This window comes from Triticum aestivum, chromosome 4D (assembly GCF_018294505.1).
Source record: "Triticum aestivum cultivar Chinese Spring chromosome 4D, IWGSC CS RefSeq v2.1, whole genome shotgun sequence".
Lineage (NCBI taxonomy): Eukaryota > Viridiplantae > Streptophyta > Magnoliopsida > Poales > Poaceae > Triticum > Triticum aestivum.
The window spans coordinates 170,942,654-171,014,742 of record NC_057805.1 but is presented as its reverse complement, the minus strand read 5'-3'; the positions used below and the strand labels follow the sequence as shown (position 1 = coordinate 171,014,742).

The window sequence follows — 72,089 nt, the reverse complement described above, 5'->3', positions numbered from 1 at the left end:
TATTAACCCCTGATATGTCTCCAACGTATCTATAATTTTTTATTGTTCCATGCTATTATATTATCTTTTTTGAATGTTTTATATGCATTAATATGCTATTTTATATTATTTTTGGGACAAGCCTATTAACCTAGAGCCCAGTGCCAGTTTCTGTTTTTTCCTTGTTTATGAGTTTACAGAAAAGGAATATCAAACGGAGTCCAAACGAGCTGAAAATTTACGGTGATTTTTACGGACCAGAAGAAGCCCATGGAGCATCGAAGATGGAAAAGAGGGGTCCCGAGGCAACCACAAGGGTGGAGGGCCCCCCCTAGGGCGTGCCCCCTGGCTTGTGGGTCCCTCGGGAACCCCCCTGATGTGAGACCTACGCCAAAAATTCCTATAAATCATGAAACCCCCAGAAAGAAACCTAGAGCGGGATTTCCGCCGCCGCAAACCTCTGTAGCCACGAAAAACCAATCGGGAGCCCTTTCTGGCACCCTGCCGGAGGGCGAAACCATCACCGGTGGGCATCTTCATCATCCTGGCGGTCTCCATAACGAGGAGGGAGTAGTTCACCCTCGGGGCTGAGGGTATGTACCAGTAGCTATGTGTTTGATCTCCCTCTCTCTCTCGTGTTCTTGATTTGGCACGATCTTGATGTACCACAAGCTTTGTTACTATAGTTGAATCATATGGTGTTTCTCCCCCTCTATCTTCTTGTGATGAATTGAGTTTTACCTTTGAGGTTTCACTATTATCGGACTGAATACTATTATGGATTTGAGAACACTTGATGTATTTCTTGCGTGGGATACCCATGGTGACAATGGGGTGTTCTATTGATTCACTTGATGTATGTTTTGGCACTCAACTCACGGATTCTCGGGGTGACATTGGGGTAATCTATGCATAGGGTTTGATGCACGTTTTCGTCCTTGTTTCTCCTGTAGGAATCTTGGGGCACTCTTTGTGGTTCTTTATGTTGGATTGAATATTGTGAATCAAAAGTTGTTTGATGCATATCGTATAATTGACCCACGGATACTTGTGGTGACATTGGAGTATCTAGGTGATATTAGGGTTGATTGATGTGTGTCATATGGTGTTATTTTACTGCAAACTCTAGGGCTGTTTGTGACACTTATAGGAATAGCTCAACTGATTGATCGAAAAGAATAACTTTGAGGTGGTTTCGTACCGTACAAGCAATTTCATCTTATGTTCTCCGCGATAGGAACTTTGGGACTCTTTGTTGCACGTTGAGGGATTTCCATATGATTTAATTATGTTATCATTGCTGAGAGAACTTGCACTAGTGAAAGTATGAACCCTAGGCCTTGTTTTCAAGCATTGCAATACCGTTTTTGCTCACTTTTACTACTTGCTACCTTGCTGTTTTAATTTATTCAGATTATAAAAATATATTTCTACCATCCATATTACACTTTTATCACCATCTCTTCGCCGAACTAGTTCACCTATACAATTTACCATTGTATTGGGTGTGTTGGGGACACAAGAGACTCTTTGTTATTTGGTTGCGGAGGCCATCTTCATCCCATGCCTCCCACAGATTGATAAACCTTAGGTCATCCACTTGAGGGAAATTTGCTAGTGTCCTACAAAACTCTGCGCTTGGGGGCCCAACATGAGTCTACAAGAAGAAGGTTGCGTAGTAGACATCAAGCTCTTTTCTAGCGCCGTTGCCGGGGAGGCTAGTGCTTGAAGGTATATCTTTAGATTTTGCAATCGAATCTTTTAGTTTCTTGTTTTATCACTAGTCTAGTCTTTCAAAGAAAACTACAGAAAAATGGAATTGAGGTTGCCTCATATGCTTCATCTTTTTATTGCCTTTCATGAAAATGATGGAAAGGAAAATTGTGCTCAAGTGTTAGAAGAAGAAGTTAGTAAAATGTTTGGCATGAAATCTTTGAATGATAAACATGATTGCAATGTTGTTAGTGTGCTTGCTATGAATATTCATAATACTAATGATGATTGCACTAGTCATGATAAAGAAGTTTCTTATAAGCATGTCAATTTTTGTGGAGTGAATAAAGTTTGTGAAGACATGCCTTATAGGGATGATAGATATTGTAAGAAGCATAAACATGATGAAACCAATTGGTGGCTTAAGGTGATAGATAAATTTGCTACAAAATTATGCTTTCTTCATCCCATTACTTGTGAACTTTGCAATAGAGTTTGTCATCTTAATTTTCAATGCATACTTTTTCATGATCGAATTGTGACCAAATATTGCAATAACTTGATCACCATTGAACTTTATAATGAACTCTGTTTATTTTTGGGGTGTGAAGAATTGGCACATAAAAATAGTTGGTTTGAAGCGTTCATATTCACCGACCATGCTGAAACTACTCTTAAAGAAATCTATATGTTTTGCGTGGTAAATTGCAATGAGAATGCTTATATTGCCATCTATAGAAAGATGGGAAAATCATTAGAATATAAAAGAAATACTAATGAAAGGGTAAAGCTCTCCACTTTCGCTCCTATTGTCTCTCGTGAAACAGGTTACGAGAATGAACTTCCTATGCAACCAATATCATCAATAAGGAGCTCCAAATAGTTGATTAAACCCACACATGATGTGGAGAAGAAAAAGAAAATACAGAGAAGCAAAGGTAAAAAGGTATCCCTCCCAAATGATGTTGCTCCTATTATTGATATGCCTCATGAGAGTGAATCAAAAATAAATGTGGAAGATGATATCTTGATGATGATATTGATTCTTTGCCTTATGGTACAAAGTCTGAAGAAACTATTGAGGATGATTTTGTTATGCCTATTACTCATTGTGATGATTATGATTGGGAAAGTAATGATACTTGTTATAATCTTGAGAATCTTTTTGGCACCAACTTAGAAAATTGTGACAATAATAATTGCTATACTATTGGTGTCATTCATACTATTAATGATGAGAGTGATTATGCATATGATATGCAAAGCCACAAGCTTGGGGATGCTATGTTGGATGAGAATGGCATGTTTGAGAATTTATTTGCTGCAATTAATGTTTGTCCCAAGCTTGGGGATGCTATGCTTAATGAAGATGATATTTTTAGTCTCCCAAGCTTTGATGTGCAAATTTATTATGATGATAGCATGCCTCTGACTTATGATGATTGCAATATTTATGAAAGTGGGCTTAGACGAGTGTCAACTTTAGATAATAATTATCCCACTATTTTGGAGGGTGTTGAATTTTATTATAATGATAAAACTGGATTTGGAGAGGTCATGACTTTATTTAGTAATGATTCCACTATCTTGGAAGAGGTTTTGATTGATTATGATGAGAACGAAGTTGCTACTTATGATGATTATTGTGATTACACTTATGTTATAAAAACTAGTGATGGTTATATTTATAAAACTTGTCATGATTATGATTACCCTTTTTCTGAACATTACTCTTTTAATGTGGAAATAATTTATAGTATTCGAGTTTCTTATGCTACTCCCGCTATTCCGAATGAGAAGAATTTTGCTTATGTGGAGAGTAGTAAAATTTCTATGCTTGTGCATCATGAAAATAATGCTTATGTGATGGTTATATTGTTGAATTCATTCATGATGCTACTTAAAATTATTATAAGAGAGGAACATATGCTTTTACATATTGCAATAATATCAAGTTTCCTCTCTATGTGTTGAAAGTTTTGAAGTCTTGCTTGTTTTACCTTCCTATGCTAGTTGGTTCTTGTTCCCATAAGTTGTTTGCTCAAAAAATCCCTATGCATAGGAAGTGGGTTAGACTTAAATGTGCTAGTCATATTCTTCTTGATGCTCCCATTATGTTTCAATTCTTATCTTCTATGTGAGCATCATTGACATCATCATGCCTAGCTCGAAAGGCATTAAAGAAAAGCACCTGTTGGGAGACAATCCAAAATTTACCCCTGTTGTTTCTATGTGTTCACGTGATTATACTACTGTAGTAATCATGTTTTATAGTTTTTGTTTCAATAAAGTGCCAAGTAAGACCTTTGGGATGGTCTATGGTGATAGTTGATTTGATCTTGTTGAAAAACAGAAAATTTTGCGCTCATTGCCAGAATTTTAGAAATTCACAGAAGCATGATTTTGATCTGAAATTTTTATAAAATATTGATATAAAATTGCCTAGATTGTCCTAATTTTTCAGAATTTTTGGAGTTACAGAAGTATAGGAAGTTTCCAGATTACTAAAGATTGTTCTGTTATTGACAGATTTTGTTTTCATTGTGTTGTTTGCTTATTTTGATGGATCTATGGGTAGTATCAGAGGGTATGAACCATGGAGAAGTCTGAATATAGTAGATATAACACCAATATAAATTTAGAATGAGTTCACAACTGTACCTAAGTGGTGATTTGCTTTATTATACTAACGGAGCTTACAAGTTTTCTCTTGAGTTTTGTGTTGTGAAGTTTTCAAGTTTTGGGTAAAGATTTGATGGACTATGGAATAAGGTGAAGGAAATATGCCCTAGAGGCAATAATAAAGTTGTTATTTTATATTTCCTTGTATCATGATAAATGTTTATTATTCATGCTAGAATTGTATTAACCGGAAACTTGATACATGTGTGAATACATAGACAAAACACTGTGTCCCTAGTAAGCCGCTACTAGACTAGCTCGTTAATCAAAGATGGTTAAGTTTCCTAACCATAGAGATGTGTTGTCATTTGATGAACGGGATCACATCATTAGGAGAATGATGTGATGGACATGACCCATCCGTTAGCTTTGCTTATTGATCGTTCAGTTTTATTGCTATAGCTTTCTTCATGTCATATACATATTCCTTTGACTATGAAATTAATCAACTCCCGGATACCGAAGGAATGCCTTGTGTGCTATCAAACGTCACAACGTAACTGGGTGATTACAAAGATGCTCTACATGTATCTCCGAAGGTGTTTGTTGGGTTGGCATAGATCGAGATTAGGATTTGTCACTCCAAGTATCGGAGAGGTATCTCTGGGCCCTCTCGGTAATACACATCATAAGAAGCCTTGCAAGCAATGTGACTAATGATTTAGTTGCGGGATGATGTATTAAGGAACGAGTAAAGAGACTTTCCGGTAACGAGATTGAACTAGGTATGAAGATACCGACGATTGAATCTCGGGCAAGTAACATAACAATGACAAAGGGAATAAGTATGTTGTCATTGCGGTACGACCGACAAAGATCTCCATAGAATATGTAGGAACCAATATGAGCATGCAGGTTCCATTGTTGGTTATTGACCGGAGAGGTGCCTCGGTCATGTCTACATAGTTCTCGAACCCGTATGGTCCGCACGCTTAATGTTCGATGACGATTTTGTATTATATGAGTTATGTGATTTGGTGACCGAATGTTGTTCGGAGTCCCGGATGAGATCACGGATATGAAGAGGAGTCTCGAAATGGTCGAGAGGTAAAGATTCATATATAGGACGATGGTATTCGAACACCAGAACTGTTCCGGAGGTACCGGGTACATATCGGGTCACCAGAAGGGGTTCCGTGCATCCCCTGGCAACTACATGGGCCTAATGGGCCAAGAGTGGGATAGACCAGCCCCTAAGGGGCTGGTGCGCCCCATGTAGGCCGAAATTGGGGGGAAGGAAAGAGGAGAAGAGAGAAAGGAAGTGGAGGGATTCGGCCTCCCCCTTCCTTCTCTCCCCCCTCCTCCTTCCTTCCTCCTCCGGGAATTATGGTAAGGGGGCGAATAGGATTAGGGCCCCAAGTAGGATTCCTCCTACTTGGGCGCCCCCTTGGCTGCCCCCTCTCCCTCCCACCTATATATATGAGGGGGAGGCTCCTAGAACAGACAACAACATCTGTTAGCCGTGTGCGAAGCCTCCCTCCACGGTTTACGCCTCCAGTCATATTCACGTAGTGCTTAGGCGAAGCCCTGCGCGGATCACTTCATCATCACCGTCACCACGCCGTCGTGCTGACGAAACTCTCCCTTGACACTTTGCTGGATCAAGAGTTCGAGGGATGTCATCAAGTTGAACGTGTGCAGAACTCGGAGGTGCCGTACGTTCGGTGCTTGATCGGTTGGAACGAGAAGAAGTTCGACTACATCAACCGCGTTGTCAAACGCTTCCGATTTCGGTCTACGAGGGTACGTGGACACGCTCTTCCCCTCTCGTTGCTATGCATCTCCTAGATATATCTTGCGTGAGCGTAGGAATTTTTTTGAAATTGCATGCTACGTTTCCCAGCAGTGGAGTTCGAGCCAGGTCTATGCGCAGATGATATGCATGAGTAGAACACAAAGAGTTGTGGGCGGTGATCGTCATACTGCTTACCACCAATGCCTTATTTTGATTTGGAGGTATTGTTGGATGAAGCGGCCTGGACCAACCTTACATGACCACGTTCATGAGACCGGTTCCACCGACAGACATGCAACTAGTTTTGCATAAAGGTGGCTGGCGGGTGTCTGTTTCTCCAACTTTAGTTGAATCAAATTTGACTGCGGCCGGTCCTTGTTGAAGGTTAAAACAGCAAACTTGATAAATCACCATTGTGGTTTTGATGCGTAGGTAAGAACGGTTCTTGCTAGAAGCCCATAGCAGCCACGCAAAACTTGCAACAACAAAGTAGAGGACGTCTAACTTGTTTTTGCAGGCATGTTGTGATGTGATATGGTCAAGACATGATGTGATATAAGTTGTTGTATGAGATGATCATGTTTTGTAAAAGTTATCGGCAACTGGCAGGAGCCTTATGGTTGTCACTTTATTCTATGAAATGCAAACGCCATGTAATTGCTTTACTTTATCACTATACGTTAGCGATAGTTGTAGAAGCAATAGTTGTCAAGACGACCTCAACGCTACGATGGAGATCAAGGTGTCAAGCCGGTGGCGATGGAGATCATGACGGTGCTTTGGAGATGGAGATCAAAGGCACAAGATGATGATGGCCATATCATGTCACATATTTTTGATTGCATGTGATGTTTATCTTTTATGCATCTTATTTTTCTTAGTACGGCGGTAGTATTATAAGATGATCCCTTACTTAAATTTCAAGGTATAGGTGTTCTCCCTGAGTATGCACCATTGCGACAGTTCTTCGTGCTGAGACACCACGTGATGATCGGGTGTGATAGGCTCTACGTTCACATACAACGGGTGCAAGACAGTTTTGCACATGCGGAATACTCGGGTTAAACTTGACAAGCCTGGCATGTACAGACATGGCCACGGAACACTGGAGACCGAAAGGTCGAATGTGAATCATATAGTAGATATGATCAACATAGAGATGTTCACCATTGATGACTACTCAATCTCACGTGATGATCGGACATGGTTTAGTTGATTTGGATCACGTTTCACTTAGATGACTTGAGAGATGTCTATCTAAGTGGGAGTTCTTAAGTAATTTGATTGATTGAACTTAATTTATCATGAAATTAGTCCTGATAGTATTTGCATATCTATGTTGTAGATCAATAGCTCACGATGTAGTTCCCTGTTTATTTTACGATATGTTCCTAGAGAAAAATAAGTTGAAAGATGATAGTAGCAATGATGCGGACTGGGTCCGTGATCTAAGGATTACCCTCATTGCTGCACAGAAGAATTATGTCCTTGATGCACTGCTAGGTGACAGACCTATTGCAGGAGCTGATGCAGACGTTATGAACGTTTGACTACCTCGATATGATGACTACTTCATAGTTTAGTGCGCCATGCTTTACGGCATAGAATCGGGACTTCAAAGACATTTTGAACGTCATGGAGCATATGACATGTTCCAAGAGTTGAAGTTAATATTTCTAGCAAATTCCCGAGTTGAGAGATATGAACTCTCCATCAAGTTCTATAGCTACAAGATGGAGGAGAATAGCTCAGCTAGTGAGCATGTGCTCGGAATGTCAAGGCACTACAATCACTTGAATCAAGTGGGAGTTAATCTTCCAGATAAGATAGTGATTGACAGAGTTCTCTAGTCACTATCACCAAGCTACTAGAACTTCGTGATAAACTATAATGTGCAAGGGATAACGGAAAAGATTCTCGATCTCTTCGTGATGCTGAAACCGGCGAAGGTAGAAATCAAGAAAGAGCATCAAGTGTTGAAGGTTAACAAGAACTCTAGTTTCAAGAGAAAGGGCAAAGGAAAAGAAAGGTAACTTCAAGAAGAATGACAGCAAGTTGCCACTCCCGTGAAGAAGCCCAAAGCTAGACCTAAGCCTGAAACTGAGTGTTTCTACTGCAAAGGGAATGGTCACTCGAAGCGGAACTACCCCAAATATTTGGCGGATAAGAAGGATGGCAAAGTGAACAAAGGTATATTTGATATGCATATTATTGATGTGTAAATTTACTAGTGTTCATAGCAACCCCTGGGTATTTGATACCGGTTTAGTTGCTGAGATTAGTAACTCGAAACAGGAGTTGCAGAATGAACATAGACTAGTTAAGAGCAAAGTGACGATGTGTGTTGGAAGTGATTCCAAGGTTGATACGATCACCATCGCACACTCCCTCTACCTTCGGGATTAGTGTTGAACCTAAAATAAATGTTATTTGGTGTTTGCGTTAAACATGAATATGATTAGATCATGTTTATTGCAATACGGTTATTCATTTAAAGTCAGCGAATAATTGTTGTTATGTTTACGTGAATAAAATCTTCTGTGGTCATACAACCAAGGTGAATGGTTTGTTCAATATCGATCGTAGTGATACACATATTCATAATATTGATGCCAAAAGATGCAAAGTTGATAATGATATTGCAACATACTTGTGGCACTGCCTTCTAGGTCATATTGGTATAAAGCGCACGAAGAAACTCCATACAGATGGACTTTTGGAATCACTTGATTATGAATCATTTGATACATGCAAACCATGCCTCATGGGCAAGATGACTAAAACTCCGTTTCCTGGAACGGTGGAGCGAGCTAATGACTTATTGGAAATAATACATACTGATGTATGCAGTCTGATGAGTGTTGAGGCTCGCTGCGGGTATTGTTATTTTCTGACCTTCACAGATGATTTGAGCAAATATGGGTATATCTACTTAATGAAACACCAGTCTGAAACATTTGAAAAGTTCAAAGAATTTTAGAGTGAAGTGGAGAATCATCGTAACAAGAAAATAAAGTTTCTACGATCTGATCGTGGAGGCGAATATTTGAGTTACGAGATTGGCCTTCATTTAAAACATTGTGGAATAGTTTCACAACTCAGGCCACCTGGAACACCACAGCATAATGGTGTGTCCAAATGTCGTAACCGTACTTTATTAGATATGGTGTGATCTATGATGTCTCTTACCGATTTACCACTATCGTTTTGGGGTTATGCATTAGAGACAGTTGCATTCACATTAAATAGGACACCGTCTAAATCCGTTGAGATGACACCGAATGAACTATGGTTTGGCAAGAAACCTAAGCTATCATTTCTTAAAGTTTGGGGTTGCGAAACTTATGTCAAAAGGCTTCAGCCTGATAAGCTCGAACCCAAATCGGAGAAGTGCATCTTCATAGGATACCCTAAGGTAACAATTGGGTACACCTTGTACCATAGATCCGAAGGAAAGATCTTTGTTGCCGAGAATGGAACCTTTCTAGAGAAGGAGTTTCTCTCGAAAGAAGTGACTGGGAGGAAAGTAGAACTTCATGAGGTAATTGTACCTTCTCTTGGATTGGAAAGTAGCACATCAGTGAAATCCGTTCCTGTGATGCCTACACCAACTAGAGAGGAAGCTAATGATGATGATCATGAAACTTCGGATCAAGTTACTACTGGACCTCGTAGGTCGAACAGAGCACGTTCCGCACCAGAGTGGTACAGTAATCATGTCCTGGAAGTCATGTTATTAGACCATGGCGAACCTACGAACTATGAAGAAGCTATGATGCACCCACATTCCAACAGATGGCTTGAGGCCATGAAATCTGAGATACGATCCATGTATGAGAACAAAGTGTGGACTTTGGTGGACTTGCCCGATGATCGGCAAGGCATTCAGAATAAATGGATCTTCAAGAGGAAGAAGAACACTAATGGTAGTGTTACTATCCACAAAGCTCAAATTGTCGCAAAAAGGTTTTCGACAAGTTTAAGGTGTTGACTACAATGAGATTTTGTCACTCGTATCAATGCTTAAGTCTGTCCGAATCATGTTAGCAATTGCCGCATTTTATGAAATTTGGCAAATGGATGTCAAAACTACATTCCTTAAATGGATTTATTAAAGAAGAGTTGTATATGATGCAACCAAAAGGTTTTGTCAATCCTAAAGGTGTTGACAAAGTGTGCAAGCTCCAGCGATCCATCTATGGACTGGTGCAAGCATCTCGGAGTTGGGATATACGCTTTGATGAGTTGATCAAAGCATGTAGTTTTATACAGACTTGCGGTGAAGCCTGTATTTACAAGAAAGTGAGTGGGAGCACTACAACCTTTCTAATAAGTATATGTGAATGACATATTGTTGATCGGAAATGATGTAGAATTTTCTAGAAAGCATAAAGGAGTGTTTGAAAGGAGTTTTTCAAAGAAAGACCTCGGTGAAGCTGCTTACATATTGGGCATCAAGATCCATAGAGATAGATCAAGACGCTTGATAAAGACTTTCGATGAGTACATACCTTGATAAGATTTTGAAGGACTTCGGAATGGATTAGTCAAAGAAGGAGTTCTTGCCTGAGTTGTACAGGTATGAAGTTGTGTAAGACTCAAAACCCGACCAGGACAGAAGATAGAGAGAGAATGAAAGGCATTCCCTATTCCTCAGCCATAGGTTCTATAAAATATGCCATGATGTATACCAGACCTATTGTGTACCTTGCCATGAGTTTGGCAAAAGGGTACAATAGTGATCCAGGATTAGATCACAGGACAACAGTCAAAATTATCATTAGTTAACTAAGAAAACTAAGGAAATGTTTCTCGATTATGGAGGTGATAAAGAGTTCATCATAAAGAGTTATATCGATGCAAGCTTTGACACTGATCTAGATGACTCTAAGTCTGAATCTAGATACGTATTGAACGTGGGAGCAATTAGCTAGAGTATCTCCATGTAGAGCATTGTAGACATAGAAATTTGCAAAATACATACGGATCTGAATGTGGCAGTCCCGTTGACTAAACTTCTCTCACAAGCAAAACATGATCACACCTTAGTACTCTTGGGGTGTTAATCATATAGCGATGTGAACTAGATTATTGACTCTAGTAAACCCTTTGGGTGTTGGTCACATGGCGATGTGAACTATGGGTGTTAATCACATAAAGATGTGAATTATTGGTGTTAAATCACATGGCGATGTGAACTAGATTATTGACTCTAGTGCAAGTAGGAGACTAAAGGAAATATGCCCTAGAGGCAATAATAAAGTTGTTATTTTATATTTCCTTATATCATGATAAATGTTTATTATTCATGCTAGAAATGTATTAACTGGAAACTTGATACATGTGCGAATACATAGACAAAACACTGTGTCCCTAGGAAGGCTCTACTAGACTAGCTCGTTAATCAAAGATGGTTAAGTTTCCTAACCATAGACATGTCTTGTCATTTGATGAAAGGGATCACATCATTAGGAGAATGATGTGATAGACATGACCCATACGTTAGCTTAGCATATTGATCGTTCAGTTTTATTTCCATAGCTTTCTTCATGTCATATACATATTCCTTTGACTATGAGACTATGCAACTCCCGGATACCGGAGGAATGCCTTGTGTGCTATCAAACGTCACAACGTAACTGGGTGATTATAAAGGTGCTCTACAGGTATCTCCAAAGGTGTTTGTTGGGTTGGCATAGATCGAGATTAGGATTTGACACTCCGAGTATCGGAGAGGTATCTCTGGGCCCTCTTGATAATACACATCATAAGAAGCCTTGCAAGAAATGTGACTAATGAGTTAGTTGCGGGATGATGTATTACGGAACGAGTAAAGAGACTTGCCGGTAATGAGATTGAACTAGGTATGAAGATACCGACGATCGAATCTCGGGCAAGTAACATACCGATGACAAAGGGAATAACGTATGTTGTCATTGCGGTACGACCGACAAAGATCTTCGTAGAATATGTAGGAACCAATACGAGCATCCAGGTTCCGTTGTTGGTTATTGACTGGAGAGGTGCCTCAGTCATGTCTACATAGTTCTCGAACCCGTACGGTCCGTACGCTTAACGTTCGATGACGATTTTGTATTATATGAGTTATGTGATTTGGTGACCGAATGTTGTTTGGAGTCCCGGATGAGATCACGGATATGGCGAGGAGTCTCAAAATGGTCAAGAGGTAAAGATTCATATATAGGACGATGGTATTCGAACACCGGAAGTGTTCCGGGGGTACCGGGTACATATCGGGTCACCAGAAGGGGTTCCGAGCATCCCCCCGGCAACTACATGGGACTAATGGGCCAAGAGTGGGATAGACCAGCCCTTAGGGGCTAGTGCGCCCCATGTAGGCCGAAATAGGGGGAAGGAAAGAGGAGAAAAGAGAGAAAGGAAGCGGAGGGATTCGGCCTCCCCCTTCCTTCTCTCCCCCTCCTCCTTCCTTCCTCCTCCGGGAATTATGGTAAGGGGGGCGAATAGGATTAGGGCCCCAAGTAGGATTCCTCCTACTTGGGCGCCCCCTTGGCTGCCCCCTCTCCCTCCCAGCTATATATATGAGGGGGGAGGCTCCTAGAACAGACAACAACATCAATTAGCCGTGTGCGAAGCCTCCCTCCACGGTTTACGCCTCCGGTCTTATTCACGTAATGCTTAGGCAAAGCCCTGCGCGGATCACTTCACGATCACCTTCACCACGCTGTCGTGTTGACGGAACTCTCCCTCGACACTTTGCTGGATCAAGAGTTCGAGGGACGTCATCGAGCTGAACGTGTGCAAAACTCAGAGGTGTCGTATGTTCGGTGCTTGATCGGTGTGAACGACAAGAAGTTCGACTACATCAACCGTGTTGTCAAACGCTTCCTCTTTCGGTCTACGAGGGTACATGGACACACTCTTCCCCTCTCGTTGCTATGCATCTCCTAGATAGATCTTGCATGAGTGTAGGAAATTTTTTGAAATTGCATACTATGTTTCCCAACATAAGGAGTGGAAAGAGCCTAAGCTTGAGGATGCCCAAGGCACCCCAAGGTAATATTCAAGGACAACCAAGAATCTAAGCTTGGGGATTCCCCGGATGGCATCCCCTCTTTCGTCTTCATTCATCGGTAAATTTACTTGAGGCTATATTTTTATTCACCACATGATATATGTTTTGCTTGGAGCGTCTTATATGATATGAGTATTTGTTTTTTAGTTTGCCACAATCTTCCTTGATGTACACACCTTTTGAGAGGGACACACATTAATCGTTAATTTATTAGAATACCCATTGTGCTTCACTTATATCTTTTGAGCTGGGTAGTGCTCTAGTGCTTCACTTATATCTTTTTAGAGCACGGCGGTGGTTTTATTTTGAAGAAATTGATGAACTCTCATGCTTCACTTATATTATTTTCAGAGTCTTGAAACAGCATGGTAATTTTCTTAGGTTATGAATTTAGTACTAATATGATAGGCATCCAAGAGGGATTTAATAAAAACTTTCATATAAGAGCATTGAATAATATGAGAAGTTTGATTCCTTGCATTTGTTTTGAGATATAAAGATGGTGATATTAGAGTCATGCTAGTGAGTAATTGTGGATTGGTAGAAATACTTGTGTTAAAGTTTGTGATTCCCGGAGCATACATGTATGATGAACCGTTATGTGATGAAGTCGGAGCATGATTTATTTATTTATTGTCTTCCTTATGAGTGGCGGTCGGGGGACGAGCAATGGTCTTTTCCTACCAATCTATCCCCCTAGGAACATGCATGTAGTACTTTGTTTCGATAGCTAATAAACTTTTGCAATAAGTATGTGAGTTCTTTATGACTAATGTTGAGTCCATGGATTATACACACTCTCACCCTTCCACCATTGCTAGCCTCTCTAGTAGCGCGCAACTTCCGCCGGTGCATTACACCCACCATATATGTTCCTCAAAATAGCCACCCTACCTACCTATTATGGCATTTCCATAGCCATTCTGAGATATATTGCCATGCAACTTCCACCGTTCTGTTTATTATGACACACTTCATCATTGTCATATTGCTTTGCATGTTGATATAGTTGACATCGTATTTGTGGCAAAGCCACCATTCATATTTTTTATACATGTCACTCTTGAGTCATTGCACATCCGGTACACCGCTGGAGGCATTCATATAGAGTCATATATTTGTTCTAAGTATCGAGTTGTAATTCTTGAGTTGTAAAGTAAATAAAAGTGTGATGATCATCATTATTAGAGCATTGTCCCATGTGAGGAAAAGGATGATGGAGACTACGATTCCCTCACAATTTGGGATGAGGATCCGGACGAAAAATTAAAATAAAAAGAGGCCAAAGAGCCCAAACAAAAAAAGAGGCCAAAGAAACTAAAAAATGAGAGAAAAAGAGAGACGGGACAATGTTACTATCCTTTTTCCACACTTGTGCTTCAAAGTAGCACCATGATCTTCATGATAGAAAGTCTCCTATGTTGTCACTTACATATACTAGTTGGAATTTTTCATTATAAGAACTTGTCTTGTATATTCCAATGATGGGCTTCCTCAAATTGCCCTAGGTCTTTGTGAGCAAGCGAGTTGGATGCACACCCACTTAGTTTCTTTTTGAGTTTTCATACACTTATAGCTCAAGTGCATCCATTGCATGGCAATCCCTACTCACTCACATTGATATCTATTGATGGGCATCCCCATTACCCGTTAATACGCCTAGTTGGTGCGAGACTATCTCCTTCTTTTTGTCTTCTCCACAACCACCATATTCTATTCCACCTATAGTGCTATATCCATGGTTCGCGCTCATGTATTGCGTGAAAGTTGAAAAAGTTTGAGAACACTAAAAGTATGAAACAATTGCTTGGCTTGTCATCAGGGTTGTGCATGATTTAATACTTTGAGTGATGAAGATGGAGAATAGCCAGACTCTATGATTTTGTAGGGATAACTTTCTTTGGCCATGATATTTTGAGAAGACATGATTGCTTCATTAGTATGCTTGAAGTATTATTGTTTTTATGTCAATATTAAACTTTTATTTTGAATCCTATGGATCTGAATATTCTTGCCACAATAAAGAGGATTACATGGATAAATATGTTAGGTGGCATTCCACATCAAAAATTCTGTTTTTATCATTAACCTACTCGAGGGCGAGCAGGAATTAAGCATGGGGATGCTTGATACGTCTCCAACGTATCTATAATTTTTTTATTGTTCCATGCTATTATATTATCTATTTTTGATGTTTTATACGCATTAATATGCTATTTTGTATTATTTTTTGGACTAACCTATTAACCTAGAGCCCAGTGCCACTTTCTGTTTTTTCCTTGTTTTTGAGTTTTACAGAAAAGGAATATCAAACGGAGTCCAAACGAGCTGAAAATTTACGGTGATTTTTTATGGACCAGAAGAAGCCCACGGAGCATCGGACATGGACCAGAGGAGTCCCAAGGCAACCACAAGGGTGGAGGGCGCCCCCCCCCCCCTAGGGAGCGCCCCCTGGCTTGTGGGTCCCTCGGGAACCCCCTGACATGAGACCGACCCCAAAAATTCCTATAAATTGTGAAACCCCCAGAACGAAACCTAGATCAGGAGTTCCACCGCCGCAAGCCTCTGTAGCCATGAAAAACCAATTGGAAGCCCGTTCTGGCACCCTACCGGAGGGCAAAACCATCACCGGTGGGCATCTTCATCATCCCGGCGGTCTCCATGACGAGGAGGGAGTAGTTCACCCTCGGGGCTGAGGGTATGTACCAGTAGCTATGTGTTTGATCTCTCTCTCTCTCTCTCATGTTCTTGATTTGGCACGATCTTGATGTACCACGAGCTTTGTTATTATAGTTGAATTATATGGTGTTTCTTCCCCTCTATCTTCTTGTGATGAATTGAGTTTTAACTTTGAGGTTTCACTATTATCGGATTGAATACTATTGTGGATTTGAGAAAACTTGATGTATGTCTTGCGTAGGATACCCGTGGTGACAATGGGGTGTTCTATTGATTCACTTGATGTATGTTTTGGCACTCAACTCGCGGATTCCCGAGGTGACATAGGGGTAATCTATGCATAGGGGTTGGTGCACGTTTTCGTCCTTATTTCTCCGGTAGGAACCTTGGGGCACTCTTTGAGGTTCTTTATGTTGGATTGAATATTATGAATCTGAAGTTGTTTGATGCATATCGTATAATTGACCCATGGATACTTGTCGTGACATTGGAGTATCTAGGTGACATTAGGGTTGATTGATGTGTGTCATATGGTGTTATTTTACTACGGACTCTAGGTATGTTTGTGACACTTGTAGGAATAGCTCAATGTATTGACCGGAAAGAATAACTTTGAGGTGGTTTCGTACCCTACAAGCAATTTCATCTTATGTTCTCCGCAATAGGAACCTTGGAGTGACACTTTGTTGCACGTTGAGGGATTGCCATATGATTTAATTATGTTATCATTGTTGAGAGAACTTGCACTAGTGAAAGTGTGAACCCTAGGCCTTGTTTTCAAGCATTGCAATACCGTTTTTGCTCACTTTTACTACTTGCTACCTTGCTGTTTTTATTTATTCAGATTATAAAAATATATTTCTACCATCCATATTACACTTTTGTCACCATCTCTTCGCCAAACTAGTGCACCTATATAAATTTATCATTGTATTGGGCGTGTTGGAGACACAAGAGACTCTTTGTTATTTGGTTGCAGGGTTGTTTGAGACCATCTTCATCCTACGCCTCCCACGAATTGATAAACCTTAGGTCATCCACTTCAGGGAATTTGCTACTGTCCTACAAAACTCTGCGCTTGGAGGCCCAACACAAGTCTACAAGAAGAAGGTTGCGTAGTAGACATCAACCCCTGAAGCACATATGCGTGCAAGCAAACAGCCGGCCCTATAATGGCCACAGATGCAATACAGGCGACCAAACAACATGCAGATGTTGGTTTTTGGCATGTTTTGGCTCAGGAGGCTGAACTGAGACAAGTATGCAATGGAGGCAAATATGGAGATAACAACCAAACACGCTCGGAGAGATATCAATCGGGAGCAAGGAACGCGACCAGGCTAATACCATGTTTGAGTCATGTCTGATTCGCGTGGGAAGCAGGTCGCGACTCGTGAGGCAGCAAGGTGGTGGATCATCGTGCGGACCCTGAGATCCAGTGGTGGGTGCCAATGCAGCCGTTTCTCTCACAATGGCTGATTTGGTTGAGATTATTTCATTTGGTTGTTTAGGAAAGTATTGATTCAGATGAGATATGTTGGTTGCGTCTACGATAAAGTTGGCAACTTTGGGATGGTAAGAAAAACCGAAAGGGAGCGGGCGAGGTGTAGAGATCCTTTTGTTTGATGGGAACTAAGAAACGAACGACAGCGTACCGACGTACCATCACCAACCACCGACTCCCAAAGTAGAGATTCAGAAAATGATAGCTTTATCGAAGACAATGTTGACATATCGGAATGTGAACGAAAAAACTTTAAGGTAATATGTATACATTATTCAATATATTGTCGCCTTTTGATTGAAAGTGATTTTCTGAGCTCGAGCTCATGTGAGCTCGAATGAACAATAAAATCAAAAAAAATAAACAAATTAAAAAAACAAAAAAAAACGGAATTACATATTTTAAAGCATTGATTTTGTTTTTCATGCCTTCCACAAATGAATGTCATTTCATGACAAAACTTTGCAAACAGTAAAAACATTTGTCAATGTTTAGAAGAAAAAAACGAATTTGCTGATTTTTTTCCATTTTGTAATTTTATTGTTCACACGAGCTCACATGAGCTCGAGCTGAATTTAAGCGTGTCCCTTTTGGATGCACTTGTAATGCTTTCGGTAATATTTAAACAAATGAATGTCATTTCATGACAAAACTTTGCAACCAGTAAAAACATTTGTCAATGTTTAGAAAAAACGAATTTGCTGATTTTTTTCCATTTTGTAAGTTTATTGTTCACGCGAGCTCACATGAGCTCGAGCTGAATTTAAGCGTGTCCCTTTTGGATGCACTTGTAATGCTTTCGCTAAAATTTAATATACATAAAAATAGACATATTTATTCTTTCGACATTTATAATAGGCCCCCGGGTTCTAGGTTCGCCTCGGGCCCCTAAATCCGAGGACCAGCCTAGATGGTCACATCCCTGCGGGATAAATTGTATATGAAGATTATAGTTAACTCGGACTGCATGGAAGAAGTTCAGACTATGCATGATGGTGGCTTTTCAATGACAGAAGCTTCGGCAATCTACAAAAAGTGTGGGTTCTTAGTAAGGATTTTTTCTTCTCATGTGATAACGTTCCCTTAGGCGAAGGATTAGTGTAGCTCGTATATTAGTTCTCACATCGAAGGGTAAGGAAAGGAATAGTGTAGCCCGTCTATAAGCCGCCCACGCGGCAGGGTCCCAGATATGTATCTAGACGAGAGATCCTCTAACTTTTAAGGATCTCCGACTTTCACTATATCTAGCTTGATGGACGACGCAATCATGTCCAAAAATTAATAAAGTCATCACGATGGCTTTTCGTGCTCAAGTCCGCTGGAGATAACCCATCACCCGCTGAGTCAAACGCTCCTGGGCGATAACGTACTGGGCAAGGTTGGCCAGTACTGGATCTCTCTCAATTCGCCCACCGGGAAAAGATGCAACTTCTCCGGGTGCTGCACGACTCGGAAAATCATAGTATCCTCGCTCGCTGGCATAGGGTACCGCGAATCGAAGACGAGCGAGCGCCTCGTATGCAGCAGCTTCTATGGCCATATGCGGAGTCGGCATGGATTTCCCCACGAAGGAGACTTCCGTTGGGTCTTGGTTTGGGTATGCGGGAAGGATGTGCACCACTGCCCAATATTTCGAGGTGGATGGGGTGATCCTCGATTTGAGAAACTCGTACTGGGGTGGACGGGTGGCACTCATAGTACTGCAGGTAAAGTCCCACAATAATTTAACAAAACTACCCGGGGTTGCGTCTGGGGTCCTCAGATAAATACTGGGGGTCGGCATGGCAAAGGAATGGCTGTGAGAGTAGTGTACAAGGTGAGAAGTACTAGGCAAGGTCACGAAGTGGCCTTTATATAGCATCGGGGCTGGGTTATCCACCGGGGTGAAGGGTAACTGGTTGTCGATCCTGTTCTCGGGTCAAAGCCACAGATATACATATCACATAAATGTGACGCATTACTGTGGGTGCCGTCGGGGTTGTTCTTGGTAGCTGCGCCCGAAATTTAAAGAAAATGCAACTGTACGTTAACGTACACATGCATAGCTACTACTCCAAAAATAGGAGCGCTCAAGCAGACAGCATTAAATAAAAGCGATACCAGGCCACACCGTTACAAAGCGTAGGAAAACTAAGGCTCGATACAACTCGAGCAACTTAGTCTACTTCGTTAATGTCTAGGTGGGCTGGCCTGGCGGATGCCGAGGTTTCTCCACGGGTTTCGCCGTCGGGATTTGCTGGTTGAGGTTGAGGGGCTGCAGAGTCGGGGTAGTGGTGATGACCATCGCGGGGGTTGTTGGCCACAATCCCGTTGGAATGGGTTCCCAAAAGGCGACGAAGCGCTTCTGGCGACACCAAAGTACTCTGGTTGATGGCTGGGGCGGACCTCAAGGGATCGATCGGGTGTCCGAACAGCACGACTGGGTTGTCGGTGTCGGGCTCCGCGTCTCTTCTCGCCGGGGCTCGGCGAACCAGTTCTCCACGAGCTGCGATCAGATCAAGGGTGACCTGATCGAACAGTTGCTCTAGTGCGCTTACATAGCGCACCAGATGCAAGAGTGCAGGATCTGTCTCGTGATCTCCGTTGGCAACCTGGGGCGGCCTACCATACCCGTCACGGCTGGGGTAGTAGTAGAACGAGCGACAGTTAACTCTGGGCGACAAATGCCGAAGTTGAACTATAGCTTCTCGGGCTGTCAGTTGGATGGCCTGTGGCTCAAAGGAAGTTGTCCTTCCAGTGAACCTGTAGGGGCGTTCTGGCGACAGACCCCTACCGTAGATGTGCACAGTGGCCCAGTACTGACGGCTCTCACCGTACATGGGTCCCTGGTACACAACATACTCAGGAGGCTCTTCTAACGCATAGGCACGGTGGTGAGGTTTGCGAGCACGGTCACAAAACCTCCCAGGTTGGTCGCTGTGGTCTCATTGTGAACGATGGGACCAGGCATCGTGGCTTGGTTTTGGGGGAAAGAGGCTGTGTTGTACTGTGTTGAGGCTAGCGTGCCCTTTTTATAGGGAAAGGGGACGGAGTCTTCCTCCGCACGCTTGCGATAGAGACGGGTTGGGTGTCGGTCACTGGCGCGTGATCAACGGGCTAGGCTGATAGGTTGAGCACCGTCCGCCGAAAGGCGTCGGGTCACTGTGGAGCTATCTTACGCGGGAAGCTCGACCGGGTTTTGGCTAAGGTCTGGTCGTGTGGTTAACCTAGGTTTATTGGCCTGGCTAAGATAGGATTAGCCAATGGTCAGCCTGGCTCTGATACCAAGTCTGTCACGACCGGATTTTCGGGATATAATTTCCCAGAAAAATCGGCCTTTGTGCTCACCAGCCCCAGGATTTCTGTTAGCTGATGAGGCACCAACTTGATACAAGAATTCCAAGCAAGGTACAAAAATATGTAGTACAAGACCATTGAGGCCTAGGAGTACAACACTTGGTTTCTAATGGTTGAGGGCGGAAGCGGTTGGGTACATCTGCGTCTATGGGACTCCATTTCCCACAAGAACAGCTGACCAGGATAACTCCTATCTTCGCATGGCTGCTATCGTCGCTGCGCAAGTACCGGGGCCGTCATCACGATGCTTATCTCCAAGCAAGGAATCTGGCCAAGACAATAGCCAGGGACAAGCCAGTGAGTACGTTTGAATGTACTCGCAAACATTTAGAACACGGGTATAATATAGTAAGGGACAATCATGCTCCGAAATAATTATGATCACAACGTCTGCCACGAAAGTCTGCGTTGCTCGCATGCAGAGATAATATGAACATGCAGTACGTGGGTGAGTACTATGAAAGTACTCGCAAGATAGTTCGAACATAAGATATAACAAATGTAAACACGATGCAGGAGCACAGATTTAACAAGTGCAATCAGACATAGAGATAATGATGCATGGGAAACAAAAGAGAAGTCGGGCGGTAGTCCTCCCGAAATCCCAAAGTAAAATACTGAGGGCCAAGCGAGTGTCTGAATGACTCCTCGAGAGGAAAATGCAAGAGTAACCATGCCGCAGTCGGGCGTCTGAGCGACACCACATAAAGGGCTTATAAAAGATAAATAAGCAACAAGCATGCCGCAGTCGGGCGTCTGAGCGACACCACATAAAGGGCTTATAAAAAAATAATCACAGTGAATATCCAGGAGGTAGAACCATCCCAGGGACACTCAATAAAATACAAAATGTAAATGGTTAGTCCATAATGATAACAAAATAAAAACATGATCCTCAGATGTCACAGGTCATAAACAAAAATCTAGTCCAGCCGTTTCTCCATCCGAAGACCGTCACTGAGTTCTAGCTAATTCGTTCTCCATCCGAATACCGTTACTATGATCCAGTTAGCCGTGTCTCCATCCGAAAAACCGTCACTGAGTTCTAGTTAAATCATTCTCCATCCGAATACCGTTACTAGATTCCATTCAGACTGTGGTCCTTACCTATGAACATGGTTATCCAACAGGATATATCCTCTGCAGAGGGAGTACTATTTTCCCACGAGTAACGGATTTATTTAGTCCATCGGGACTAATTCCGCCTACGGCCTTTTAATTGAAAACACGCCTGACCTGCACACACCAGCTTAACTCACCGGTGTCTGGAACCACCCACAACACCTGCCAAGCAAAACTCTAAGTGGGGAGGCTACAACCTCGACGTAGCATGGGATCAAATTTCTATTCGCGCGCTCTAAGGGGTGCCCCCCTCTCGGTCCCAACCGGAAACACCCATGCCCCCGGACCAAGTGGCATGCCTACCGGAGGCCTCCGGTATCTTCCACTATGGCCTCTCTGTACGGTGTGTGCTTTGGTAAGGGGTTGACAACTTACTGAACCATACCCCATCTGCGACAGGGACAAGTGGTGGTACCAACAAATAGGGAAGCTACTGATCAAGACTCGACCTAAGGCCGACTCAGGTGGTCCAAGTATTCTCTAACAATATTACCCTTAGTGGAACAAATCACCACTCATCAAGCCTCACCATGCCATACCGGACATACTCGTCTCGACGAGGGGCTAGGGACAAGCTCGTGTCTACCCAAGACCACGACTTTCCCGGCTTCCTTCCGGTATGCATGAGGAGCTTACGAGGACGATCCAAATCACTAGCGTATCCATTGCTGACCACAAAATATCCCCAAAAAGCACTCATGCACGAGACTTTATCGATACATAAAAATAACGCATATTCCAAGCCAAATGGTGATGTAATCGTATCAGAACACCACAACAAAACATTATGCCAGAGTTCAGAAATGCTTGCCTTCAAGAGTATGCAAGGGATGCGCTTTTTGGAAGCTTTCCCTTTTCTCCAAAATCCCTATTTTGCAAAATATCCAAATAACAAATATTTCAAACACAGTACAAAAAGTTGTCTCAAATATTTTTTAAATAAATCTTAAAATAAACTAGATTAAATTTGAGAGAGGTAGGAAAAAGAATCAACTCATTTGGAGTTTTATTTCAAAAGTTATAGCCAGTCAAAGTTTGGTCAAATCTCTATTTTTAAATAAAACCAGAAAAGAAAACGTTTCGGGAGAAATACGCTTTCGCAGCAGAGGAGACGTACTCGGGACTTATGCGCCTTCACTTAAACAGAGGAGACGGCGCGCGGGTCACTGACAGTGGGTCCAGAGGGCCCACTGGTCAGCTTTGACCGTTCCTCCCTCTCCCTCCTCTTCCCTGCCCGACGGGAGCGGGACTCCGGCGATCGCCGGCGACGAACGGCGGCTCCTCTAGGGCATCTGAGGGCGGGGATGGACCGGCCAGACTGGGGTGGTCCTCTTGGTGGTAGCTGGGTCGTCGGAGGTGGAAGGAATCACCGGCGGCGAGCTCCGCGGCGGAGGGGGCTACGGGTGAGAAGTGGTTTTTGGGCTCCGGTGGTCTCCGATCGAGGTTGGGTTGCTGGGCAGCTCCGCAAGGACAAGGGGAAGCTACTGGTGGCGCTGGTTGGGCGAGAGAGTGGCTGGCTGCGACGTATTTCATCGGAGTTCGGCGGCGGCCGAACTGGTCGGAGTTGGTGAAGACGGTCTTCTCCGGTCAATCCACTGCTAGGGAAGCTCTTCGGGGAGGGTCTGAGGTCGCCTGAGGTCTTGAACGAGTTCGGGGACCCTTTAAATAGGCGCTCGAGGTTGGACCGCGGCGGCTGGGGATAAGATCACCGGCGACAGCCGTGCTGTAACCGCAGGGCGACGTCGCGGCGACGGGCGCGTGCCGACGAGCTTCGGGATAAGGCCGGGCTGTTCACGGGGGCAGCTGGCGCGCTGGGGTGGCTTGGGCGGCGCCGTCCATGTCAGAGGTTCGCTGCCGACACCGGCGTGCCGCCAAATGCTCTGCCAGCGGCGCTGCAGGGCGCCAGAGATGGCGTGGAGAGGGGGCGAGCTAGTGCGCGGTTCAGCGGTGGAGCAGGGGCCAGGGACGGGTCGCGTCGAGTGCGGCAGTGCGGCGCGGCGGCTCAGTGCGCGCGCGTGCAAAACGTGCGCTCTGGGCGCGCCCAGAGCACGCACGGAACCTGCTCGACGAAATGCCAGGGCGGTCTAGAGCGCGAGGGTGGAGCTGGCAATTAACAGGACTAGGATAGAGATAGCTAGGAGTTCAGTGGGCAAGGTTGCTGGGTCATTGGAGCAAGATCACAGTGCAAACTAGGAAACATGCCCAAAACTGACTGTGCACACCAAGTGCTCGACAGAATGCCAAGAGCACTTAGGCAATTCTTGGAGTGGCCAAAATCTCCAGATCAGGGTCTCTTTAGGTGTGGATGATGAAGTCAAGATCATATGGGCAAAACCAGAAACTTGTTAGTGCAAGTTTTGCAAAACTCCAGTTTTGGACAGAAAGAAAAAGGGTTTATTGCATGCACTTCAAAACCTCCAATGAGTCCACTCTTCTGGACTTACGGGTTTTGAAGGGAGGGCTACAAGTAGGAAAAAGGGTCATGGGCACCAGAGCAAAATAAAATAGAGTTGCAGTTCAAATCACCAAACTGGGCCAGAATGAAAAAGAGGTTGATTCACTCAAATTTTTCAAAGAACATCACTGGGTTTTTGCATAGAGTTGAATTGTATGCATCCACTGACATCCACAAACACTTGGAAGAATTTTTAAAGAAATATTTAAATGGGTTGTAGTGCAAAAGTGCCTACTGGACCAGATTGGAAAAGTTGGTGTAGAGCTCAAAATCTCCAATGGTCAAAAGGTATTTTTGCATAAAAGTGATGTGGAAACATCACATGACATCCCCAAATTTTGGTGGAGATTTTAAATGCATTTGTCAAATGGTTGTAGTGCAAAACAGGGTCGAAATTCAAAAGAAATCATTTTAAAAGAATAAAGCTCTGAGAAAACAAATCTTGCAATTTAAATCCACTGATAAAGAATTGTTTTATTATAGAGAGTATTCAAGTCCAACAATACTCTCTGAAGGTTTTTCCACTAGAGGTAAAAATCCAAAATCACAAAGGGTAAATCTTGACAAAATGGAAAAGTTTTATTTCCTGGCAACATTTTAATAAATAAAACAAGGTCAAAAAATTTGGGTGTCACAGAGGCAAGCGATGTTGAGGAGATGATGAAGAATCTGGGCATCACTGAGGATGACCTAGATGATGTGGTTTTCGAGGAGCAAGATGTACCATCTGAATCAGCGGTGCGGTGGATGGCCATCGCAAGAGTTCACACCCCGAAGAACTACAGCCAATATTGGTTCTTCCGTAACATGAGGGCTGTCTGGGACCTAGCGCAGTTGGTAAAGATCCGTCCGCTCAAAGAAAATCTGTACACTATGCAGTTCTCGTGCCTCGGCGATTAGGAACGCGTCATGGCGGAGGGACCGTGGACCTTCAAAGGAAACGCGGTGGTGCTTGCTGAGTATGATGGGTTCACTAAGCCTTCAGAGGTGAATCTGGATATGCTGGATATATGGGCTCAGATACATGACTTTCCTGATGGGTACTTCCCAATGATCAAAGCACTAGCAGGGAAAATTGGGCAGTACATATACGCTGAACCAAAATCACAAGACTTTGAAAGCAACTTTGTACGGGTTAGGGTTAAGATCAATGTCCATCTTCCTCTAAAGAATGCAGTCTCCGTAGTGAAAGAAGGGAAAAGAAAAATCTTTCTGGTAAAATACGAGCGCTTACCCGACTGGTGCGCTGTTTGTGGCCACCTTGGACACCAGTTTAAGGAGCACGGTGATGGTGTTCATCCACCTGAAGCTCTGGTTTACAAGAATTTGTGGGCATCGTGGTTCAGAGGACCGGGCCGGGGACCGGGAGAAGGAAGAGGGCGTGGCAGATCGGGTCGTGGCCGTGGACGAGGCCGCGTTTCTTCTCAGAGAAGTCAGGAGAGGTGGAATGAGCAGGAGGTTTCAGAGAATATGAAGGAAGATATTGCAATGGATGATGCGGAAAATAACAGGAAAAGGGGCGCCCTAGTGGTGCTGGACCCGAGGGGTTCAGCTAGCTCTATGCCTGTTGCCCAACCAAGCAACCCTTTGCCTATGCAGCAGACCCAAGATGTACCGGCGAGCTCTCCATCCAAGCAGGAACCAAAGAGGAACAAGCTTTCTCTACCAGTCCAAGACAACTCAATGGTGAAGAGTCTAGTGTTGACAATAAACAATGATGTGTGTTTGGCGGGCTCCCACGGGGAGTCGCGCCATGCGCAATGAGTCTACTATGTTGGAACTGTCACGGGGCTGGCAAACCCGCGACAGTTCGAGAGCTTCGTGATCTAACGAGGCAACTTGCCCCCTCTGTATTATGCATTGTCAAAACTCAGATAGAGGGCTCTCGAGTAGAGAATTTAGCAGGCTCATTAGGGTTGACCAATAGTTTTGCAGTTAGTAGTTCTGGGAGAAGTGGTGGACTTGGTATCTCTTGGAACGATGAAATAAAGCTAGTGGTTGATGGTTACTCCAAGTATCATATTAATGTTGTGATTGATGATCTAGCTCAGATAAAAACTAGGGTCACTTTCGTCTATGGGGAGGCCCAGGTAGTGGAGAGATATAAAACATGGGACATGTTGTGCAGCATTGTTGGTGCTAACAATCTGCCATGGGCGGTTATAGGAGACTTTAATGAGGTGTTATACTCACATGAGCACGACGGAGTGGCAAACAGAAGTCAGGCACAAATGGATGCATTTAGAGATGCGCTTGATACATGCGGTTTGTCAGATATAGGCTTCACTGGAATCAACTGGACATTTGAAAAAAAGGTGGCGGGAGGAACTTACGCCAGAGTTCGTCTGGATAGATGTGTCGCTAATCCAGCGTGGTCTTTGGCTTTTCCAACAGCTATTCTGGAACATAAGCACGTGGTTTCTTCTGATCATATTCCCATCTTCCTCCAGCTCGACATGCAGCATGCAGTTTCACGGGGACCGAGGCAGTTCAGGTACGAGATGTGTTGGGAGCGTGACCCCATGCATGCGGAAGTGATTGGCGACGGGTGGGCCGCACAGAATCTGGACAACATCAGACCAGTGGAGCAGGTGCGACAAAAGCTGCAGCGTGTGTCGGGTGATCTCTCTGCATGGGATCGCGAGCACTTTGGGAATGTAAGACAGCAGATTGCATGGTTGCAGAAACAGCTACAGGAGTTGCGCGGCCTCCCAGGTAGATCCGGGCCTAACCACATGGAGTTAAAAATCACAGAAAATCTAGTTGAGTTATATCATCGCGAGGAGATATTATGGCGCCAGAGGGCAAGGCTCGAGTGGCTGATGCATGGAGATAAAAACACGTATTTCTTTCATTTACGTGCAAGTAGAAGAAGACGGAAAAATCAGATTAGGGCTCTTCAGAAAGAGTCCGGTCAGCTCACAAAGAATAGAGACAAGATGGAAGCAATGACAACCGCCTTTTACAAAAACCTGTATAGCTCAGAGGGGTACAGGATATGGAGAGTGTCCTCTCGACCGTACCATGCAAAGTAACGCAGGGAATGAATGATATGTTGAACGCCCCCTACACCCAAGCAGAAGTTAAAAAAGCACTTTTCCAAATGTTTCCCACGAAAGCACCAGGCCCGGATGGTTTTCCGGCCCACTTCTTCCAACGCCATTGGGAGATCTGCGGAGATGATGTTACAAAAGCAGTGCTTGATATCGTAGAGGGCAAGGAATCAGCAAGAAGCATCAATGAGACAGTTTTGGTTTTGATCCCAAAGGTTAAAAACCCCACGTTGTTGTCACAATTCTGGCCGATCAGTCTATGTAACGTCCTCTACAAAATTGCATCCAAGGTAATCTCTAATCGTTTGAAAGTCATTCTACCGGAGATCGTTTCAGAGGAGCAGTCAGCCTTTGTCCCTGGGAGATTAATAACTGATAATATTGTGACTGCTTATGAGTGCTTGCATTTCATGAAGAGGAACAAAGCAAAGAAACATCAATCATGCGCTTTGAAACTTGATATGATGAAAGCTTATGACAGGGTAGAATGGGAGTATCTACAAGCAATCATGTTGAAACTTGGTTTCTCTCAGAGGTGGTGGATATTGTTATGGGACTGGTATCCTCAGTAACTTTCTCAGTTCAGTTTAATGGAAAGAGGTTGGAGGAGTTTACACCAACACGTGGGATCAGACAAGGGGACCCGATATCTCCGTACTTGTTCTTGCTAGCAGCACAGGGCCTTTCGTGCCTGTTAAAATCAAGAAGTGAGTCATCCAACATGAGTGGTTTACAAGTGGCGCCCTCGGCACCTAAGGTGAATCACTTATTATTCGCTGATGACAGCCTGCTGTTCTTCAAGGCAAATAGTACGGGTGCTACCGAGATGAACCTAGTCCTGGACAGATACTGTCAGGCCTCAAGGCAGCGTATCAACTACAACAAGTCATGGGTTTATTTAAGCAAAGGGGTTCCCGACAATATCCGGACAGAGGTGAAAACGGTGTTGCAAGTTCCAAATGAGACCCTAAATGAGAAATATTTAGGTATGCCCTCGGATATAGGTTCATCTAAAAACGGTGCATTTAAATACTTGAAGGATCATCTATGGAGCAAAGTGCAAGGGTGGATTGAGAGCACAATGTCTTTAGCAGGCAAAGAGGTTTTGGTGAAAGCGGTCACCCAAGCAGTTCCGGTCTTCTTCATGTCCTGTTTCAAATTGCCACGAGGTTTGTGCGAACACCTCAATATGTTAATCCGGAAATTTTGGTGGGGAAGCAAGGAGGGAAAGCGAAAACCCCATTGGGTTTCATGGAAGACTATGACCCAGCCAAAAGGAATGGGTGGTTTAGGCTTTAAGGATTTTGAACTTTTTAACTTGGCCATGTTAGAAAAGCAGGCATGGAGGCTGTTGCAGGAGCCGGATTCTCTCAGCGCGCGTATTCTGAAGAGTATATATTACCCGAGCTGCTCAATCTTGGAGGCTTCATTGGGGAACCACCCAAGTCAGATTTGGAGGGCCATTATAGAGGGACGTGACACTCTGAAGATGGGCCTGATCAAGCGCATTGGCACCGGAGAATCGACAAAGATTTGGGAAGATAACTGGCTTCCCAGAGAGGAGATGATGAAACCTTATGGGTGCGTTATTCAAAATCCTCCTATGCTAGTGTCTAAGCTTATAGATCACACGTCGGCAAGCTGGGATAAAGAGAAGGTGGAGTCGGTGTTCATGCCGATGGATATTCAAATCATTCTCAGCATTCCCCTATGCACTCGCAATATCTCTGATTTCTGGAGTTGGCACTATGAAAAGAATGGCTCTTTCTCGGTCCGCTCGGCATATCGCATGCTTGTAGCTACCAGGTCAACGAGAGAGGCATGGCTTGAGAATACTTCGGGTCCTTCAAGCACTGCGACGGAGGAGAGATCTTGGAAGAGTTTGTGGAGTACGAGAGTGCCTCGCAAGGTGAGGATGTTCCTCTGGAGACTCTCAAGGCATTCGATCCCAACAAACGATGTCCGTGCGAGAAGACATATGACACACTCGAGTTCATGTGGCATGTGTGGGGCACCCGACTCGTGGAGACACTCGCTCGTCGATTGCACGTCCTCACGGTGCACCTGGGCGCTTATGGATGGCGAACTTCTTCAAAAAATGACGTCAAATACCGAACCAAAGGCCAAGCAGTGGCTATTTTCTCTAATGGAACTGTTATCACATGCTGAATTTGTGAAGATCTCGGTGATTCTTTGGGCTATCTGGGCAGCGAGGCGGAAAGCTATACACGAAGGTGTTTTTCAGAGCCCACATGCGATCATGTCCTTTGCAGAGAGGTACATTGATGAACTTGAGGTAATCAATGGAAAACAGGACCCGGTAAGGACTGAACCAAGAGTGGTACATAACAGCAACAGGAAACCCAAAGCACCTCCTAATGGCTATGCCAAAATTAATGTTGATGCGGGGTGCAGAAAAGGAAGCTGGGGAACAGCGGCAGCAGTATGCAGAGATAACTCGGGTACTTTCCTTGGTAGCTCGGCTCTAGTTATCAGAGGTGTGGATGATCCGGCAACACTAGAGGCAATAGCGTGCCGGGTAGGTTTGGCGCTCGCAGCTGATCTTCACTTAAACCAATTTGTTGTAGCGTCAGACGCAAAGGAGGTGGTGAGTGCCATACATAACGACAGCAATTGCGCTTATGGAGCAATCATCAAGGAGATTAGAGTCCAACAATCCTCTTTTCATTGTAATTTTTGTTTTGAAGGCCGTTTGAACAATTTAGAAGCTCATAAATTAGCCAAGCATGCTCTTTCTCTGGGTCCGGGGCGCCACGTTTGGTTTGGCCAACCCCATAACCCGAATTGTATCCCACAACATGTGGTCTTTGATGAATAAAGCTTGGCTATTACCCTAAAAAAAGATAAAAATTATACTTGGACTAGTCCTGAGTGATCTCGTTTTTTTTCATGATGGCTTTCTCTTAAAAAAAGTCATCCCACCTCTCCTTGTTTTTTCTTATTTCCAATACCAACAAGGCCCACACGCCGAGCGCATCATTCAACCACTCAAACTGGGGAGCTCCTATGCAGTGCTGCAGGCGCCCGTTAACCATCCGGCGCCTGCAGCGCTACTAGCATGAGCCGGCCCACTAGCGTGTTGCTCCAGTTTTTTTTATTTTTTTGTTACGAAAATAAAAATATGAACTCAAAAAAGGTTTACGGATTTAAAGAAAAAAGGTTCGTCCATTTGGAAAAAAAAAGTTCATATCTTTAAAAAAGGTTCATCAATTTTGAGAAAAGTTCATCAATTTGAAAAAAAGTTCATTCAAATTGAAAAAAAAAGTTCATCTAATTTAGCAAAAGTTCATTAAATTCAAAAAAAGTTCATAGAAATTCAAAAAAGTTCATGTATTTTTAGGAAAAGTTCATTGAACTGGAAAAAAATGTTCATAAATCTAAAAAAAGTTCATCCATTTTCAAAAAGATGTTCGTCAAATTTCAAAAAAGTTCATCGATATTTCAAAAGCGTTCATCAATCTGAAAAAGAACTGTTGATATTTTAAAAAAAGTTCATTGATATTTAAAAAAGTTCATAGAATTTTCAAAAAACAAAATCGTCAACGGGCGCCTAGATGGGCCGACCCATTTACGAACGCCACAGGCGCCAGTTGACAAATATGCACGTTAACTGACGCCTGTGGCGCCAAATAGGAAATGCCCTCAAACTGAATCAAATTTGGAAGGAGAGATAAAAATACTCGACCGAAGTACTCGTGCACAACACCAGTGCCATGCGCACACCACTCAAACATTAGTCTCTGGTGAAGGAAACAAGAAACCGTTCCAGTAAAATGTTTACAAAGAAAATCAAACTGGTTGATGTCGTACAGTAGACTAACTCATGTACAACCAACTGTGTACTTTTTCTTTATTGTCAATGAAGAACTGCGTACTTGTTTTTGTTGCGAAAACTAACTGTGTATTTGCTGCCCTACAAAGGTCAAACGGGAAACCAGATAATCTCTGAGGTAATATCCTTGGAAGTCAAATAACTTGTGTTTGATGTTCAGTTTAGTTCTAAAATTTATAAAATACGGAATTATGGTCATTTAACTTATCTCAGCGTGCAAATACGGTGCTTTTAACCGTATGCCGGTGTATGGCCTGCACACATGGCGAGCCAGCGTGGTGTAGACCCGCATGTCAGTGGCTAAAATCATTTTTGCAGACAATTTCCTTGTGTTTTATTCTTTTATCTACAAAATTCATCAAATAAAATGAAAAAACTGCACAGAGTGAGATCCGGTCACAAAATCTACCGGTAAGTGACTCGCATAGATAGAAAGCGGACCATGCAGGCTAGACATTTGACCTGCGCAACTATATATTATCTCTACTACTAAAGGAGGATCGAACTTCGTGATGGTTCCACCTCGTTCGACCCCCCTCCTGTCGCTAGCTATCGAAAGTCCTCCCACCGCTTCTTCCATCCCCGCCCGGAAAAAAGGCCAAAAAAAAAAACCACGACCCACAAACACACGATCCCACGCCCACGCAGCCTCCTCGCCTCCCGCACCCCATGGCTCCCGATCCCGTCTCTCTCCCGGCTCCTGAAAAAAAATGTCTCCTGCTGTCGCCTCCTCGTCCGCCCCGCGGTCGTGGTCCAGGCCGTCGGTGCTGGGATCCAGTCCCATGAAAAAATTCTCTACTCCTCCCTCTCTTATCTGTACCACTCTGGATCGCATCCAACCATCGACAAGCTTGGCGGCGGCGCAGAAGGAGAGCGCCGGTACGTCGGCGCTAGAGGACGTACTAGGCCTGGGGGTGGTGTGCAGGTGCAGCCGTACGACTCGGCCATTGCGGATGCGCTGGCCGCCGGGAACGTTAGTACGCCACCATTGGGGACGCCGAGCTTGGCGGCGGCGCAGGAGAGTGCCGGTACATCGGCGCTAGAGGACATTCTGGGCCTGGGGGTGGTGTGTAGGTGCAGCGGTACAACTCGGCCATGGCGGATGCGCTGGCCGCCGGGAACGCCAGTATGCCACCGTTGGGGACGCCGTTAGGAAGGGGTTCTCGGTGCGACGGAAGGTCAGCGACGAGTGCCAGGCTTCTAGAGGGCGCCGCGGGTATGACAGCGGGTGCCGGATGATCACACGTGCTTCTGCTCCGGCGTACAGGCTAGCAGATCGTGTCGTACTACTTCTTTAGGTTCAGGTACCCTTGAGTGATCTAAGTGGTAATTGGTTGGCCAACGATGTTTGATTGATCTAATCAACCTTCAACGCATGTACCCAGGGCCAGGATCATCATGGCGCCTGCACAGGGTGGTATGAGTACAGCGCAGCCGACGCATCCTCCACCCGCCGCCGGTGAGGACTCTGAGGATGGCTACCGATGACGGTTTGCGCTTCCCTTGTCGTTCCTCCCATGACCTCTTCTTATTTCTCATCGGCGCTTCTCATTCTCTGATTACAAGGTCTCTTTTTCATCATGCAAGCAAGGAGACTCATCGATCAGAACTGGTACATGCGTGCCGCGTGCGGCATGCCATTGGAGAATAGTGAAGCAAGCCAATGGATGAAGAATCATTGGCACCGGCCTATGTGGCAGCATTACCAGATGCGTACGCAGTTCGTGCGAAGGGACCCCTCGGCGCTGCTACGTTGATTCAGTGGGAATCACCAGTTAACCGACGCCGCTGTTGAAGGCATCTAGAAATAGCTTGTGTCTTTTCCTGTTCTCCTCATTGGCGTTCTCGTCCCTTCCTCTTGACTCATGCAGATTCCAAACATGGCGGTGTTTTTTGTTTGTTCATATGCAGGTTCTCTCCTAGATTTGGTGGTGCAGAAGCCAGCGGCGTTGGCGCGCTGCAGCCTGTAGGTCATGGGTGTGAAGAAGCAGGCCCTGATTCTGAACTATGGGAGGGTAAATAAACAATTACTCATAGAGATTGATTTACTTAGGATATACCACCATCTCTCTCATGCCCTCTTTCTCTCACTTGTTTTTCCTCTCTTAACTGCAGCATGAAGGAGGCCAGGAGAGAGTGCAGGCCTGCGACTAGGATCAACAGCATGAGGCGACATCACATTGTGGCTGTAATGGATACAATTTTGACCAAAGGATTTATTGATGTTTGGCAGATGGGGACTTGATCATCTTTGTTGTAGCACGGAGACTTGTTCCAAATATTGAACATGTCTTTTTATCTATTCTTTGTTCTGAATATGGACGCTTTCATGCAGATCAAGTTATTATGGAGGACAAAAAAGAAGAGGTGCATTGCAATCTATATTTGACTACTAAATGTGTGCCACAATCTGTTGACTTAGGTATGTGTAGTATGCTTCAGGTAATTAATCACTGTATCTGTTTCATCAATTATTTCCTTTTCATTCAATTGATTAAAAAGCGTGAGTCAAATGTGTAAGTACGGAAAAAGTTCTTCCATTGGGTTGCCACTACAACGAAATAAACATGTAAATGACTGTTAAACGTACTCTATTTTCGTAATTGAAAGGCAATGTTTCTGCCAGTCTCTTGAAAGAACTATAAGAAATGCAGCCTTGATAGCTGAATGTCTACATTCATTTTTGGATATCACAGAGCTATATATCAATGAGTTATTATGTTGATGCACACTGCATTCAGTTTAGTGAGCTTGTTTTTTTTACCTGATTCAGTGGTCATGTAATTGGGTGGTGAAGAACACTAGCAAGCTGCATAGGAGAAATTCATACGTGCACCTGCGTTTTTTTTAGAAAAGAAGGATGACCCCCGGCCTCTGCATCTAGGAGATGCATGCGGCCATTTTATTGATTATTCTCAAGGACCTTACAAAGTATAACAACAATATGCCTGAATCCGCCATCTTGGCAACATCTGCCGCTACTCCTATTCAAATGATGAAGGGGTGCAAGCTGGGCCACATACCCAGACCTCTCACCTAAGCCTAACATCTAAGCCGGAGGCCCCGACCGAGCCATCTGCCGGGTCCGGGGCTCAAACCGGTCCGACGCACTCACATGTGTCGTCGCCGCCATCTTCCACTGGTCCATCTTCAGAGCAGATTGAGGTGACAACCTTGGCAGGTCCTCCGCCATCGACGCCACCACGACGCCAAACGACGACCTCCACCTACGCGAGCCTTGGCAGGTCCTCCGCCATTGACGCCACCACGACGCCAGACGACGACCTCCACCTACGCGAGTCCATCTCCAAGCAACGGACGTAAATCCATGCTAGAATAGGGCCGCACCACCGCCGCCGCGCACCACCCACAAGCGCCACCCGACCCCAAAGTTCCCAAAGCGGCGCCTTCAAGAAGGGAACGGCGCCGTGAGCGCCGCCATCGCCCAACAAAGTTAGGGCTTTCGCCCGGGAGACCTAGGGGAAGGGGAAGTGTGGAGATCAGTTCATACCGACGCCTCCAAGGAGGGGAACGGCGCTCTCAGGCGTTGCCGTCGGCGCGGCCGGTCAGGGATTTCACCCGAACTAAATCCCCGCCACCAGCAGTGCCACCTGTACAGAACCGGCGACCAAGACGAAGCGCGGCCCGACCAGGCTGGCCCGCACGCCGAACAGGGGAGGAAGGGAGGCGCCAGATCGCGCATACCGACCGCCGCAGAAGCCGCCGCCGGCCGCCAACGACCACCGGATCCCGCCGCCCGTGCGACCGAGACGCCAGATCCACCGCCCGCACAGCTGCTAGCCGGCCGTGCCTTGCCAATGGAGCCGCTGCTCCAGATCCGGGGTCCCCCACACGGAAGCAGGGCAACCGAGGCCCCGCCGCCACCATCCTTGGCGCCCCGGGCTTGCCCGGTGGCTGCCTCAGGTGGCGGCGAGGAAGGGAAGAGGAGGGGCGGCTAGGGTTAGGAGCCAATAAATTCACCTGCGTGGAATAATAATTTTTGAAATGTCAAACAGTTTTAGAAAAACTATACATACAAATATCTGCATCATCCGTGTGCATGTAAAATTTCGTGGAAAAATGATTTGGGAGGATGATGTTAGGAGGTAGTATGCTTGGGCAAGAGGAAGGGGTTGCTTTATCTTGACCACGAAGTGATCTGATAGCATTGTAGCGGCCAGCCGGCCACTCGCTCTCCAAATCCTGTAGCTGCCCATGGGTCTGATGGACACGCACAGCGACTCGGATCCGCGGGCTCCATGATCACCACGGCTGCCACCTGGGCTTGCCGCTGGCAGTCACCGAACCCTCACCGGATTGACCCCAAAACCGACCATCGTCCTTATCTCATTAGTTGGCTTGCCTCTACCGGATCGGATTTTTTTTGGTTGGTTTGCAAACTGCAGATGCTGACCTCCTTCACGATGAAGGAATGGAGGAGATGAACTTTTGCTTCTCAAGCTCTGATTTAGTTGAGATGTTTAAATAATATTGATCACTTCCAAGTAAATTTTATGATGATGTGATATATATCTACAAATTTCTGTTTTTCTTCTCTGTTCAGGCATCTATACTAAAGGTTGCAGTACAACACTATCTGGTTACAATTTTGTAGATTTCATTTTACCCTTAGTTTGTGCTCCCTCCGATCCATAATAGGGTTAAAAGGAAATCTAGAAAATTGTAATGCTAAGTAGTATAGTCCCTTAAGGCCTAAGATACAAGTTAAAAAGTAGTATAGGATATGGGAGCAAAAGTTTCAGTGAAAAACTTTTAAAACCTGAGATGGAAGTATATTTTGTAGGCTTGTAGTGCATGTTCACCTGTACGAGCTAGAACTTCCTTTGTGTTTGTGGAAGTGTTAGCCTGCCATTATCAGTTGAGTATAGGGCCTGACTAGCGTTTTGGTCTTTCATTTATTTTTTACAGCCTCAAGTAAAATGTTTGAATTCTTATAACGACCACATTACTAAAATTTGGTTGGATTATGGTTGAATGTTAAGTCGAAAGAGGGATCAACCTTCAATGTTGCCTCGTCAGGCTGTTGAGTTCCAACGAGGTCTAAATCCATTCCCCTGTCGTATGTCGATTGCCTTCTTACTGATGTTTTCCCTTAGTGGCATTGTTTATTTGGTGTCTTTTTTGAACAAAATTACTTTATGATGTTCATCCTGCTAAGCCGCAGGGGAAATAGTACTTCCAGTATTTGTAATTTTGAATGATGGTCAATCAATCAGTCGTGGATCAGATGGCATAGTAAGTTTGTTTGAATTTCATATGGTAGTGACAGAGATTCTTTTGCTCCAATCAATCAGTGAGAGATCAAATAGCTTTTTTCGAAAAGGAGGACTCCTCGGCCTCTGCATCAAAACGATGCATACGGCCACATTTATAAATAGAAAAGGTTAAACACGGTCTTAAAGTCATGAAACAAAATAAAGGCTAGCTCACAGAGAGCCTCAATGCCAAAAAAGGCCATAAAGCCACAACCGGCTGGCAAAATAAAGATAGGAAAACTAATCGCCTATCCTATTACCTGACCGCCATCCAAACCGGTTGAAGATATCCCGCACTACCATCTCCCACCGGACAGATCCAGTAACCAAACGCTCCCTGGCCTCCGTCGGAGTGAGTAAGGACCACATACGGATCAACGCCGTAGCTCGGAATAAAACCTGCAAAAAATGAATAGTTGTTGTTCTGTTAAAAACCAAATCATTTCTGCAATTCCAAATTGCCCATAACAACACACATACTCCTACACGAATGTGTCTAGCTATATCGGACTCTATCCCATCAAGCCACGTTCCAAATAACGTACCGACCGAACTCGGAGGAGTAATGTTAAAGGCAATTTGCACGGTGCGCCACAAAATTCTCGCCAACGGGCACTCAAAGAAGAGGTGCTTAATGGTCTCGTCCCGATCACAGAAACTACACCTAATAGATCCTGTCCAATTGCGCTTAACCAAGTTGTCCTTTGTTAAAATGACTTGTTTATGTACAAACCACATAAACACTTTAATTTTCAAAGGAACTTTTACTTTCCAAACATGTTTGGAACTAGGAATGACACTCGAGTTAATGACATCGATGTACATCGACTTAACCGTAAATTGTCCAGACCTAGTAAGTTTCCAACACAACTGATCGGGCTGATGAGCTAGCTGAACCTCCATCAGTCTACTCACCAAATGAAGCCATGCTTCCCATCTATCGCCAACAAGCACCCTCCGAAACTGAATATTAAGGGGAATGGACTGCATAATCGTTGCAACTAGCGCATCACGTCGCTGAACAATACGATACAGGGACGGGTACTAGAGCGCCAATGGTGTATCACCAAGCCAAGTATCCTCCCAGAAACGGGTATTGTTGCCATCACCGACTATAAACTTTGTTCTATTAAAGAAGGCTGCCTTAACTCTCATAAGCCCCTTCCAGAACGGCGAATTAGTTGGTCTCACTGTCACATGTGACAAAGTCTTGAACTGCAGATACTTGTTACGCAAAATCTGCGCCCATGTTGCGTCAGTCTCAAGTGATAGCTTATACAGCCACTTACTGAGCAGGCATCTGTTCTTGACCTCAAGATTCTCAATACCCAGACCCCCTTGGTCCTTTGGTCTACAAATGATATCCCACTTGGTGAGTCGATACTTTCTCTTTAGTTCATCACTCTGCCAAAAAAATCTTGATCGGTAGAAGTCCAGCCTTTTCCTAACCCCAACTAAAACTTCAAAGAAAGATAGTAGGAACATCGGCATACTCGTGAGCACCGAATTAATAAGAATTAACCGGCCTCCATAAGACATAAGTTTGCCCTTCCAGCAACTAAGTTTCTCCTTGAACCGATCTTCGATGCATTTCCACTCTCTGTTTGTTAGCTTACGATGGTTTATGGGTATACCTAGGTAAGTAAAAGGTAAAGCCCCTAATTCACATCCAAACAATTGCCTATAAGCCTCTTGTTCCTCCTTGGCTCTACCAAAGCAGAACAACTCGCTTTTATGAAAGTTAATCTTTAATCCGGTCAATTGTTCAAATAAGCATAACACCAGCTTCATATTTCTCGCTTTTGCCAAGTCATGCTCCATAAAGATGATTGTATCATCAGCGTACTGCAGAATGGACACACCCCCATCAACTAGGTGAGGCACCAAGCCACCCACCTGACCGGCCTCCTTTGCCCTACCTATGAGAATTGCCAACATGTCAACCACAATGTTGAACAAAATAGGGGACATTGGATCACCTTGCCTCAGGCCTTTGTGTGTCTAGAAATAATGACCTATATCGTCATTCACTTTAATTCCAACACTCCCTTTTTGCGTGAAGGATTCTACCTGGCGTCGCCAAGCTTCATCAAAACCCTTCATGCGTAAGGCCTGTTGAAGGAAGGGCCATTTGACTTTGTCGTACGCTTTCTCGAAATCCACTTTGAAAACAACCCCATCCAGCTTTTTCGTGTGGATTTCATGGAGCGTTTCATGAAGGACCACAACCCCTTCAAGGATGTTCCTGTCCGGCATGAAAGCAGTTTGGGTAGGCTGCACCACAGCATGCGCGATCTGTGTGAGCCTATTAGTCCCGACCTTACTGAAAATTTTGAAACTAACATTAAGAAGACAGATGGGCCTGAATTGCTCAATTCTCACAGCCTCTGTTTTCTTAGGAAGAAGGGTTATCGTTCCAAAATTCAGCTGAAAAAGCTGAAGCTGCCCAGAGAAGAGATCATTGAACAAAGGCAACAGATCCCCTTTAATAATATGCCAGCACTTTTTATAAAACTCCGCTGGAAATCCATCGGGGCCCGGCGCCTTGTTATTTTTCATTTGCGAAATGGCCTCAAACACCTCTTTCTCAGAGAAAGGAGCCGCAAGAATATCATTCTCCACCGCTGTGAGTTGAGGAACATCCTCAATCCTGGACTCATCCAGAGACACACAGTTCTCTCTGGAGGCCAAACAGCTGCTTGTAATACTCAGTAATGTACAGTTTTAGGTTTTCCTGTCCTAAAATTGTTCCTTCATCTTGCTCAAGCTGAAAGATCCTCTTCTTTCTATGTTTACCATTAGCGATCATGTGAAAGAATTGAGTGTTCGCATCCCCCTGGACTACTCGCCGGACCTTGGCCCGCAACGCCCACTTCAATTCCTCTTCTCGAAGAAGTTCTTTCAGCCTCATCTCCGCGTCAAGCTTGGCATGAAGCTCCGCGGCCGGCAGCACCGTGGTTTCTGCTTTTACATCTAGGGACTGAATAAGGGAAAGGAGCCTTTCCTTTTCGACCTTATAAATCCCGCTAAGATGCTTAGCCCACCCACGCAGGAAACTCCTCAAATGCCTAATCTTATTCTGCCAGCGCTGAAGCGCAGTCTTCCCTCCTGAATCCTTAGCCCACTCTCTGGCCACGAGATCAAGGAAGCCTTCTCGTTCAAACCAAGCCAGCTCAAAGGAGAACGAGTTTTTGTTTCCCAGGTGGGTGGCCTCACCAGAGTCCACAAATAACGGCGTGTGGTCAGAAATTCCACGGGACAAAGCCTGACTGTTACTAGCGGGAACTTCTGTTCCCAATCGACACTAGCCAACACTCGATCCAACTTCTCATACGTCGGATTTGGCAGCGCGTTAGCCCAGGTGAATTTTCTACCCGAGAGCTCAATTTCTCTCAGGTCCAGACTTTCAATGATAGTATTGAACATGAACGACCATCTGCCGTCAAAGTTATCATTGTTCTTATCCTCACGCCTTCTAATTATATTGAAATCACCCCCCACCAGGATAGGAAGCTGCTCGGAACCGCAAATCCGAACGAGATCAGCCAAGAACTCGGGCTTGAGTTCGGGCTGTGCGGCACCATATACCGCAACCAAAGCCCAATTAAACCCATCTTCCTTCGAACGCACCCGAAACTTGACTGCAAAGTCACCCATAACCACACTTCGAACCTCTAGCGCTTCGCATCTAACGCCGAGTAAGATTCCACCCGATCTCCCTCTCGGTGGCAGGCAATGCCAATCAAAATCAATACCTCCCGACAAAGTATTTAGAAATTGTGGCGCAAAATTATCTCTACCAGTCTCCGATAGAGCGATAAAATCTAAACAATGCTCGACAGACGCCTCAGCAAGAAACCTTCGTTTAGCCAAGTCCTTTAGACCTCTGCTATACCAAAAGATTCCTCACATAGTTCATCATGGAATTTTTTAGCCGTACGAACCCTAGCACTCCTACGCACTGCGGACACCGGGTACACCTTCCTTTTCCACTTGCGCTTAGAGACATTTTGACTCTGCAACCGGTCCTCACAACCAGTCTCAGAAGGTGTAGCCAAAACCATCTCAGTAGAATCATCCTCTACATCCACCTCAGGAATGGGCGGCATAAGATCCGCACAAAAATTGTCGAGCGCCCTGACCCCCAGCGCATCAACCTCAGAATCACTCATGGGTTTAACCGTCGCAATATTACGAATCATCTCTAAGGCCCGCTCAGCCTCTAAATCCAGAAGATCATTAACAGAATTAGAGATTTCAGTGACATTACTACCTAGTGACACTCCTAATTGATTTGCATTTTCAACAATCTCATCATTGGAAAAATGCAGAATAGAATTAGAAGTATTGACCGACATACCAGTAGTGACCTCAACGTCATGGAGCTTGGCCGCCCTCATGGCGCACCGCTGCTGTATGTCGTCCACATCCGGCTGAGTCTGGAGACGGCCACTCACCCGTCGCTCCTCAGACATCGGATCCTGGATCCCTCCAAACGCAATGACCTCCTCCCGAGAGATCCTGGTTGGGGTAAGGCCTCCTGCCTTTCCCCAACCGCTAGGCCGGCCCACCTGCACGGACTCCCCAGCAGACTCGCCAGGAAGTGGAAAGGCACTCACCGGGGCCTCAGACGTCTGGCGCGCCCCGCAGGACGGAGCCGGCAGCGAGCGGGGTGAAGGGATCGCATGGGCCGCCTGCCCAAACTCCCCACCCAGCAGCGGAGAGGCCACCACCACAGGCGCCGCAGGAGAAGAGGGCTCCGGGGCCACCTGCCCCGAACCCTCTCCCAATGGCACAGCCGCCACCAGCGGGGGGGGAGACGCGACGGGAGGGGAACAATCCGAGGCCACCTGCCCCAGACCCCTTCCCAACGAAGAGAAGGATACGGGTGCCACCTGCCTCGAATCCCCTACATCAGCAGGAGAAGTGCAGCCCGAGGCCGCCTGACCCGGGACTCCTCCCGACAAACCAGCCACGAACACCGGCGTCACGTCCTGAGGGAGTACAGTGTGCTGAGCACGAGAGGGAGTGGCCACCTGCCGACCCACCTCCTCCTCTCCCCAGACCGAGGTCGGTGAAACCCCCAGAACCCCAGGAATAGTGCAAACAGTATCCTCAAACCCCAAAGCAGGCAACGCGAGCTCAAAAGCCTCCTCGGACTCCACCCGAGCACTCCACAGCCTCGGGGGTGCAGAAGAGGGTTCGAAGGACCGAAATCTCAGAGTCGTCGTAGGCACCGAGGAGGGTCGAGCTGCTCCATCCCCGGACGTCGCGGTCTCGGACCCCGGTCCCATGGACATCTGCCGTCCAGAGTCCTTGACCGGCGAATCCATTGCCCCCGCGCTACCGTCACCCTCGTGCATATCCACGTCGGACTCGTGAGCCGCCGCAGCCAAAAGGCTCTCATCCTCAAACTCAATGACCAGATTATAAATCCTGCCTCGATAAGCCCACTTAACCACTTCCGGCACATACTCAATGTTCAGAATACTAACCAGAACCCGAGCAATCCCATGAGCTCTGGTGAACGCCATATCCACACGCTCAAGCTTCCCCACCAAAATTGTAACACCCCGGATGTAACTTTCCATATTTGTAACTCCAACTCTTGCCATTTTTCGGCTATGTGTTATGATATTCCCTTCGTGGTTGGGTTTTGTTTTTCGTTTTGCATTTTGTTCGTGTCATGCATCTCATATCATGTCATCATGTGCATCTCATTTGCATACGTGTTCGTCTCATGCATCCGAGCATTTTCCCCGTTGTCCGTTTTGCAATCCGGCACTCCCACCTCCTCCGGCGCACCCCTTTTCGTTTCTTTTCGTGAGCGGGTGTTGAACGTTCTCGGAATGGACCGAGTCTTGTCAAGTGGCCTTGGTATACCACAGGTAGACCACCTATCAAGTTTCGTGCCATTTGGAGGTCGTTTGGCGCTCCAACGGTTAACCGGGTAACCGCAAAGTCCTTTTCTGTGTTGCAGCAAAAAAAACCCTCCAAACAGCCCAAAACCCCTTTAAGTCTCCTCCATGCTCTCGGTCGTTCGATCACGATCGTGTGGGCGAAAACCGTGCTCCATTTGGAGTCTCCTAGCTCCCTATGCCTATAGAAACACCTCCCCCTCCGAATTTTCGGATCAAACCCTAGTTCATTTCCCCTCCGCGCCGCCGGACGCTTCTTCCTCGCCGACGAACATGTCCGGCCGCCGCCCCGACCAATAGGAAGCTCCCACGTCACCCAACCCGTGCCCACATCGCCGCCGCCGCCCGGGGCCCAGATCCGGCCCGCCCCGGGCCGAACCGGGCCACGCCGGGCCCCGCGCCGCCGCCTCCTCCTTCCTCCTCCACGCCCCGCGCCAAGGCCGCCGACCCCGCCGCCGTTCGCCGGTCGCCGCCGACCTCGGCAACCCCGCGGCCGCCCGCGCCCGCCGGCGCCGGCGCCGGGCCCCGCGCCGCCGCCCGTCTCCGCCGCCTCCTCCGACCTTTGGCCGGCCTCCTCCCTCTCCCTCCGCCCGAGCTCCGGCCCCCTGCCCCGCAAGCTCCGGCGAGAGCTCTCTTCGGCGAGCCCGATCCAGATCTCCCGAAGGTTGACTTTCCCCTCTCCCCCGAAATCTTCCAAGTCCCGAGATTTTTACTACATATGCTCCTGTTCATCGCATCATAACTCTCTGCATATAGCTCCGTTTTGTGCGTGTAATATATCGAAATGTTCGTCTCGAGATGCTCTTCATTTTATTCCATTATGCCATGTTCATTTGAGTCCATCTTGATGCCGAATTCTCTGGTGCAAGAGTGCTATATGCTGTTAACTGCTGTTACTTATCAGAACTTGGTGATTTATTATTTTTGTTGCATTTGATGTGTGCATCTTATGGGCATGAGCTCTACATGTGTTTTGATGTATGTCATGCCATCTTTACGGAGGTGTATGCCATGTATTTTTTGTGAACTCTGTGGTGACTAGCACAAGCATGCAAACTAGGCTTCGTGATGTTTCTGATTTCAGAGACAGTAATTTTGCTAAGTCTGTGGCTGCTGTTATTTTGTTGCTATGTATCCATGTGGCTACAGTGAGATCCATGCTCCTTTTGGTGATGTTCAGTAAGGATGTTTTGTAGATATAGTTGTGCTCTATCCATTCATGCCCTTGTTTGCAATTATGGAGTGCCCTAGCATGACTCAATCTTGCCCTACTTTTGCTATAAAATATTTCTGGCAGATTGTTTACGTGTTATTCAATTTTGCCAAGGTTGTTGTAGTTGTTTCATACATGCTATGTATTTGCTCTTGCCATGGATAGCTTCTTAAACATGCCATCTTGCTGTAGGTATGCTTGTTTTGTCATGCATTGATTTGTGGTGAGTGCATCAAGCTCACAAAGATGCCTTCATAATACTGTTTCTGCCATGCTCTGTTTTCTGCTAAGTCTGAAACCTGTTAACGAAACTTGCTATGTTTACATGGTTGCCATCATATCTTCTGATCCTTTCTGGCTCATGGTCAGTAATGGATTTTTGTTCTATGCATTTAGTAGACTCATGCCATGCCTTGTTTTGCTATGATAAGTTCCTGTAGCATGTTGATTGATTTTTCTGAACATTGCTACCTGATGTTGTTTCAGCCATGTTCAGTATTTTCACCAAGTCTGTGAAGCTGATATCTTTTGCACTTTTGCCATGCTTGTTTGAACCTGTTATGGTGTGATCTAGCCGTAGCTCAGTGTTCATCTTTTGTCAAGCATCTCCTGTAGATTACTTTAATATGCTTTGTTGCTATGTTGGAGTGCTGTAGCATTGTTACTTGTTGTACTCTAAGTGCTATCATGCTGTTAATCACATAATAGTGTCATTCTTGTTTTGCTTGCCATTTGCAAACCGTGCATCCGTTTCCGGTGATCTTTATATCGATTTCGACCGAAATCATCTCATCTTTCCAGTGGGATGCTTGGTTTGCCAAGTTACTGCCTTGTTCATCATTTTTCCTCCGGAGCACGCATATGCATTGCATATCACATCTAGCATATCATACATGTTTTGCATCATGTTGCTTGTGCATTTCCCGTAATTGATTGTGGTTCCGTTGTTTGTGTTCTTGTTGTGGGTAGAGCCGGGAGACGAGTTCGTGAACGAGGAACCTGTTGAGTACGCTTACGAGGATCAAGCTTTCGACAACTCTGAGAACCTTGCAGGCAAGATGACCATACCCTCGAAATCACTTCTATCTTTGCTTTGCTAGTTGTTCGTTCTATTGCTATGCTGCGCTACCTACCACTTGCTATATCATGCCTCCCATATTGCCATGTCAAGCCTCTAACCATCCTTTTCTAGCAAACCGTTGTTTGGCTAAGTTACCGCTTTTGCTCAGCCCTTCTTATAGCGTTGCTAGTTGCAGGTGAAGTTGAAGTTGGTTCCATGTAGGAACATGGATATTTTGGGATATCACAATATCTCTTATTTAATTAATGCATCTATATATTTGGTAAAGGGTGGAAGGCTCGGCCTTATGCCTGGTGTTTTGTTCCACTCTTGCCGCCCTAGTTTCCGTCATACCGGTATTATGTTCCTTGAGTTTGCGTTCCTTACGCGGTTGGGTGATTTATGGGACCCCCTTAACAGTTCGCCTTGAATAAAACTCCTCCAGCAAGGCCCAACCTTGGTTTTACCATTTGCCACCTAAGCCTTTTCCCTTGGGTTTTCGCGAGCCCGAGGGTCATCTTTATTTAAACCCCCGGACCAGTGCTCCTTCGAGTGCTGGCCCAAACCGAGCGATGTCCGGCGCCCCCTGGGCAACGAGGGTCTATGTCAACCCGACGTCTGACTCATCCGGTGTGCCCTGAGAAAGAGATATGTGCAGCTCCTATCGGAATTTGTCGGCACATTCGGGCGGCTTTGCTGGTCTTGTTTTACCATTGTCGAAATGTCTTGTAAACCGGGATTCCGAGACTGATCGGGTCTTCTCGGGAGAAGGTTTATCCTTCGTTGACCGTGAGAGCTTATAATGGGCTAAGTTGGGACACCCCTGCAGGGTATTATCTTTCGAAAGCCGTGTCCGCGGTTATGAGGTAGATGGGAATTTGTTAATGTCCGGTTGTAGAGAACTTGTCACTTAACTTAATTAAAATACATCAACCGTGTGTGTAGCCGTGATGGTCTCTTCTCGGCGGAGTCCGGGAAGTGAACACGGTTTGAGTTATGCTTGAACGTAAGTAGTTTCAGGATCATTTCTTGATCATTTCTAGCTTCGCGACCGTTGCGTTGCTTCTCTTCTCGCTCTCATTTGCGTATGTTAGCCACCATATATGCTTAGTGCCTGCTGCAGCTCCACCTCATTACACCATCCTTTCCTATAAGCTTAAATAGTCTTGATCTCGCGGGTGTGAGATTGTTGAGTCCTCGTGACTCACAGATTCTACCAAAACAGTTGCAGGTGCCGACGATGCCAGTGCAGATGACGCAACCGAGCTCAAGTGGGAGTTCGACGAGGAACGTGGTCGTTACTATGTTTTTTTTCCTGATGATCAGTAGTGGAGCCCAGTTGGGACGATCGGGGATCTAGCATTTGGGGTTATCTTATTTTCATTTGGATTTGACCGTAGTCGGCCTATGTGTGGATTTTGGATGATGTATGGATTATATTTATGTATTGTGTGAAGTGGCGATTGTAAGCCAACTCTCGTTATCCCATTCTTATTCATTACATGGGATTGTGTGAAGATGACCCTTCTTGCGACAAAACCACAATGCGGTTATGTCTCTAAGTCGTGCCTCGACACGTGGGAGATATAGCCGCATCGTGGGCGTTACAAAAATGCCCAAGCTGGCCACAACCCGAGCATCCTGCAACGGCTTGGAGGGGGCCCGGAGAATCACAACCACGCTTGAGTGAGCGGCTTACCCTGAGGCTCCACGTGCTTCCACTCCTGAAACTCAAGGATGCCATCAGTTCCCCGCACCTTACACATCCCAAAACTCAGCAACCTCTGCAGATCCTCCACGGAAGGAAACTCAACTCTGAACATCTTATCAGCGAGACTGACAAGGTCCCACTGGAACTCCCCAGGGGCCAGCTCCCGAAGCCTCTGCACAATCTGTGTCTCAGAGACCTCCCCTCTGGTGACCTTGACAATCCCCGTAGTCATGCTCGGGGTCTCATTAGTAACCTCTCGCTCATTCGGAGACTCAAAAAACGTTAGCTCAGCACAGTGAACTCCATACATCATGAGCGACGGTGCCTGATATCGCAGTATCGGACAGTCCCCAGAGTCGTGTGCCAGCTTACCGCAGGTATCACATAACAGAGCCACACACTCTGCAATGAAGTGGCCCTTGTCTCCACATCGATAACAAAGCATCTTCTCCTTCTTGAGCGCCCACTTGGACGCCCTATCAGACTCAGCCCTGTCCGTCATCTCCACAAACACATCAGCCATGACCTCGTTCTCAGGAACCTGAACAGTAGCAAGAGCCGTCACCACCTCCATAGCGTGACCGGGCAGCACTGGCTCCTCGGCAGCCCCGTAATCTGTCATCTGCTCGACAACAACAGGTGGGGGCGGAGGACGTGGACGGTACCGGCCCCCTCGACCGCCCCGACCACCACGATGGCCACGGTAACCTCCTCGCTGCCGATGACCCAGATCCGAAGGCCCCTCAACGAAGCCACCGGTAGGACCCAAGAACGGCCTCTCAACCGAGCCATCGCTTTGCCATGCATAGCCACGCCCGCCACCCGTGGACGAAGAACCACGGTGCCGGCCAGGCCCGTAGGCATCGTAGCCGTCATCCCCCCACTGACCCCGAGGCGCAGCCATAGTACCGTTGGACTGCGACGACGGAGACGGGCGAGCAACGACGTGGGGTGGAGGAGCCGGTCTAGGCGTCGGACCCGAAGGCACGGGTGGCCTTGGTGGCGCCCCCCCCCCCCCTGTCGTACACAATGCAATGTAACTAGAATAGTCTTTATCTTTTAATCACACTTTCCTAGTTATATTTCTTCTAGAATTCAATTTTTACTTTGTGATTTATCGGCTTTTTGTTAGATGATACATGCTTCTAAATACAATGCAGACCAGGCTCAAAAATCAGGATACATGCCAGCTGCAAAGCAAATATATTAAAGTTGCTCAGGTGGATCTATTTTGGTTCAAGCTGCTCAGGTGGATCTAATCAAGACAACTTATTGACAGTCTTCCATTTCAAGTGCAGCAATGTGGGGTGGCGCATGTGGAGTACGAGGTACCGAGGTAGAAGAGAAGATGGAGAAGGTGAACCTTCCGGCCTTACATTGAGTGTTGAATGTAGGGTATATGAAAATACTTGAGTTGAAGAGCATCCGGTACCCGAGATAAATGATCGAGGTGATGCATGACTTGAATAAAAAGAGTTGTGAGAACATGAAATGAGGAAATCACTGTTTCTGATTGCATCTTAATCTAAAGACAATTTTGTATGACGCTTGCATTCAAGAATTGAAGAAACTCCTGTCGAACACCTTTGATAGTTGCAATTATCATACAAACATCATTTCAAAAGTAGCAACAAATGTTTTATTCTTAGAAAAAAAAACATATTTATGCCATCTAGAAACATATTTTTATTCCGTGGCAACGCATGGCATCCAACTAGTATATCCTATATCAGAATATATTAAATTCAAAATCTAAACGAAAAAGGGAACAAACACTGTCCGAACCTGTGACCTCCTTCTGGTTAAACCTCATGTGTGCGTCAGTGCGTGGGCTAACCACGGTTGCACATTGCGTGAAAATGATAAACAACATTTGTGTTGTTTGTCTTTGAGAATAGTGAAACTTTCCATAGTGAGGTAGCTTAAGATTACTTACGATATTTAGTTTGAATTGGCACTTATCCCTAGATAATAAGAGGGTGACTAGGACTGATACGAGGAGCGCGGCCTCGGGATCGACCGGCGCGCTCCTTCGCGAACAGCGCGCGGACATTGCCTTCCCCCTCTCCCTCGCCCGCCGCACCTGCATCAGGCTGCACGTGTCTCGAACTCAGGCGTCCTCGTGCGCGCCGGCCCCGGCGCGGGCACGAGGACCCAGCGGTGGCCGGGTACCACTTTCCGGACCAAAGGATGGTGGAGGTGATCGTCGTACCTGGCGAAGCGGAGCTGCCGGAGCTACACGACAGGCGCTAAGGGCCGACGACGTCGCTGGCGCTGCGTTGATGGGTGACGGGTGCTGAGGAAGAAGATCTGCCGCTGCCGGGGCCGCCTTGCTCGACCAGCGACATCCTCAATGCGATGCGGAGGGCCACCTCCTCCACGTCGATGTTCGAGCCGTCGGATTCCGAACTGAGCCATCACTGCTTCCATTGCCAGCCATCAGATCGAATGGGAGGGGATCGAAAGTGGAGTGGACGGAGAGGGGAGTGAAGTGGAGTTCAGATTGACCGGTGTCTAGGATTTTCCGGATTTAGATATTTGTAGGGCCCGGGAGGGCTAACGTGGCGGCGCCAGGGCCGCCTCATATCTACCACATATTTGAGTTGGATATTAGGGATGTCGGTTAGTCCGAACGTTTGAGGTCCGTTTGAGGCGTTAGTTTAGGTCAGATTTTCGTCACTGGTCAGTGTCCGGGAGAGGCCGGCTTAGGACGCCCCTCTTACACTACTGCACATCATCATGGTCAGGTGGTTAGCACATGCACATGCGGGCGAGCGACCAACATAACAAATGTTCGAACAACGAGGCTCCCCGTTTTCTCGTTTAGATTTTGATTTTAATTTGTACAGTCTTCAAAGGACATATAGACTGTAGTTGTGGAAGCTAAACGTGAACTATCATTGTTCTGGTACCATGCTAAGGGGGTGGCAGCGGATCGTGTAATCTATCCATGGCAGTAGCATCTTTTTTTTATTTTAATTGACAGACTTTGTACGTGAATAAATAAAATGTAAGGGAGTTATCTGCAAAATGAACGCTTCCAGCCATTGACAGGTGGGCCTATGCCGTGCTGGCATGCTACGTGTGCAGATCGTATGTCCGAATACAAGAGAAAACACCATATTAGCGAAAAAGGCTTTCGCCCCGCTTTATATATAAAACAACAACCCACAACTGATCGAGACAACCCACAACACAACACACCACACCAACACACTCACCCAAGGCTGGAGACATAGCTGCCAAAGGCCTACAACAACAACACCCCAAACAACATGAGGTAGACACTAAAGAGCCATCGAAGCTCTTCCCGAAGAACACGTGAAGGGGTGAAGTTGAATGACGACGAACTGAGAGCTCCAAGACAGTGCCTTCAAGAAGGACACGACACTAAAGTGCCACCACCGCCCGATCCAAAGATCTAGATTTTCATCCGGAGCACGACGAAGAGAAAGGAGTAACCACAACGAAGACTTCAGGACGATAACGACGTCCGCGGGCACCGCCTCAGTCGGCCTGGCCAAGCCAGACATGGTTTTCACCCCGGCAACAAACTCCAACTTCCCCACCACACATCGCCACAACGCCAGCCACCACGCCGCCCACACGGCCATGGTCGCTAACCGCCCGCACCTAAGCCGTAGGCTCAACCCACAAGCACCACATCTCCCACCACCCGGGCCGCCGCCTAGGAAACAAGACGCACCATAGGCCCTCCATGGCTGCAAGATATGCACCAACCGACAAGCTCCGACCGCCAAGAAGGCCGCAATGACTGAACCGACCAGACCGATCGGGGAGCCAGCAGGTCGGATAAGAGGTGAAGCAGGAGCGGACCAAGTCGACGTCCAGCACCCCTGCCGGTGACGGGCGGCCCAACCGCATCGGCGCCACCCATCACTCCCGTCACCTCTCCAACGTCACCCCCTGCAACGCCCAACCTTGGTTCCCGGACTGCATCGGCATCTGATAGGAACCATACACTCGCCCAACGACGCGAGGCGCCGGAAAGACCACATCTTGCCGCCGCTAGAGGACCCAAGGGTATCCACACGAGCAGCTCGCCAACGGCCAGACGTCGTAGCCTGTCCTGCCGCCGCCGCGAACCGCCTCACACCACCACCGTGGACCGCCACCACGCCGTCGCGGCCCACATCGATGCAGCAACCTAGAAGGTCGCTGCCATCCCCCCGAGCCACCCGTCGACGACCAAGGACAGATCCGAGTGGATCTGACCGGAGACCAGCTGAGGTGCCCAGACCCCCAGCTGCACCTGCAGCCGCCACCCCGTCAGAGGGCCAGCCGCCACCGCCCGCGCCGCCTAGGGCCGGATCTGGCCCCGCCGACCAACCGCTGTCACTAGCCTAGGCGAGCACCAGCACCTCGCAGCCCGATGCGCAGCACCCCCGCCCGCGCGCAATCACCTGCGCCGGCACGACGCCATGCCGCAACGCCCTGTGCAGCACCACGGCCAGGTTCGGGAATGCAGCAACGCGGCCCACGCCATCCCCCGCGAACGCAGCAACGAGAATGCCCGCCGCCGCTGGCGGCGACGAGTGAGCAGGAGGAGGGAGGGAGGGGTTTCGGCGGAGATGGCTGAGGTTGCCCTCCCCGTCGCACGCGAGGGCGACGAGGGAGGGGATAAGGTTTTTTTCCTTGCCCCTTGTTGATCGCTTTGGAAACACCATATTTGAACACAGGAACAAGTTATATGACCATAATTTCGTATTTTGTAAGTTTTAGTATCAAACTGAACGTCAAGCGCAAGTTGTGTAACTGCTAATGATATTACCTCATAGTCTCTCCTTCTAAACTTTGTACATCGCCCGCCAACAAAAACTATACGACGGCCGATGATGGACTCGAGCTGGAAAAGGGATGATCATAGAGGAGCAGCCACCTGCTGCCGCAACGGCGTGAGAAGCCTTGCAAGAGGTAGAGGCACATGTGCTTTTATCAACGTGCCATTTTCCATGTACTCCTGCAGGTAAGATTGATTGCGCCAGGTCATAAAAATCTCAAAGTTTGCGTCATCCTTTTTTGTAGTTTATGAAATTTACATGTTGGGTTTGGATTGACTTCATAGCGGGGTACTCCGTATTTAAAAAAATGAGTTGCTGTTTTGCTTCCAATGAGCAAACAGGACACTCACCGTTTTCTCAACCATTCCAACCTTATGTATGTCATTTAGCAGATCTCCTTTGTCATACGGAACAAAAGCTTCTATGGGCACCATTGAGTCCTGCACAAGACGCATACATAGGCATGATTCACCTCAGATAAATTAAAGACGCACCACATGCCTCAAAAGTCCAGAACCGAAACAGCTCATACTTTCAACTTTGCTTGGATTGCATTGCAGAACTCTTCCAAACCATCACCATTCATGGCGGATATGCAGATTATCCCTTGTTTCTCGGCTTCCTCCTTCACTCTCAATGGGTTATTGGCATTGTCAATCTGCATGCCATACAACTTACTTCGGTCAATTCAGAAACATATTAATTAAGAGCAATTCAAAATACTATTTATCCAGATCTTAGGCATTTACTAATTTAATTAACAATGTCTTGGTGCACCAAAATAAAATTTTATAGAGAAGTTAAAATTAGAGCAAACACAAGCTGTAAGCTTAAAATTTGACATTTACTAACACTTGAGATTAGCTTAAAGCGATTAAATTGTTGTCAGTACTAGGTCACTTCTAACAACGAACCTTATTCCACACAACCAACTTCGGAACCGAGTCTATATCCAGCTCTTTCAGTACTTTGTCAACAGCACCTATCTGTTGTTGAGCTAATGCATGGCTGGAACACACATGACACAAATACTATGATACCTAAATAGATGCATTAAATTGAATCATAATGACGAGAATATCTTTTGTATTTCAGTTGCACACCTGATATCTACAAGATGAACAATAATTGATGATTCTGATATCTCCTCCAGTGTTGCTCTAAATGCTGCCACCTGGACAAGCAACAATAGTTAATGCTCAGAAGATCATAAAGGGGAGGAGGGCCACAGTAAACCTTGTTCACGAAGATGATGTCTAAAAGGCGTACCAGCATAGTGGGTAGCTTCTGAATGAACCCGACAGTATCTGTTAGGAGGAACTCAGTGCCGCTCTTCATCTGCAAAGTGGTGCATGCACTGATTAAACGCCGTACCTTGCACAGACACTTAAAAGTGCCATATATCTAAGTTTCCTTAAGATGTCAGTTTCTTAGCAACATACCAACACCCTCCGTGTTGTTGGGTCTAGTGTGGCAAATAATTTATCCTCAGCGAGCACATCAGCTCCAGTTAAGCGGTTCAAGAGTGTACTTTTTCCAGCATTTGTATATCCCACCTGATTTTTTTGGAAACTTTATCTATTAATAACTAATAATTAAAAGGAATTTCCTATTAGACTCAACAAAAACTCCATGGTTATACCAGAGAAACAACAGGAATAGGCACCGACCGTCGACGGTTGCGATAAAGCTTTCTATGTTTTCGGACAGACTCCAATTCCTTCCTCAAAGTGCTTATCTACAGAAGATACTTAGGTTCGAGAATCATCAAATTCCAGAAAAAGAACAGGAGGTGCAACTAGAGTAAGTAACATAATTATATGCAAGTTTCTCAGACATTAACACGAGGAACTCATGCGTAACTAGTAAATGGCTACAAATCATCATTTCTTCTACACAACAATGGTGAAAGTGACATGTAATTGACGAATAGGCAATAGGTGGTTACAAAATGATGAAGTCACACATATTACATTGCTCGAACTACTTAATAAACAAGAAATGGAGCATCTCTGGCTATGTTCTGGTTACATATATTGAACTGTATACACACGCTGATACAATTTACATGATAGAGAAGATCTTAAGTATTAAAAAATGCGATCAGATTCCATGGCACAAAAAAAAAGGTACAGAATAAGAACATTATTCCTCTATTGAACAATTAAATGTCCTTAAAGCATTGGAGTATTTTGAACCTTGGTGGTTTCATATTTGGCAGTTCACGTATAAATTATCTAACTGTAAGAACAAGAATATTACTTGTGTTCTCAAGATGCGCTTGTCAACTTCAATTTGTTTCTCACCCATACCCTTGACTTGGCCTCCTGACTGCCGCTCAAGGTGAGTCCACAGCTTTGTCAACCTAGGAAGTTGATATTCCATTTGTGCCAAGGTGACCTAAAAAGGAAACATCAGACTTGTGCATCAATTCCAAAGCAAATGAAGATACTTTCCACTGTAAAGATATCTCAATTAAGTCCGCACACTAAATGTTTATGTAGAAATTTAGTCTGATGATGGTACAGAGTTATGCACGTAACTTCAGATGTTCACAAATAGCAATATAGTTCCAAATATTATGTCATCAAAACGGTGGTGAGCTGGTACAACTTCGTCTCCAAGATAGTATGCCAGAGAAATGTTTTACCTTATGGCAACCTAACAGCCCAGCATACCCACTCAGCATTCATAAATGTAAAGGGAGCAAGGGGCAAACACTACTACGCCAGTAGTGTATTGAAAAGATCATTTTCCATGTTATCCAAATATTGGTGAGAAGTCGTAACCTCAGAAAATATCTTATAGGATCACTTAATGCAGCAATCACAGAATACCTTAAAGGACCGCTTAACACCTATCTGTTATGTTTACCTGCAGAGCAGCTTCATGCGTCGCTGCCCTTTGATTAAAAATGTCCAGAATAAGAGCAGTCCGGTCACAGACTCGAACACCTCCACCAAAGGACTTCTCCAAGTTACGCAGCTGTCTGTTTAAAATTGAGCAAATAATCAAGGAATAAACTCTCAGGACAAGATTGTTGGAGTGTATATGCGGATTGCCTAGCCCTTTCCATCAGTTCGGACTTTTGATTACGTTGGCTAGTGCATGAAGCTTAACATGGTATCAGAGCCTAAGGTCTTGAATTCAAGTCTGAGATTTCACAATATGTCCAAAAATTGTTGTTGCCCCCTCTATCTCCATGTATAGGCCTCTTGAGTCGTACCACTTAGTCTATTCACGAGTTGACTTCTCGCGTCACACGTGAGAGGGGGTGTTGAAGTGTATATGCGGATTGCCTGGCCCTTTCCATCAGTTCGGACGTTTGGTTGCGTTGGCTAGTGGATGAAGCTTAACAAAGATAAGATTTCTCTTTTTTTCTTTGTGTTTAACCTTGGAGCGCAGAAGTGAAGATAAACAGAGGCACTCTAAGGGTATGTTTGGTTCATGCCATAACAATGCCCTACCAAAATTGGCCAACAATTTGCTAATTCCTTGACCGTTTATTGGCCCAAAAGTTGTCAAGATTTGTGAAAAGAGTGAAAAAAGTTGGCGAGATTCCATAGGCAACCAAGATCTTGGCAACCAACCAAGCAAGAGTCAAAGTAACATACCCTACCATAATTTTGGTGGGATAAAATTGGACAGCAACCAAACATACCGTAAATTGCAAACCGAACAAAACATAGAGTGGTATTCCCTTTATTTGGAAATGCAGGGTAGAGTTTGACCGTGCAAAGTTTGACCTTATAATTCTTGTACAACATTTTTAAATTGTTACAACATTCAGTCATACTTTTGAATACAAGTCCAATGATATCAATTGCGTGTAACAAACCCACATATTACTGGATCATAATTGTTAGTCAAAGTTTGATCTTGAATAGTCAAAGTACACATCACATTTCCAAACGGAGAGAGTAATAGTTTTCTCATTTCAACAGAAAACAGTTCTTTGATTGCAATAGCTTCAGTAGATAAAATAAACATGTTAGAGTCTGATGTGAGCTTACCCAGCAGACAACTCATCATCGAAAATTATAGTCTCAATATCAAGGGCCTGAACTGCACTCCTAATTTCAGCAACCTTCCCTGAACCAATATAAGTCCTTGGATTTGGACTTGAAAGCCTGATGAAAAGCAGAAAACATGAAACCTAACTGAGAAAAAAAGATATGTACAACGTGACAAGCATCTCCAGCAATGGTCCCTACAGGCTAGATGGGGGCAAAATCTTTTTCACGATTGGATTTAATTAACCTGACACATGGACTGGATGCTAGGGGGGGGGGGGGGGGCTATTTCGGTGTTTGAATAGTTAATTTTTTTTCCTCCAGCCTCAAAAACTGATTTGGGGGCCTGACTAGGGGCATTGCTGGAGATACTCTTAGGATTAATGCACCCAAAAAGTAGATCTAGATTGTTCATTTGGCAAATGAGCTTACTGGATTTGACAGCAGATTAAAGTTTGTTGTATGTGGTATGGTTTCATTTCATAAGATCAAACAATAAGATAGAAATATTCGTATTAGATTGGGGCTGGATTAAACCAATCCAGGCAAACTGTGGTCATATGACAACCAATAATTCAAGATTGCATTTCCTTTTTCTGCAGGCTGAATTGGTTCTATACATATTTTGTACCACGTGACATGACAGCCTTGAGCTTGTCTCTCACGTATAGAATCAGGAGTAGTTAGAGATATATTTCATTTATCTTTCTATCTCTCTATCCCTCCATGTATTCCTCCTCACAGTTCAACAACCGTAGCCCTCTGTAATTCTACGAGAACCAAAGTCACAATCTATCAATAAATACTACGCGAGCACCCATGTATGGGTGTTGAGACGCTTCCACCAAATCCAACATGGTATCAGAGCCTTCCTCTCCCATCACATCGCCAACAGGGGCCCTCCAAGGGTTACTGTGGTGGCGGTGGCCGCCCCAAGTCCAGTGGCGGGGGCTCCAGCAGCGGAGGCAGCAACTACGGCAGCGGGAACAGCAGCTACAACAACAAGAATGGCGGCAGCAGCTACAACAGTAGCGGCACCGGCAGCCACTACAACAACAACCATGGCGGCGGTGGTGGAGGCCACTACAACAACAGCAACAATCGATGCCCCTACTACAACAACAGCAGGAAGCGTCAAGGCGGCAGCGGCAACGTTTTTCAAGGGTATGATGAGTATGAGGGCAAATGTCAAATTTGTAAAAAAAAACAAAAAAAAAACTAACCATATTGCCAAGGATTGCAATTGGCGCTATGAGGATAACTCACAGAAGAAAAAGGTTGCTGCGGCAGTAGATGGCTCATACGGTGTGGATACCAATTGGTATGCCGACTCCGGGGCTACGGATCACATCATCAACGAACTCGAGAAGATCACCATGCATGAGAGGTACCATGGTCATGAGCAAGTCCACAATGCAAACGGGGCAGGTATGCAAATAAGTCATGTTGGCAAGTCAATTATTAAAACCCCATATCGTGACATCCATCTCAACAAAATCTTATATTGTCCAACCACTGAAAAAAAAATCTACTCTCTGTTCATCGTATTGCTCTTGATAGTCATGTCTTTCTTGAATTCCACCCATTCTTTTTTATCAAGGATCAGGCCACGAAGAGAATTCTCTACCGAGGTAGATGCGTGGATGGATTTTACCCGTTGATTCCTCAAGTTAGCAGATTCAATAAACAAGTTTGTAGTGCCATTAAAATCTCATTAGAAAGATGGCATGATAGATTAGGCCACCCCTCCTTTCCAGTTGTTCAGCAAGTACTTAGCAAAAATAAACTCCCAGTTGTTTGTGAGCACAATCCAGAAACTATTTGTGATTCTTGTCAGCGAGCTAAAAGTCATCAATTGCCGTATCCAATTTCCACCAGTGTTTCTGTCAAACCTTTACAGCTCACTTTTTCTGATGTTTGGGGTCCAACCCCCTCCTCTGTTGGTAGACATACATACTATGTTAGTTTCATTGATGACTTTAGCAAATATACCTGGATTTATCTCCTTAAGAAACGTTCTGATGTGTTCCAATTATTCCATAATTTTCAAGCTCTTGTTGAGAGAAAGTTTGATGCTAAGATAATTGTTGTCCAATCTGATTGGGGTGGTGAATATGAGAAGTTAAATTCTTTTTTCAGAAATTAGGGATTTCTCATCATGTGTCATGCCCACATGCTCATCAGCAGAATGGATCTGCAGAGAGAAAACATAGATACATTGTTGAAGTGGGTTTAGCTCTTCTTGCAGCTGCCTCTATGCCACTAAAATTCTTGGATGAAGCTTTTCTTACTGTTGTTCATCTTATCAATATCTTGCCTAGTCGTGTCATTAAAAATGAAACTCCTACACAACGACTTTTGCATGTCAAACTAGATTACACTCCCCTTCGTGTCTTTGGGTGTGCCTGTTGGCCTAACCTTCGCCCCTACAATAATCGCAAACTGATGTTCTGTTCTAAACAGCGTGTTTTTATTGGCTATAGTGCACAACACAAAGGAGTCAAATGTCTTGATGTATCTACTGGCCGTGTCAACATCTCTCATGACGTTGTCTTTGTCTCTTTGATGAAACAAAAATCCCTTTCGAACAACTTCATCCTAATGTCAGCGCTCTCCTTCGCAAAGAAATTCTTCTCCTTTCGTCACATCTTTCTGGCATTGATAATGGGGATGAAAATAATTGTTCTAACCCATCATTGACTAACCCTGCCCCCCAGCTTGGTGGTTCAGTTTTTTCTGGTGCAGAAATTGGTGAAAATTCGCTGGCAAATGAAGCGGTACGGCGTCATTTTATGTGCCCGCCTCCTGGCACAGAAATCTTCCGTCACATCTTTCTGGCATTGATAATGGGGTTGAAAATAATTGTTCTAACCCATCATTGACTAACCCTGCCCCCCAGCTTGGTGATTCAGCTTTTTCTGGTGCAGAAATTGGTGAAAATTCGCTGGCAAATGAAGCAGTACGACGTCTTTATGTGCCTACCTCCTGGCACAGAAATCTTGGGCGAATCCGCGTCGGGATTGACCCCTGAGCCGTCTGCCATGCAATCCTCCCGGGGTCCACCCTGCAGGGGCAAATTTGACAAATTTGACCTATGGACGAAATCAAATCACAGAATGAACTGCCCGTGAAACGATTTCACGCGGCTGACCTTTTTGTGTGACGCCCGACACGAAGGCGCCACACTACACTATGCAACGCCTCACAGATAGGCGCTACACGCCTGGCCAGCGTTGCACCCCAGACTGCCTAAAAATTGCTAAGTCATTGTGCAGAGCCTAAGAGCTAGGCGCTGCACTGTATAGTGTGGCGCCTAGCTCTCAGGCGCTGCACTAGTGGTTGCACTACAAAATAGTGCAACGCCTAGAAGCTAGGCGCTACACTGTATAGTGTGGCGCCTAGCTCTCAGGCGCTGCACACTGACTTAGTAATTTTCGGATCACACGGGTGCGACGCTGGCCAGGCGTGTAGCGCCTATCTGTGAGGCGTTGCACAGTGTAGTGTGGCGCCTTCGTGTCGGGCGTCACACTAAAAGGTCAGCCGCGTGAAATAGTTTCACGGGCAGTTCATTCTGTGATTTGATTTCGTCCATAGGTCAAATTTGTCAATTTTGCCCCCTGCAGACGCCAGGCGTGCCAGGCGAGGGCGATCCGCCCGCGTCGGACTCCACGCACAAGATGCCACACGCCGCTCGCCAATCTGGGTTTCCCACGAGGCACGTGGGGCCGGACCGTCTCCGCTTGTCTGCGCCTGGTTCGGCCCCTGCATCCACCCCGCCGACCGCGCGGTACGCACCGGTTCCCCACGTCTACGTCAGGCAGCCCCGCATGCAGCTGCCAACGCGCCAACCGGGCCCGGCTCGGGCATGGGATCTGATCCGGCCCGCGCGCTCGGATCTTCTGTTGCCTCGCCTTTGTCTTCATCAGCAACCTCTGCCGCAGAGGATCCGGCTTCGGGATCCACACCTGTCCGGCTGTCTCCTAGTGCGGCGGAATCTGCTATAGCCATGCAGTCCGGATCTTCTGCGCCCGAAGCCACTGCTGAAATTTCTCCACCGCGCACACGTCTCCAACGGGGGGTAATTACTCGTCTCAATTACAAAACTAAATATGGCTTGGCATGTTCACCACCCAAAACATTGAGTGAAGCACTTGGTGATACCCGATGGAAAAAGGCAATGGAGGAGGATTACTTGGCATTGCAAAAAAAATAAAACGTGTCATTTGGTTCCTCGGCATGAAGGTAAAAATTTGATTGATTGCAAATGGGTCTATAGGATGAAAAGAAAATCTGATGGCACTAGTGATGGTTATAAGGCAAGATTAGTAGCAAAAGGATTTAAGCAGAGATGTGGCATTGACTATGAGAACACTTTTAGTCCAGTTGTAAAAGTTGCATCGTCTTGTGTTATCCATTGCTGTTTCCAGGGGATGGAGTCTCGGACAACTAGAAAGGCATAACGCGTTCCTTTATGGTGTTCTTGTAACATCCCAAATTTTCAATTTGGTATGTTATACATAGATCATCATTGCATATCATGTTTCATTGCATTTTGACAAATCCTCGATAAATCCTAAGCAACTCAAGGACCCTCGGAGAGAGTTGGGGATTTTTCTCGAATTTTCATATTTGATTTTCATCAAATAATAAGACGAGGATTTTGGTTTTAATTATTTTCTCTCCGGAAAAATATTTCATTTTAAAAATAAACGAGAGGAGAAAATATGACTTCTCCAAAACAATTGAAATACTGGAGGAAAAGTGTTAAAATCATTTATTGGAATTTATTCGGATTTTTATTTGCAATTTTATTGCATTAAAAATATTGCATGTTTTCAAAAAAATTATTTTGTGTTAAAAAAATGTTCACCCTATTCTAGATTTTCTAACTAGACGGGGAAAATTTGTTTTACTTTTTTGGACATTTATTTATTTTTCTATGAATTATTTTCCGCAGAACGTATTTTTTTTTTAAAAAAAAAACAACTGCGCGCGCCCGCTAGGCCGAGCCGCAGGCCGGCCCGCCGCGTCGTCCTCCTCGCGCACGCAGCGCCGCCGCCGCTCGGAGTCCGAGCTCCGCACGCCCCCGCCGGCACCCCCTTCCCCAAGCCACCTCCGCCCCCCCCCATATAAATACCCCGCACCCCCCCTCCTCTCACCTCACCCCGCCGCCGCCGCATCGCACCCGCCGCCGCCCGCACCAGAGCCCCGCCCCTCGCCCCGAGCCGCCGGAGCACGCCCCCGACGAGATAGCCGCACCTCGCCTCGTTGCCGGTTTTCTTTTTAAAAAAAAATCGTTCGTTTAAAAAAAAAACCTAGATCTTTTTTTTTCGGTTTTGTTATTTTGCGAGCGTTCACCGAACCGTTCGTTTTAACGAACGCGTTCGTCGGTTTTTCTCTGTTAACGAACGTCCGTTCTTTAACCGTTCGTCCGTTTTCTTTTTCGACGGATTTTTCTGCGATTATCTCAGATTCGATTTCTGATCGAATCTTCGTTTCTGTTTAACTTCTCGCTCGTTTATCGGAATCAGGCGATTCAAGCGCCTAGAGTTTCGTCTCGAAATTCTCTTTCCGTTTAACCTACTCAAACAAGTTTTTGCTACTGTAAAATTTGACCTAGATCCAGATTAGTAAACGAAGCTTGTTTCTTTCGCAGTTTGACTTTCGTTGCTTCGTTCGAGTTGATTCTTTTTGCAAACCGGAGTTCTTAAGTTGAACCTTCTGGTTGGATCTTTTATTCGAGTTTTACCTGTGCATTAGTTGAGTACTGATTGTCTGCTTGTTTGTTTGCGATAGAGTACCCGGAGTGTGCCGCTTGTTACTTCGAATCGCTAGGTTTTGCGGATCATCAGCAAGGCAAGTAACACTTTGATCATACCTTTCCATACCCAGTTTTTATTGCATTAGATCTATTCCTCAAACGTTGCATGATTAGGATCTAATTAAACTGTGGGTTTTGGGAAGTAGTTGAGGTAGTACCTATTACCTGTTTTATTATCAAACCCTTGGGAGTTACTTTTACGTTGCTATTATATTGCCATGCTATGCTCATAGACGTGGATTTGGGTTTGAGAGATATTCATGACAGATGTGAGATTGTTAATAATGGTTTACCTAAGGTGGCAACTAAAACTCACATCTGGGTGGATTGAGGCACCTGGAGAATCCAGTGTTGTCTGTTTGTATAAGGACCGCCACCCAGGCTCAAAGGGATCGTAAGATTATTCATGCTGGAAACTTCCGTGTGCAGCCACAAGCTATTATGGGCTCTAGCATAGTTGAGTAGGTTACATGATCTCTTGAAGAGGTGGGCTAGCAGATGTAGGGGAAAGTAGGTGTACCGGTCCATCCAGAGTAAAGAGTGATTGTTTCTGAAAGACTGTGTCTCGGTCATCTGTTTCTCAAACACCATGCAGTGCGAGAAATAAAACGGAGGCGATCGATTCTTGTGGGGAAAAGTGCGCAAACCTCTGCAGAGTGTACAAACTAATCATGGTTAGCTGTGTCCCCGGTTATGGACAACTTAAGTATCTAGTACCTGGATTATCATTTGAATCTCATCACCATGTTACTTTTAATTAATTTTGTGGGTTAATGATGACACTTAATTGGGATTGAGTTGGAGGTACCTTCTCAATGTTTAACAACCACCATGATAGTTAAATAAAATTTATTCCTTTGAAGTAGGGAAAAATTGGCTTTTCGCATAAAACTTAACCATAGAGCTTTCCACCAGCCATATATGCATGTAGTATAGCATTATTATTGTTCATTATTCTCTATGTGTTACATTGCCAGCATATTCTATGTGCTGACCCGTTTTCAGGCTGCAACGTTACATGTTGCAGACTTTTCAGACAACAAGTAAGGTGCCTTAGGTCGTGGTCTTATACTCGGTGATGCCGCTGGAGTTGATGGACTCACTTATCTTCCAAGTCTTCCGCTGTTATCGTTTTAGATGGCCTTAAGCCATGTTTATCATACTTAATCTCTTCGGAGATATTCGATGTAATAAGTGTGTGATTGCTACTCTGTTATAAATCATCCATTTGTACTGTGCGTGTCAGCATTACTGATCCAGGGATGACACTGGTGCACAGCAGCACAGACCATTTAAGGTTTGGTCGCTACAGTTCTGGAAAAGGAGGTTTACATGAAACAACCTCCTGGGTTTGAAAACAAGGATGCACCCTTTCATGTCTGCAAGCTTGATAAGGCCTTGTATGGAAAGCAAGCTCCCAGAGGATAACAAAATTGCAGAAACTTGGGTTTGCTCCATCAAAGTCTGATACATCTCTGTTTATCTACAACAAGTTGCAGACATCTATCTTTGTTCTCATATATTTTGATGATATCATTGTAACTAGTTCTTCTAGTGCGGCCGTAACAACATTGCTTAAGGATTTAAGTTCTGAATTTGCTCTCAAGGCTTTAGTTGATTTGCATTTTTTCTTGGGCATTGAAGTTAAGAAAACTAAGAGTGGTATTCATTTGTCACAAGAAAAGTATGCATCTGACTTGTTAAGCAGGGTTGGCATGCAAAACTGCAAATCATCACCAATACCACTGTCCAGTTCAGAATCCTTGTCTCTTGCAGAAGGGGAACCCCTGAATCAGGAGGATGTCACCACTTACATAAGTATAGTTGGTGCACTTCTGTATGTCCGGGCAGACTTATGCCCGTAGGAGGCCCACCGGGCTGTTATGACCGGGCAGACTTATGCCCGTAGGAGGCCCACCGGGCAGATTTAGTTAGGGGCTTAGCCCACAAGTTATCTTATTTTTATTCGCATCGTGGTTATATAAACAAGTTCTAAGACACTTTTGAGAATTAAGCAATAAGACAAATCCTATTGCCCGGCTCCCAGAGGAGCCGGAACCCTAAACCCTAGCCGCGCCTTGCGCCGCCGCCGCCGCCTCTTCTTCAGCGTGCCACGGCGCCCCGCCGCCGGCAGCCGCGCTCACGTCCCCGCCAACCTTCCTCCTTCCCGTACAACCTCCGCCCTAGACCTGGTAGGGTCCTAGCTCCTACCAATTTGGTATCAGGTAGCTCGGTTCCGATCATGTCTGCACCACCGCCCACCCCACCGCTGCCCACCCCGCCGCTGCCCATCACCATCGTGTCGCTAACCCTCTCCACCGCGCCGCTAGCCCTCCCCACGGCGCCGCTGGGCTCCACCGCCGGCGCCTCCACCGGCCAGACGCCGCCCTCCAACACGCCGCCTGCCGTCGTCTACTCCCCGGCGGAGATTACCGGGGTCCTCAACGACCTCGTCACCGCCGTCCAGGGGATACGACTATACCTGGCCAGCCCCTACGGGCCGCCGCCGCCCTGCCGCCGGCTGCCCTGCCTTGGTACTCGGCCCCCGCGGCGCTTGCAGGGCCTCTCCAGCACCAACTGCCGCTACAGCCACCGCCCGCCGCCGCCCCACAATGGTCGTAGTGGCCGGCGCCGGCCCTCGCAGCGCCACCCGGGCCCTTCCAGCAGCAGCCGCCGTTGTCGGCTCCTCCGCCACCCAGCACTGGGCCCGGGCCGACCACGCAGGGAGGCGTGCTGATCCAGCACGTCTGCTTCCCGCCGTCGCCGTCCCCAATTCCGGCCTGGCTGACCGGATCGTCACCGCCGCCCGTCTACACTTCGGTCGGGGAACCGCCGGCGCCCACTCTGCAGTACGGCGACCCATCCGGCTCCACGGATCCCTACGCGGGCCGCGCCAACACCGACCGGGCGACCCCATCCTCGCTGCTCCGCACCTCCGAGCCAGTCGGCCACGGCGCTCCTACCCAGACGCCGCCACGGTAATTGACTTCGCCACTTATGACGGCACGATGGACCCTCTCAACCGGCTCAACCAGTGCGAGTAGTTCTTTCGCGGGCAGCGCACTCTAGCGTCGGATCGCACCTGGCTCGCCTCTTACCACCTCCGAGGCGCGGCACGGACATGGTATTACGCCCTCGAGCAAGACGAGGGCGGCATGCCCCCTTGGGAGCGCTTTCGCGAGCTCTGCCTCCTTCATTTTGGGCGACCGATCCACGGGAGCCGCCTGGCGGAGCTGGGCCGCCTTCCCTTCACCTCCACGGTGCAGGACTTCGCCGACCGGTTCCAGGCCCTGGCATGCCACGCGCCGGGCGTGACGGCGCAGCAGCGGGCCGAGCTCTTCGTCGGCGGTCTCCCGGATCACATCGGCGCTGACGTGGAGCTTCGGGGACCTAGGACCTCCAGACGGACATGTACTACGCCCGCGCCTTCGAGTGTCGCGCGTAGGCCGTGCAGCAGGCGGCCCTGGCTCGACGAAGCCAACAGCACGCCAGGCAGCCCCCAGCACCTGCGCCGGGCCGGCCGCCCCCGCCCGCTCCGGCGACTACCACCCCGGCCGCAACGCGGCCCTTCCATCGACTCTCTCAGGCCGACCAGCTCGAGCGTCGGCGCCAGGGGCTTTGCTATAACTGCGATGAGCCCTACGCGCCGGGCCATGTCTGCCCGCGCCTCTTCTACTTGGAGACGGCCGACTACGTCGAGGAGGACACACCCGCCGACAGGCTCGGCGAGTTGCCGCCCCCAGTTGCTGTAGAGGCCGCACCCGCGGCCGCCCAGGCGACGGCGCTCGTGGTCTCGCTCCATGCGCTTGCCGGCATCCGCGACGAGCGGACTATGCTCTTGCCGGTGATGATTCACGGCGAGCGCTTGGTGGCCCTCTTGGATACGGGCTCCACACATAACTTCCTGCCCGAGGCTACCATGCGCCGCTTAGCGCTTCAGCCGACAGGCAGGGAGCAACTTCGGGTCACGGTGGCCAACGGCGACCGCCTTCGGTGTCATGGGCTGGCGCGGAACGTGCCCATCACTATCGGCGACGAGCACTTCACCATCACGTGCGCGGGCATCGACTTGGGCTGCTTCGACTTCATCCTCGGCGTCAACTTCTTGCGGACCCTCGGTCCCATCCTCTAGGACTTCGACGCCCTGATGATGACTTTCTGGCGTCTCGGCCTCCGCGTTCGGTGGGAGGGCGTTGGGCGCGCCTCACCGGCGACACCGCAGCTCAGCTGGCCGCGACCACCACCGAGGCTGAGCATCCACTGTTGGATCACCTCCTGCAGCAACACGGCGACCTCTTCGATGAGCCGCGGGGCCTTCCGCCAGCCCAGGTGTATGATCACCGCATTCATCTCCTGTCGGGCTCGGCGCCGGTGGCAGTACGGCCCTACCGATATCCTCAGCTGCATAAGGACGAGCTGGAGCGGCAGTGCGCGCTCATGCTCGCCTTGGGCATCATCCGGATCTCCACATCGCCGTTCTCCGCGCCGGTCCTCCTCGTCCGCAAGTCAGACGGCACGTGGCGTTTCTGCATCGACTGCCACGCCCTTAATGCCCTGACTCTTAAGGACAAGTTTCCTATCCCGGTGGTCGATGAGCTCCTGGATGAGCTACATGGGGCGCGCTTCTTCACCAAGCTCGATCTCCGGTCGGGCTACCACCAGGTGCGCATGCACCAGGATGATATCGCCAAGACGGCGTTTCGGACTCATCACGGCAACTTCGAGTTCTTGGTCATGCCGCTTGGCCTCTCCAATGCACCGACGACTTTTCAGGCTCTAATGAACGACGTCCTCCGCCCCTACTTGCGTCGGTTTGTGCTCGTTTTCTTTGATGATATTCTTATCTACAACGCCTCGTGGGCGGACCACCTTCAGCACGTCGCCATCGTCTTCAACGAGCTTCGAGTGCGCCATCTTCATCTTAAGCGCTCGAAGTGCTCGCTCGGGACGCCTTCAGTCGCCTACCTTGGTCACGTCATCTCGTCCGAGGGGGTGGCCATGGACGCCGACAAGGTGGCGGCAGTCGCCGCCTGGCCGATCCCGCATTCACCGCGGGCTCTTCGCGGGTTTCTGGGCCTCGCGGGGTACTACCGGAAATTTATCCAGGAATTCAGCCTCATCGCGTCACCGCTCACGCGCCTGCTACGTCGCGACGCCTTTGCCTGGGATGAGGAGGCGACCACGGCATTCGAGGCCCTTAAGGGGGCCCTCACGACGGGCCTCGTCCTTCAGATGACTGACTTCGACCGCCCGTTCGTCGTGGACTGCGACGCCTCCGGTGCGGGGTTCGGCGCTGTCCTTCATCAGGGCGATGGACCCCTCGCTTTCTTCAGCAGGCCCTTCGCCGCGGGCCATCTTAAGCTCGCGGCTTATGAGCGAGAGCTCATTGGCTTGGTGCAGGCGGTGCGTCATTGGCGGCCCTATCTGTGGGGTCGGTCTTTCCGGATTCGCGCGGACCACTACAACCTCAAGTTCTTGTTGGACCAACGGCTATCGACCGTGCCGCAACACCAGTGGATCAGTAAGCTCTTCGGCTTCGACTTCACCGTCGAGTATCGTCCGGGCCGCCTTAACACCGTGGCCGACGCCCTGTCTCGCCGCGACGCCGACCACAACACCGCCGTCGGCGACTCCGAGGGGGCGGCGCTCTGCATCCGCTCGGGGCCCACTTTCGCCCTCTTCGCCGACAACCGTCGGGCAACCGCGGCCGCACCGGACGCGCTCCTCCTTCAGCAGCAGCTGGCTGCGGGTGAGCTGGAGGAGCCGTGGCGCCTCGACGACGGGTTGCTCCTGCATGGGAGCCGGGTCTTCGTGCCGGCGCACGACGATCTCAGTCACCAGGTGCTGCTGCTGGCCCACTCGGCGGGCCATGAGGGTGTGCAGAAAACCCTCCATCGTCTCCGCGCCGACTTCTACATTCCAAGTGATCGGTCCCTGGTCCGCGACTGGGTGCGGTCTTGTGTGATGTGCCAGCGTAGCAAGACGGAGAGACTGCGGCCGGCTGGTCTGCTCCAACCCTTGGAGGTGTCGTCTCAGGTCTGGGCTGATATTTCCATGGACTTCATCAAGGGCCTTCCCAAGGTGGGCGGCAAATCGGTCATTCTCACGGTTGTCGGCCGCTTCTCCAAGTATGCTCACTTCATCGCGCTCGGCCATCCCTACACTACTGCGTCCGTGGCCCGTGCCTTCTTCGACGGTATTGTCCGCCTCCACGGGTTTCCCTCTTCGATCGTCAGCGATCGGGACCCGGTGTTCACGGGGCATGTCTAGTGCGATCTCTTCCGAATGGCGGGCGTGAAGCTCCACCTGAGCACGGCCTTCCATCCTCAGACGGACGGCCAATCCGAGGTCGTCAACAAGGTGATTGACATGTATTTGCGTTGTGTCACAGGTGATCGTCCTCGCGCTTGGGTGGATTGGCTCTCGTGGGCGGAGTACTGCTACAACACCTCCTATCACTCTGCCCTGCGCGCCAGGCCATTTGAGGTGGTTTACGGCAGACCGCCCCTGCCCATCCTGCCGGTTGATCCGGCGACAACTCGGACGGAGGCGGCCGGCGATCTTCTGCGGAGCCGTGACGAGATGCTGGCAGAGGTTCGGCAACGCCTCATTCAGGCCTAGCAGTTGGCCAAGCACTACTACGACGACCACCATCGCGAGGCGGAGTTCACGGTGGGTGATTGGGTGTGGCTGCGTCTCCTTCACCGCTCTACGCAGTCACTAGACCCACGCGCGAAGCGCAAGCTGGGCCCTCGCTACGACGGGCCCTTTGCTGTCTTGGAGCGCATCGGGAAGGTGGCTTACCGCCTTCATCTTCCGGCCGGTGCTCGCATCCACGACGTCTTCCATGTGGGACTGCTCAAGCCCTTCTGTGGGGGAGCCACCCGCGGCCCCTCCCGCGCTTCCTCTGACCGCCGACGGGCGCCTTCTTCCGGGACCGAAGAAGGTGTTGCAGGCCCAGCTACGTCGCGGGGTGTGGTACGTGTTGATTCAGTGGGCTGGACTTCCGGAGGAGGAAGCTACTTGGGAGCAGCGCGACGAGTTCCGCCAACACTATCCAGACTTCCAGCTCGAGGACGAGCTGTTTGCGTAGGCGGGGAGAGATGTTATGACTGAGCAGACTTATGCCCGTAGGAGGCCCACCGGGCAGGTTTAGTTAGGGGCTTAGCCCACAAGTTATCTTATTTTTATTCGCATCGTGGTTATATAAACAAGTTGTAAGATTCTTTTGAGAATTAAGCAATAAGACAAATCCTATTGCCCCGCTTCCAGAGGGCCGGAACCCAAAACCCTAGCCGCGCCTTGCGCCGCCGCCACCTCTTCTTCAGCGCGCCACGGCGCCCCGCCGCCGGCAGCCGAGCTCGCGTCCCCGCCAACCTTCCTCCTTCCCGTACAACCTCCGGCCTAGACCTGGTAGGGTCCTAGCTCCTATCACGGGCATCCATGTATGGGTGTTGAGTCGCTTCCACCAAATCCAACACTATAGAGTTGTGGAAGTTAGATATATGAGCATGCTGGATGAAATCGAGCACCTCAGCGCTTGCTGGATGAAATTGAGCATCTCGGCAATTGCTGAAAGAATCCATTGCTACAGTTGTGTCTGATAATATGATTGTACGACCTGCTTACCAGGTTTGGAACTCCTTTTAGTACGTATAACTATACTAATCATTCATCAATTTTATGTTTGCACATGAATCGTCAGCAATGGGCTCGGACTTGTCACGCCAAATATTCTCCGCATGTCCTCAAACACGATGTAGACAAGACAAAGGATGGTTTCTGGTTCCTACATTTGGGTGGCAAACGGAATATTTTTTAGAAAGAAGAAAAAAAAAGGCCTTTTGCGGAGTAAATATAGCTACGTTGTGAATCGGTTACTCCGATATAGCAGGGTCCACCTCAACAACTGAATGAGAATCAGTTAGGAAATGAGGGGGTCAGGAGCTTACTTTTGATAGGTCGATCCGAGAACCATGAGCCCAGCAGTATCAGCTAACTGCTCGAGCTCCTTGAGCGATTCCTCTATGCTGAAGTTATCACTTGCGGCCTTCTTGCACTCGACTCCAACTAGGTAGGTCTTCTCTTGAAATATCTGCAGCAAGCTTCCAGTTTCATTCCTTGGACCACACCATAGATTCAAATAACAAATAGAGTTACTTTCTGGAATGTAAGAAAACAGGGCCATCTCCGGTGAATTCGGTAGCTGCATCTAATTGTCTCATCCTCAGTTCCTCACAAGCATCAGCGATTCTTATTTGTGCGGGAGCAATTCATGATCCTAGAGCAGCTAAGCAATACGAAGCCGTCTACCTCTTTGCCGTTGATGAGCTTGAACCGGGTGCGCTCCGCCGCGGCATCCTCTTCCTCCTGCTGCTGTCGTCGCCTGCTCTTCGGCTGCTCATGGGCCTCCGACGGGCCCACAATATTAGCCACCCCATCTCTTCCCTCTCGTTCACCGCCGTCTTCTATCTCACCGACACCACTCTCATCCTCGACCTCGGTCTCCGCTGGTGCGGGGGTTAGTGCCTCTAGCAGCCGCTCGTCGAGGGCCCGGACCACCCCGCCGCGGCGGTGGCGTGGCTGGGACCAGCGGTAGGAGGCGTGACTCTGACAGCGTGGGCTCGAGGCAGCGGTGGAGGTCGAAGGGAGGGGGAGGGAGGCGGCGGTGAAGAACAAGGAGAAGCAAGCGGCTCTCATGGCGTGACGTGACGAGACGACGCTTCTCTCTAGCTCGTTCCAACGGCCCAGTGGATTGGGTGAGGAAGCTGCGTCCGGTGATGACCTGGACAGTTCTCGGCCATTGGATTGGAGGCCGCGGGGACGGTGTACCGTCAAGTTTGACCAAGTCTTGGAAATGTGGGAAAAATCATCATTCACTAAAGCTAGGTTGTGTTCCTCTGGTTTTCTTGGCCACAGGTTGTATCAAAGTTTTAGGCAAAATTGTTTGCCATGCTTGGTTTTCGGATGGGGGCAGAGCGGATGACTGTTGAGGGGTGATTTTGGGTTCTCCCGGACGAGTTCGAGGACAAAGGCGTTCCCGACGGTTCCCTACGACTACCACGCCGCGGGATACTCGGTAGAGGAGGTTGGTGCAATCCTACACATCTCGGCTTTCGATTCGGCGCGGGAGGAGCAACGACGAGATGACATGCAAGGATTTGAAGAGGCCGTGGTGGGCGACTTGGTGCGCAGGGTTGTGGCTCGACGCTCTTCAAAGCCCCGGTGTGGACCTCTATTGGTAGTCAACCATCCGACCGTCGCACTCACCGATTTTCTAGGTAGTTCATGGACCAAGGTAATGCCTTGGAAAAGGAAGGGTAGAATGCACCATGTGGCAGCGCATGTTAATCTTCAAAGTGTTCGTAATTTGAGGAGGGATGCCTCCTTCCCCGATTTGCGGCATCATCATTGCCGGAGTCGGATGCAACTTTGGTGGATGGACATTGGCTGTCAAGTTCAAATTTGCTCGTCGGACCCATCTAGATGATGATGGGCCAGATGTGGCCCATCAGGATCTGCATACCGCCCATGACTCTGTGACAGGAATCATATGTGGGACGATATTGATCATTTCCTTCCCTACTGCACCATGTGATTTACATTCAGCCTTTGCGGCTTGTATGGATAAACTTGGGTTTAGGTCTCAAGGACGTGCAAAATCTACACGGGTGTGGCAAACTTCGGATTCATGCCTTTTTGTCAAAGTCGTCATGGTAGGGCGAGGCATGGAGCTGGGCAGTGATGGTCATGATCTTGGGAGTGCTCCTCCTCCCATGGCAGCGCACCTCATGCCGGTCCTGGTGGCCGTGCGCCGTTGCCCAGCATGGTGGTTCCCACGGTGATGGCGGACGAGGTTATCGCAACGGTGGCCACATCAACTCTTATGGAGGTCGTGGTAATCAAGGTACAGGACAAGGCCGGGGCTCCTATGATCAATCTTATGACGATTGCTATCCCTACCATGATGAGCGACAATGCAAGTTTTCGAGGAGGCGGCCAGGACAATGTCTTTGGTAACTGTACCTACAAGGCAGGATCCTCAAGCTCGTTTTTTGGCCATGGTGATTGTTTGGAAATATGCCCTAGGGGCAATAATAAAAATATTATTTATTTCTAAGTTTATGACTAATGTTTATATTCTATGTTATAATTGCTATGGTTCTCGAGTCAGCGAAAATCAAGAGGCTCAAAGGAAAACTCATGTGCACATGTAGAATTATAAGCGGTCAAATAGATTCCTAGTCTTGCCTATAGGACTAGCTCAAGTGTTGCACAATGGTTCTGTTTTCCTGATCACAGACATAATTAGGTGTAATGATGATGCCAGCAACATTGAGGGCACGATGTTAGAAGAACACTTGCGTAGAATTGACCAAAGTTGTATATTATACTAGGAGATGATTTTGTCACAAGTCTATAGTCCATAACACGAGTGTCGGCCCCGTGGGACTGGGGGTACCCAGGCCCGTCTGCCTGCGGCCCAGTGTGCGGTGCCACTAGAAGGCCCAAGGCTGGCCCACCGCCAGGGCATCACAAGCAAGACCCTCTCGAGGCGTGCGTCATCCCCAGGTGCCTCGCGCGGTGGCTTCCTAAGGCTGCGTCCCGAGGCCCCTCGTGGAGGCACGTGAGTCAAGAGCTATTTAGCGGAGTCACGCGGCCCTGCGTCTTCACGTGGGTGACGCGCGTGGCGACGAGTGAAGCCAGAGGTCATGCCAGCAGGCGCGTCAGAGGGGGGCTTTCCTCTTTCGTGCTAAGGGAGCAAGGGTAGCACAACGGTTCCCAAAGCAATCCCCAAATGTTACCTGTTCGGTGCAGGAAGACCAAGACGATGGGCTCGCCAGGACGGAGGTCGTCACCGAGCCCACCGACGCATCACGGCAAGAGGCTTTTGCAAGCGAAGACCGCCTATAGTCAGGATAAGCTGCAACCCTGTCCCTTTGAATTGGCCATTGTGGCAACCCTTCTCACCTTGTGTTTTCGGGGGAAGAGGACCAAGGCTAGTATAAGTAAGGGCAGGGTGCCACTATAGAGAGGGGCTCCAGAGTTGACCATCCTTCCCCTTGTACACTCGTACTCATCCTCCCTCGCGAGGAAATCCAACCACAAA

General features: G+C 47.2%; 1 protein-coding gene and 1 long non-coding RNA gene across 5 annotated transcripts; one reads left to right on the top strand and one right to left on the bottom strand.

Annotated features, from left to right (window-relative positions):
* The first annotated feature begins 31,791 nt into the window (after window positions 1–31,791).
* Window positions 31,792–34,219, top strand: LOC123099833 (uncharacterized). Its single transcript, XR_006448247.1, has 5 exons — window positions 31,792–32,469; window positions 32,551–32,624; window positions 32,732–33,180; window positions 33,281–33,353; window positions 33,501–34,219. It is a non-coding gene; the product is annotated as an uncharacterized lncRNA (long non-coding RNA).
* Window positions 34,220–36,487: 2,268 nt separating this feature from the next.
* LOC123097085 (GTPase HflX) lies at window positions 36,488–69,759 on the bottom strand. Of its 4 annotated transcripts, XR_006446898.1 has the most exons (14): window positions 69,293–69,756; window positions 68,932–69,074; window positions 55,159–55,275; window positions 54,020–54,134; window positions 53,408–53,545; window positions 52,788–52,883; window positions 52,588–52,701; window positions 52,415–52,483; window positions 52,249–52,319; window positions 52,060–52,153; window positions 51,678–51,803; window positions 51,496–51,585; window positions 51,136–51,324; window positions 36,560–36,840 (listed from the first exon to the last, which is right to left on the bottom strand). XR_006446898.1 is itself a non-coding variant. In XM_044518850.1 (13 exons), exons 1-13 carry the CDS (start codon window positions 69,677–69,679, stop codon window positions 51,226–51,228), a joined length of 1,659 nt encoding a protein of 552 aa, XP_044374785.1. In that variant the 5' UTR covers window positions 69,680–69,756; the 3' UTR covers window positions 51,051–51,225. The 4 variants fall into 4 exon arrangements, 3 of the variants coding, with proteins under 3 accessions (XP_044374787.1, XP_044374785.1, XP_044374786.1); XM_044518850.1 differs by lacking the exon at window positions 36,560–36,840 and having other exon boundaries at window positions 51,051–51,324; XM_044518851.1 differs by lacking the exons at window positions 36,560–36,840; window positions 55,159–55,275 and having other exon boundaries at window positions 51,051–51,324; window positions 69,293–69,759.
* Between the last annotated feature and the right edge of the window lie 2,330 nt (window positions 69,760–72,089).

Coding starts and splice junctions, on each gene's coding strand:
- LOC123097085 (XM_044518850.1), bottom strand. CDS start 69,679: ATGAGAGCCGCTTGCTTCTCCTTGTTCTTCACCGCCGCCTCCCTCCCC. Junction 69,075..69,292: donor AGCTCATCAACGGCAAAGAG/GTAGACGGCTTC, acceptor AGCTTGCTGCAG/ATATTTCAAGAGAAGACCTA. Junction 52,884..53,407: donor AGCGCATCTTGAGAACACAA/GTAATATTCTTG, acceptor TATCTTCTGTAG/ATAAGCACTTTGAGGAAGGA.